Source organism: Nymphaea colorata, chromosome 14 (assembly GCF_008831285.2).
Source record: "Nymphaea colorata isolate Beijing-Zhang1983 chromosome 14, ASM883128v2, whole genome shotgun sequence".
NCBI classification, from domain to species: domain Eukaryota; kingdom Viridiplantae; phylum Streptophyta; class Magnoliopsida; order Nymphaeales; family Nymphaeaceae; genus Nymphaea; species Nymphaea colorata.
In genome coordinates this window covers 7,892,762-7,964,850 of record NC_045151.1, presented here as the reverse complement: position 1 = coordinate 7,964,850, position 72,089 = coordinate 7,892,762, and the positions used below count along the sequence as shown (strand labels likewise).

At 36.2% G+C, this 72,089-nt stretch overlaps 2 protein-coding genes and 1 long non-coding RNA gene across 3 annotated transcripts; 1 reads left to right on the top strand and 2 right to left on the bottom strand.

Moving 5' to 3' along the window:
- Positions 1-23,972: 23,972 nt before the first annotated feature.
- Positions 23,973-24,527, bottom strand: LOC116267817 (uncharacterized). Its single transcript, XR_007572055.1, has 3 exons — positions 24,476-24,527; positions 24,174-24,245; positions 23,973-24,081 (listed from the first exon to the last, which is right to left on the bottom strand). It is a non-coding gene; the product is annotated as an uncharacterized LOC116267817 (long non-coding RNA).
- A 6,302-nt stretch (positions 24,528-30,829) lies between these two features.
- Positions 30,830-60,185, bottom strand: LOC116267492 (uncharacterized). The gene is made up of 20 exons (XM_031649222.2): positions 60,051-60,185; positions 59,784-59,883; positions 58,721-58,824; positions 52,656-52,742; positions 52,483-52,558; positions 51,770-51,844; positions 51,614-51,667; positions 46,849-46,908; positions 46,365-46,481; positions 46,073-46,167; positions 45,741-45,943; positions 43,241-43,338; positions 42,799-42,902; positions 42,539-42,704; positions 42,329-42,451; positions 39,899-39,981; positions 33,198-33,339; positions 32,426-32,455; positions 32,099-32,169; positions 30,830-31,806 (listed from the first exon to the last, which is right to left on the bottom strand). The coding sequence occupies exons 2-20, from the start codon at positions 59,820-59,822 to the stop codon at positions 31,209-31,211; spliced, it is 2,325 nt and encodes a 774-aa protein (XP_031505082.1). The 5' UTR covers positions 59,823-59,883; positions 60,051-60,185; the 3' UTR covers positions 30,830-31,208.
- Positions 33,350-39,593, top strand: LOC126409227 (uncharacterized). The gene is made up of 2 exons (XM_050075219.1): positions 33,350-36,675; positions 36,793-39,593. Exon 2 carries the CDS (start codon positions 36,795-36,797, stop codon positions 38,250-38,252), a length of 1,458 nt encoding a protein of 485 aa, XP_049931176.1. The 5' UTR covers positions 33,350-36,675; positions 36,793-36,794; the 3' UTR covers positions 38,253-39,593.
- Positions 60,186-72,089: the final 11,904 nt, after the last annotated feature.

The following is a 72,089-nucleotide window of genomic DNA, read 5'->3' as shown; positions in this document are numbered from 1 at the left end:
GATAGGTGAATCATCCAGAAGTGCCTATACTATCTCAAGCAGTCGTCTGAGCTTTCAAAGACATCCATTGTATGCTCATTTCATAAGAAACTCTAAAGGATTTCAGTTGCTTTTGAAAGGTGGCTATAGGCCAATGATTCAGTGGCCTTACAACCAATCATCATCCCCTTTTAGATGAATACCAGATGATTAGGATACCACAAGGAAGTTTGAAGAAGACCCTATTGGATGATAGTATTCACTTTTATTCTCAAATCCACCCATAAATTTTGTGATATTAACTTGTACTTATCTAGTCTAATGAGAGGACCCTTTATAAATTAAGAATTTTTTATATTCAATGCAAGTAATCTTTCGTTATGATTATCAATTTTAATTTTATTCAACTTTCTTTATCCTCCTCTTTACAAGATGTCGAAACTCAACATGTCTCAGTTCCTTCATTTTTCTTGGGAGTCCCCTCAGAAACCATTTGTCAAATAAGTAGTTGATGAAATAGAACCTACAACAACACTCGAGTGAGAATTACCATAATTTACTCAGATTCAAAAATAAAAGTGTCTTTTGTCCTTAATTAACAATCCAATTGAAGAAATTAACATTAGAACCAGTGAGAATCCTAAGATCCTTCAAATTGGCACCAGTTTGTCAATGAAAGAAAAGGAAAAAGTTAGTAGACTTTCTTATAAGCCACCAAGAAGTTTTTGCATTGACCTATTAAGACATGTCAGGCCTAGACCCCCAGCTGGTTGAACATCGTTTGCCTCTAAGTTTCAATTGCAAGTCAGTGAAACAAAAACTGCGCAAGCTTGATCCTCGACTAAAAGGACCTGTAAAAGATGGATTAAAAGACCTACTAAAGGCAAAAATTATTTGTGTCATTGATTACCCCCAATAATTGGCTAATATCGTGGTTGTCCCAAGAAAAATGGTAAAGTCATGCTATGCATTGAATTTTGAGACTTGAATAAAGTCGATGATTATCCTCTTCCAAACATCGATTTAGTAGTAGACAGTATTGCGGGCCATGTCATGTTCTCTTTTATGAATGAATATTTGAGCTATAACCAAATCAAATTGACAGTCAATGATCAGCCGAAAACTACCTTTACCACACCCTTGGGGTACTTTCTCTTACACGGTAATTCTATTTGGATTAAAGAATGCTGGAGCATCTTATCAAAGAACCATGACCGCTATCTTGTATGACTAAATGCACATAATCATGAATGCATATATCGATGACATCTTTATTAAATCTAAGGCAAGAGATGATTACATTGAAACTTTCGCCCAAGTGTTTGAGATACTCTTACAGTACAAACTTCATTTGAATCTTCGAAAATGTGTGTTCGGGATTGAATCTGCTAAACTTTTAGGTTTCATGGTTAGTAAGAGGGGGATCAAGGCAGATCTTACCAAAGCTAAAGCGATCATCGATATGCCACCACTTACCAATATCAACGAACTACGAAGTTTGCAGGGCAAATCCAATCTATCAGATGATTCATCTTCAATCTAACAATGAGATGTGAACCATTCAACCAACTGCTAAGAAAACGCGTCAAATTCGAATGGGGTCTTGAATGCCAAGAGCCATTAGAGATGATCAATAAATACCTTCTAAATCCACCAATCCTAAAGCCCTTGGTGTTCGGTAGGCTATTGCTACTTTACATCACTATAAATGAATCAATATGTGGCACCGCTTTGGCACAATACCAGGAAGGTAGTCACATTGATCATGCAATACATTATGTCAGCAAAATTTTTATCCAATATGAAAAGAAGTACTCTCTCATGAAAAAGTTGCTGGTTTGGATGTGTCAGAAGCTGAGATATTATTTATTTGCTTGTGAGATCAAAATACTCAATAAACTAAATCCTCTTAAGTATATATTAGAGTAGTCACTCTATAAATTAAATCCTCTTAAGTATATCTTAGAGCAGCTATTCCATAATGGGTGTATCGCCAAGTGGCAAGTTTTATTGATGCAATATGATATTTGTAATCACCCCAAATTTTCCCAAAAAGAATGTTCTCTTTCATTAAAAACACAAAAAACCAATTTTTGGATCTAAATTGGTCCAAAGCCACAGTTCAAATCCAAATTAGATCAAAAAACACAAGTTCAAATTCAAATCAAACATTTGAGACTCATTTGCCCTTCTTTTTGACAAAAAAAACTTCCTTTTAGAGAGTGATTTTAGTCTTTTTGGTGAACAAAACCCATTTGCCCTCCCTTTTGACAAAGAACCTCCTTTTAGAATGTGATTTTGGTCTTTTTGGTCAACAAGAAAAGAACCTCCTTTTAGAAGGTGATTTTGATCTTTTTGGTAAACAAGACTCATTTGCCCCTCATTTTTGACAAAGAACCTCCTTTTAGAGGGCGATTTTGGTTTTTTTTTATAAACAAGACTCATTTGTCCTTTCTTTTGACAAAAAAGTCTCTTTTTAAAGGGAAATTTTAGTCTTTTACAAAAAAAAATTCAAATTTTGGGTTTTGACTCTAAAATTTTCTATAAATACCTCTCACTTCCCCCCTCTTGGGCAAGATTGGCCCTTGGGAGAAACTCTAGTGTATTCTCACTTGAAGACTTAGAGTTTCTCTTGAGTTCTCTTTCTCTTCCTCTTCCTCTCCTCATTTTCCTCTCCAACTTGGAGCAAGCTACAACCCTCTTAAAGGCATTATTTTGGAGCTTCACTCAAGGGGATTTTCAAGCTAAGGTGTTCATTTTCCCTAAGTTTTTCTCATTTTGAGGTATGTAATCCAAACCTTACTCCATTCTTTATTTTTTTCCCTCTCATTTTCATCTCCCCATGGCCAAAGGAGATAGTTCTCTTTCTCTATTTTAGATTTAAGAGGCTATGCTCGAGTGCACCGGGAGCATAAGAAAATGAAATGATCTTCCATTTCATGATTAAACCATGTTCTTTCTTTTCTTGATTATAGTGTTATTGTTGTTGTTGTTCTTTCTCTTCATTAATATGTTCTTGTTATTATTGTTATTTTCCTTTCTTGAATATAGCTTGGTTGTTGTTCTTTTTATTTTGCTCTTCTCATCTTCATCTCCACATGGCCAAATGAGATAGCATTCAATCTCTATTTTAGAGACAAGAGGCTATGCTCGAGTGCACCGGGAGCATGGAAAGATGAGATGATCTTAAATCATGCTTTCTATGACATTGTCTTTCATTTTTCATGTTCTTCTCATCTTTATGTCCCCATGACTAAAGGAGATAACACTTAATCTCTTCTTAGAGACAAGAGGTTATGCTCAAGTGCACCGGGAGCATGGAAAGATAAGATTATCCTTCATTTCATAGTTATATTATGCCCTCCTAGTTGAATCTTTCTCTTCCTATCATCCACTCTCTTTCTCTCTCTCGCTTTCCTTCCTTGAATATTATCTATATGATATCAATGCATGCTTGCTTAATTTCCTATTTATATGTGAATGCACGGAGAGAATGAGAGTGTGGTTTGGGATTCTCTCTTTATTATTATGTTGATTAATTTTTGAGGTTGGGGCTTGTCCAACCCGATAAGAACCTTCACGAATTTGTAAATGTTAAAGTGCATTTTCATATCATTTCGTGTTAGTTTCCTTTTAATCGACCGATTAGGAACCCTAGTGAGCACCCTATCGTGTGGTTTGAGTTTCTTTCATACCCAACGGTGGAAGAAACATATTCCCTTGCAACCAATGAAATAACTATGTTTTATGTTTTCCAAAATATTTTCAAAAAATTCCTTTTTAATATGGCTTTGGAGACTTAGCTTAGGCTCTTGTATGAGTCCAAGCACCCCTCCGGCCTATATCAAACTTGAAGTCGGATGATTTAACTTATCTTTAGACTCATGAAGACATACATGTATAAACATGTTATAAACATATATGTGCACATGATGATTCTCTTTATCATTTTCTCTTTACGCTTACATATCTCTTTTGAAATTTTTTGCATCAATATGAATGCATATATATATATATATATATATGAATCTCTTACTTTCTTACTCTAGAATCTTTTTCTCTTTTCAAGTCAAATGTCTTCATCTACAAATTTCTTATATATACATATATATCCTTCTCCATTTCTTTTCCTCTAAAATCTTTCTCTTTATTCAAATCAATGAAGTTTTTACAATCTTCCATATATGTGTATATGTGATAGTATATACACATGTATGTGCATCTTTTCTACCGCCTTCTCTTTCTCTCTTTCTTTTAAAAGCTTCATTTTCCTTCTTTACTCAAATTCAAACATCATTTTCATAAACTTACATATATATATCTATACATATATAGATATACATATATATGTATATGTGTATGTGTGTATGAATGCATAACTTTCTTCCTTTTAAATATTTGATTTTATGATTTTCAAGATCTCTTTCTCTTTCTCCTTCTCTAATTTTTCTTACAATCAAATATCCATCTTTTGCATTCTTTTGGATACTTTTCTTTTCCAAGATTATTTTCATTTACCGACTTCATTAAGTCCACAACTCAAGTAATGACCCAATATTGGATTCATGCTTGATGGTCTACAATCTCAATCCATTTTCAAAAATTTTTCTTTCCTATATATGATAACTATAAAAACAAAAATCTTAGATGTATGTTATAGTATGAATGCCTTAGATGAATGTTGTGGTAGAAATGAGTCATTTTTCTTCCAATCATCTTAGGATTGATGCATCCATGCATTCACTTTCTCTCAATATCACAAATGAGCACAAACACATGTCTAAAAGAATTTAAGCAAGATGAAATGGAGCTCTAACTAGGTGGTAACCGAATTAGAGCAAAAGCTCAAGCCTACTTAAAGTCTTAAGAGGACACTAAAATGACTTCAAAGTGATTCCTCAAGCCTTTCAAATGATATTTAAAAGATTTCTCAACTCTAGTTTTCATCAAAATGTTTCACATTCTCAAGCAATTGTTCAAGAACCTTTTCAAAAGTTTGAAACATCAAACTTCCAATATTCTTCTACACCGCATATAGAAAAGATGCTTAAGCCAAAATGAAATGCATCAATAATAAACATAGTCATTGGATTGATTACCCCCGGTAAAGGCGCCGGGAACAGTTGATCCTCGTACCGATGAGCGAGTCCCTTTCTCTTTTATTTTCAAATAAAAATCTCATTTTTCTAGATCACTCTAAAAAACCAAAAAAATTTGGGGATGCAAACAGATGGCGACCGTGATGGGACCCGTCATCGTTTGGCTATGGTTATAATTGATGCATTTTTACTAACTTGAACATCTCACATATTGCCAATGATAAAGCATGTCCCCTATTTTGACCTTGACCCCATTGGCACTTCATTGCATTGCTTGGTGATTATGTTTGCTATTTTGCTCTTATATTTATTTCAATCATCATCTTAGGCAACATTGCATTAGAGACAACTCATTTTACATGATTTTTCATATTTCAAAATTCCTCATCCCTATTGGTCCGGGTCATCATGTTGTCGGGCTTGAACTTTGGGGGTAGCACAAGACTAAGCCTTACAACTAGACCACACCTTGGGCGGGAAAGCCCCCTCGTTAGTACAATGAGTGGTAATTTGTGATATATCGACAAGCGATCGAGGAGAAGTTGATAAAGCCCTACCTACCCTTAGTTGCCTATGAAAGAATCTATGCTCGTACTAAGCCATTTGGCTAAAGTATATAAGCAGAACTTGATATTGGACTATCGTGACACAAAATTATCTCAATTAGGTACCTATACCCATTTTCTACAAAAATTATTTCAATTGACATATGGATATGCATAAAATCTTGTGTGATGTTTTACAACCTCATTGTAAACCTCTACTTCATGTTGTCTTGGTCAACCTAGTCAATCTTTTCACTAATTCAATCTTTATCCTTTAGAGTCATCATTCGAGATGTATTCTTTCCAACGTGACGTCACATTCCCTTATGATCATATCCTCTTTGGCGAAGGACCCGAACGATCTACCTACATTTCTCTTGAGTCTAAACCTTTGGCTCCCGAATAGTATCAGTCTTGGCATCCCACCTTCTCTTGGATGTTTCCTTCCTACTTTGAAGAATGTGGGCTAGAGACAGGTAGCTGGAGGAATGCAGACAGCAGATGGAAATTTGGTGCATGCAATCGCCGAGTGTTGGAATCCAAGGACCTCTTCTTTTTTGTTTTTATGGGGAGAAATGATAATATTATTAGATGAATTTACCGAAATAATAGACCTTCTCACCCCGACTTATGACCCAAATGAACCATTAGACAAACAATTTCTCATGAACATGACTGAGGTTAATTCAAATGACCTTATAGGCCACTTCACCGGACGGAAAACTTGGCCTTTAGTAGAAAATCATGAAAATCAAAGCATCAACATGAAAATTTTGTATGAAGAATTTGGAGTCTATGTTGAACATTCCACTTTACCTCAGAAAGTCATAGGAAGAATCAAACATTGTATGATGCTTTGCACAGTAGGAGTGACCTTTTTCACTAATGGAAGTGACCTCCTAGATGTTCGTATTGCCCAACTTTTTCGGATATGGGGGCATAATGGGACCCGACACTTATCGGTAGTAATGACAGTCTTAACCTTCCTTTACCGAGGACTCACCCGCTTCACCATTAGAAATACTGACTTCATAGAAGGATGTACATATGCTTTACAATTGTGGTTCCTCAAGCATGCGGGATCCCAAGCCAGTCTTTTCAGAAATACTGATGGAGCATTGACAATCTTGGAGCAATACCGTCGTTTGATCGAGCAATTGAATGAAGGAGAGATCATTTGGGATTATTTTGATCACCATCAAGGTCTGCCTCGATACACTCACCATCACCATGGGCGCACCACACTCTTGGGCCCTTATTTCATAGTTGATTATTGTGCTGATAGATGTATGAGGCAATTCTATCAGAGGCAAAAGATGTTTTCGGTGCATGCACCAATTGGAGCTATTGCGGAATTCGATCTCAGCTCTCCTCAATGGGCGGCATTGTTTGCAGTAGCTTGACATGAATGGAAGACACAGATATCCTACACTTGGTTCACAGGCCCAATGGTGAAGAAGGAATATGCCGAGTGGTGGGATGCCAACCAACCACCATCCATCATTCCTTAAAAGTTTATGTTGTCAACTTTGTACTCCTCGTTTCATCTTCAGTTGTTGTCGTATTTGTTAGTGCTTTCTGTAACTTTTAAAAAATTCTTAATGCAATATGAACCTTCATTTTGTCATCATTTCCTCCCAATGACTCTTCATTTTCATGTCTCACAAGGTGAACACTTGAAAGCCAAAGATGGTTGAAACTAGATCGCAAGCTAAACAGACTCCTCAGAACGAGGCTTCATCTTCCGAGCTTAGGCTAGAAACACTTAGTCTCCCAACAATAGAGCCAAAAGGTTACCATATGTTCCGGTTATTCATGGAGCAATTCATGAGAGAGCAAGAAGAACAAAAGACCTTGATGATTACGCTAGAGCCAAAAAATGAAAAGGCTACCAAGCAAAAGAGAAAGAAGAAAAACAACAAATCTTCCTCTATAGACCAAGATGAAGACCATTTGAGTTCAGGTTTAGCAACTAGCAAGGAGGAAAAACCTGTGTTGCTTACTCTCAATAAGAAAAAAAACAATGAAGAAAAGCCAGAAGGGAAAAGAAATTATGGCAGAAAGCAGCTCACCTAGCCCTATCACCACCGAAAGTTCAGAAGAGAAACCTAAGAGAAAGAGAAAGCCAACTAAAAGGGGCAAAAAGACAAGGAAGTATGTGCTCAGCAGTAGCTCGGACAGTGAAAGTTTGGTGGAGAAAGTAAAGGAGATCAAGGGCAAAAAAAAAAGACAAAGCCAGAATTAATCGAGTCAAGTGATGACGAAACTCCAACTAAGCGTAGATTCTATGAAATGGAGAAAAGGATGAACAATCTTGAACTTAGGGGGAAAGGAAAACACTCATACTCATGCGAGGATTATTACCTCGGTATTCAAGGAGACGAGGACATGAAAGGCATACCCAGGGAGTTTGTGAAATATGACGAAACCACTTGCCCGCATGTTCATCTTTCAACTTTCTTCAACGATTGCTACAAAATTCGGGCAAATAACAGAGCTTTGTTTCGCTATTTTATAAGAAGTCTTGAAGGCATCGCCGCACAGTGGTACAAAGAAAATGTCTACCCAGTCGAACTCAAGGAATTTGACAAGTTGATTAATAAGTTTGTCGAAAGATTTGAGCAAAATGCTCCCATGACTCCAACCCTCAGTACCATTTGCAGTCTACGTCAGAAACAAGGGGAAAAGACTCGAGAATTCATCCAAAAATGGAGAATTCAATGCAACAAGATGAAGGAACCCATTTATGAAACTCAAGCTCTGTCACTCATAAGAAAGAATCTTGCTCAGCCCTTAAAAAGTCTTATCTGCAATACCCCGATCAATACTTTTGTTGAATTGATTGAACAAGTGAATTCCATAAAGGAAGGAACTGAGGAGGATGATTTTAATGGAATCATTGCTCCTAGGTACAATGAGGATAATAAGAAAGGAGGGTGGACACAGTTATCTGCACACTTCATAGCTAACGCTGACATTCGAAAAGACAACAACAACATCAAGCATGACAAGGAAGTCAGTCTCAAGAAGAACACGCAGTTTTCCAAAGGCAATGATGAAAGAAAAAACAAACACCCAGGCTAGAGTTATGACCGAAAATTCGCTCCTCTCAGTCAGTCTCGCGAGAAGATTCTGGAATACCTCCTTGCCAAAGGAACTATAGTCTTGCCAAAAATGTCAGAGCCTTCGAAAATGATGAGAGGATATAAAGAAAAACTATGTAATTTTTATAGGGCCCCTGGTCATGACAGTAAGATTGTTTTGTTCTCAAAAATATTATCCAGGACTTCATCAGCAAGGATCTTTAGGTTGGTGATGATAGCATCCCTGAGGTGCTGAAGAATCCATTTTCTGACCATGGGAAGGCGGCAGTGGCCATGATCACCATAAACACTCCACTCCCATATCATCCACAGGAGCACATCCGACCTTGTGAGGGAGTCAGTTCACACAAGGTCATGATGACATATCAAGGTGAGAAACCACTGGATTTTATTGTTATGATGAGTAGCAAGACGGAAAGTTCACACAAAAAACTTCTCATAATCCCAAAGACCTTTATCCTGCAAAGCGGCGACGATAAATTGTTAGGTGACTCTTCGGATGGAGATTCGTGCTACTTGGGTGAGGTCATCTCCTTAGAAGAGTGCATGGTTGAAGGAGAATGGATTCAGGCATTTAAGGACTAGTCAATTACCATTTCAGAAAAAGACCTCTCAAAATGGGGTTATTATCATGAAGAGGCTCTTTACATCGTCGTCCAGGTCAATGGGATGACTGTGCCACATGTATTGATTGATAGAGGAAGTGGCTTGAATATTTGTCCTGATCTTACGGCCAAAGCTTTGGGGTTCCGTGAAGACAAATACCGCTCTGACGATATCAAAACCTACGGATATGATGGTCGAGGCATGAGCAGTAAAGGTACCATTGACATGAACGTGTTCATTGAAACTACCAGTTATCGCATTGTATTCCATGTGGTAGATGTACCACCATCATATAACTTGCTTTTTGGACGACCTTGGATCCACCAAGTACGAGGGATCCTATCCACTCTTCATCAATGCCTCAAATGGAATTTTGGTCCATCAGTCATCACCGTACGTGCTGAGGATCTGCTCGAGAGGTTGGTGCAACCCATGCTCCCTAGGCCAACTGATCCAGTGGATATACCGAGCATAAGAACAACAAATGACAGACCTTTGAAAGAATGGATGCAGAACATGGAGATAGGCAAATCATCTGGGAGTACCCATACTATTTCAAGCAATCGTGCAAGTTATCAAAAACATCCCTTATACGTTCATTTCATGAAAAACCCTGAGGGATTTCAGCTGCTACTCAAAGGTGGTTATCGTCCATTCAGAGGCTTTGGGAAGAATGAAGATGGTCTCTTGCAGCCGATCAATATCCCTTTTCAGATGAATACCAGGGGATTAGGATACCACGAAGAAATTTGAAGATCTTGTGGGATGATAGTGTTCACATTTGTTTCAAATCCTCCCATGAATTTTGTAATCTTGAACTTCTTTTGTATTTCTTTTTGTCTCGTCTCATGAGGGGAGCCCCCTCTATGAACTAAGAACTTCGTTCCAATATGCAATGCAAAGTAATCTTTCATTATCAATTTTAATTTTGTTCAATTTTTCCTTTATCCTCCTCTTTATAGGATGTCGGAATTCAACATGTCTCAATTTCTTCTTTTTCCTCGGAAGTCCCCCCCAAAAAACATTTGTCAAACAAGCAGTCGGTGAAATGGAACCTATGACAATACCCGAGTCAGAGTTACCGGAATTTACTCAAATTCAGAAACAAGAACATCCCTCATCCATGGTAAATAATCCAATCGAAGAGATTGATATTGGAACCAGTGATGACCCTAAAATCCTTCAAATTGGTACTAGTTTGTCAGTAGACGAGAGGAAAAGATTGGTGGACTTTCTTGTAAGTAACCAAGAAGCTTTTGATTGGACTTATGAAGATATGCCGGGCTTAGACTCCTAGTTAGTTAAACATCATTTGCCTTTAAATCCTAACTACAAGCCAGTTAAACAAAAGTTGCGCAAGCTTGATCCTCGACTAGAAGGACCAGTAAAAGAAGGATTAGAAGACCTACTAAGGGCAAAATTCATTCGTGCCATTGACTACTCTGAGTGGTTGGCTATTATCATGGTTGTCCCCAAGAAAAGTGGTAAAGTCAGATTGTTTATGCATCGACTTTCGAGACCTGAACAAAGCCACAACAAAAGAAGATTATCCACTTCCAAACATCGATCTATTGGTTGATAGTATTGCAGGACACACAATGTTATCTTTTATGGATGGATATTCGGGATATAACCAAATCAAATTAGCAGTCAAAGATCAACCTAAGACTGTTTTTACTACACCCTAGGGCACTTTCTGTTATACGGTAATGCCGTTTGCGTTGAAAAATGTTGGAGCAACTTATCAAAGAGCCATGACCGCTATCTTTCATGATGAACAAAATCATAGATGCATATATTGATGACATATTGATTAAATCTAGAGCGAGAGAAGACCACATTGAAACTCTCGCCCAAGTATTTGAGAGACTCTTACAGTACAAGCTTCGTTTGAATCCTCAAAAATATATGTTTGGGGTTGAATCAGGCAAACTTTTGGGTTTCATGGTTAGTAAAAGGGGGATCGAGATGGATCTTATCAAAGCTAAAGCCATCATCGATATGCCTCCACCTACCAATATCAAGGAGTTGGAAGCTTACAAGGACGAATCCAATCTATCAGAAGATTCATTTCTAATCTGGCCATGAGATGCGAACCATTCAACCAGCTGCTAAGGAAAGACATCAAGTTTGAATGGGGTTTTGAATGCCAACAGTCATTCGAAAGGATCAAGAAATACCTTCTAAATCCGTCAATTGTAAAACCACAGTGTTGGGTAGATCATTGTTGTTTTACATCACAGAGAATGAGTCAGCATGTGGCGGCTTTTTGGCACAATATGAGGAAGGAAATCGCATCGAACATGCAATCTATTACATTAGCAAAACTTTTATCCAGTACGAAAAGAAGTACTCTTCAATAGAGAAAACTTGTCTGGCATTGGTTTGGATGTGTCAGAAGTTGAGACATTATTTATTAGCTTGTGAGGTCAAGATACTCTCCAAACTAAATCCTCTCAAGTATATCTTGGAACAACCATTCCTTAATGGGCGTATCGCCAAATGGTAAGTTCTGTTGATGCAATATAATCTTAAATATGTGTCTCAAAAGTCAATCAAAGGACAAGTAATTGCAGATCAGTTAGTAGACTTCCCTCAGTACAAAGAAATCAGAACAAATGATGAGTTTCCAGATGAACATGTACTAAGATTGGAAACAGTTCTAATATGGAAGATGTACTTTGATGGGTCCAGAAATGTGATGAGAGCAGGCATAGGCATCTTACTCATCACTCCAAGAAACGAAATGATTCTGTACTCTTTGAAACTTGATTTTCCATGTACCCATAACATGGCTGAATATGAAGCCCTCATACAAGGACTTCTTCTTTATTGAGTTTTCAAGTGAAAAGAGTGCATGCCTTCGGTGACTCTCAAGTTATTATAAACCAAGTGAATGGAGAATGGCAAGTAAAAGACGAAAAGTTGGTGCCATATCAAAAAATCACTACCTCCTTAGTCCGTCAATTTGAAAAAGTACAACTGACTCACATAAAGAGAGAATGTAACCCTATTGTGGATGGCCTCGCGAGACTAGGGTCCACTATCACCTTTCGAACCAATGAAGCAATCCGTTCTTTTGAGATTGGAAGATTGGAACGCCCAGCTTTTGAAACAATGACACATGTCTATCATATCCAAGAGGGGAATACGCCTTGGTACCATGATATCAAAAGGTACATTGAAAGTGGAGAATTTCCGATCAGAATGTCCAAAAATGAACAAAAAACAGTTCAGCGTATGTCATTAAGGTACTTTATTCTTGCAGGAGTGCTATACAGACGTAGATTTAGTACCGAATACTCTCGGTGTCTTGATGAAGATGAAGCAAGGGAAGTCATCAAAGAATCACATCGAGGAGATTGTGGAGGCCATGTTGGTTACCAAACCCTCACCAAACAAATAATTCGAGCAGGATATTATTGGCCTACTATACAAAAAGATTGTCACCAATTCGTCAAAAGATGCAAAGAGTGTCAACTACATGCTCCAATGATCCATGCCCCAGCCTCTCACCTGCATTTAGTGGCATCTCCTTGGCCATTTTCAATGTAGGCATTTGACGTAGTTGGACCGATATCCCCCACAGCTTCTAATGGTCATAAGTATTTTCTTGCTGCAATAGACTATTTTACCAAATGGATAGAAGTCGTGACACTCAGAAATGTGGAAGGACGTCATGTAGTGTCTTTCGTTCATAAAAATCTTCTTTGCAGATTTGGAATCCCTCATGATATAGTATCTGATAACGGGACTCATTTCAAAAATGAAAAGATGAGGCAACTATGCAGCAAATACCGCATCATGCATCATTTTTCAGCTCCCTACAACCCCCAAGGTAATGGACAAGCGGAAGTCACCAATAAGATCTTGATCCGCATCTTGGAACGGACAATAGAAACTGGAAGAGACTGGCATGAAAAGATGCATAACGCTCTATGGACATATCGCACCACTATAAGAACTCCAACAAATGCTACTCCAGCAGAGTTAGTCTATGGAACGGAAGTAGTCCTACTATTACATGTGTTGAAACCCGCTTTGAAATTTGTTTCTCTTATAGAGCTTCCTTTAAATCAATATTAGTGAAAAAGGTTAATGCAGCTTGATTTGCTCGATGAAAAGAGGCTAAAAGCGGCTGAGCATGCAGAATCTTATCGTCAAAGGGTCGCTAGACAATTTGCAAAGTCAGTTATTGAGAGACAGTTCAAAGTGAATGACTTGGTCATACGATCGGTGGTATACCTCAAAGGACGACTGCATGGTAAGTGGGCACCAAACTGGGAAGGTCTTGCCCCAAAATTCCTACAGACTGACCGATGCTGATGGGTTGGAACTTGCCGATCCTATTAATGCCCTTCACCTCAAGAAATTTTATGTCTAGTTCTTTTGTATTCATTTTTTAATCAATAACAAATATTTATGTTTTCACATCTGAACTACCATTCTACCATTCAATCTATATTATTCTCAGTTGTGAAACATGACGATTACACTGAAGTATTTTTTTATTATTATTAAAGGGGGATCCATGCAGGTAAAGAATAACCTGCCACGTGAAAGCAACCCACGCAGGTAAGGGGTCAAACCTGCAATGCAAGCCAAGGCAACCCATTTCAGGGGGGCTAAACCTGAATTCAATATTGACAAACTCATGCAGGCAATGGGTTAAACCTGCAATATAAGCTCAAACTACCCATTCAGGTAAGGGTTAAGCCTGAAACATCTCTCCAAAAATGTTTTGTTTGGAAAATTTGTGGTGCTTATCTTTGTCACTAAGCGCGGTTAGCACCGGCTCAGTAACAAAGAGGGGCATCTATAATCACCCTAATTTTTTCCAAAAAGAATGCCCTCCTCTATTAAAAACATAAAACCCAATTTTTGGATCTAAATTGGTCCAAAGCCACAGTCCAATTCCAAATTAGATCCAAAAAACCAAGTTCAAATCCAAATCAAGCATTTGAGACTCATTTGCCCCTCCTTTTGACAAAAAAAACCTCCTTTTATAAAGTGATTTTGGCCTTTTTGGGGGACAAGACCCATTTGCCCTCCCTTTTGACAAAGAACCTCCTTTTAGAGGGCAATTTTGGTCTTTTTTTATAAGCAGGTCTCATTTGCCATTTCTTTTGTCCAAAACCTCCTTTTAGAGGGCAATTTTAGTCTTTTACAAAAAAAATTTAAATTTTGGGTTTTGGCTTCAAAATCCTCTATAAATACCCCCCACTTCCCCCCTCTTGAGCAAGATTGGCCATTGGGAGAAACTCTAGTGTATTCTCACTTGAAGACTTAGAGTTTCTCTTGAGCTCTCTCTCTCCCCCTCTTCCTGTCCTCATTTTCCTCTCCAACTTGGAGCAAGCTACAACCCTCTTGGAGGCATTATCTTGAAGCTTCACTCAAGGGGATTTTCAAGCAAAGGTGTTCATTTTCTCTAAGTTTTTCTCATTTTGAGGTATGTAATCCAAACCTCACTCCATTCTTTATTTTCTTCCCTCTCATTTTCATCTCCTCATGGCCAAAGGAGATGGTTCTCTTTTTCTATTTTAGAGTTAAGATATAATGCTCGAGTGTACTGGGAGCATAAGAAGATGAAATGATCTTCCATTTCATGATTAAATCATGTTCTTTCTTTTCTTGATTATAGTGTTGTTGTAGTTATTGTTCTTTCTCTTCATTAATATGTTCTTGTTATTATTGTTATTTCCCTTTCTTCAATATAGCTTGGTTGTTGTTCTTTTTATTCTGTTATTCTCATTTTCATCTCCCATGGCCAAAGGAGATAACACTCAATCTCTATTTTAGAGACAAGAAGTTATGTTCGAGTGCACCAGGAGCATGGAAAGATGAGATGATCTTTCATTTCAAGCTTAAATCATGCTTTCTATGATATTTTCTTTCATTTTTCATGTTCTTCTCATCTTCATTTCCCCATGACTAAAGGAGATAGCACTCAATCTCTTCTTAGAGACAAGAGGCTATGCCCAAGTGGACCGGGAGAATGGAAAGATGAGATGATCATTCTTTTCATAGTTATATTATGCCCTTCTAGTTGAATCTTTCTCTTCCTATCATCCTCTCTCTTTCTCTCTCGTGCTTTCCTTCCTTGAATATTGTCTATATGCTATCAATGCATGCTTGCTTAATTTTCTATTTAAATGTGAATGTATGGTGAGAATGAGAGTGTGATTTGGGATTCTCTTTTTATTATTATGTTGATTAATTTTTGAGGTTGGGGCTTGTCCAACCCAGGAAGAACCTTCACGAATTTATACATGTTAAAGTGCATTTTCATATCATTTCGCATTAGTTTCTTTTTAATCGACCGATTAGAAACCCTAGTGAGCACCCTATCGTGTGGTTTGAGTTTCTTTCATACCCAACGGTGGAAGAAACATATTCCCTTGCAACTAATAAAATAACTATGTTTTATGTTTTCCAAAATATTTTCAAAAGATTCCTTTCTAATACGGCTTCGGAGACTTAGCTTAGGCTCTTGTATGAGTTCAAGCACCCCTCCGGCCTATATCAAACTTGAAGTCGAATGATTTAACTTAACTTTAGACTCATGAAGACATACATGTATAAACATGTTATATACATATATGTGCAGATGATGATTCTCTTTATCATTCTCTTTATATGGTTACATATCTGAAATTTTCTGTATCAATATGAATGCATATTTATATATATATGAATCTCTTACGTTCTCTCTCTAGAATCTTTTTCTCTTTTCAAGTCAAATGTCTTCATCTACAAATTTCTTATATATATATATATATATATATATATATATATATATATATATATCTTTCTCCATTTCTTTTCCTCTAAAATCTTTCTTTTTATTCAAATCAATGAAGTTTTTACAATCTTCCATATATGTGTATATGTGATAGTATATACACATGTATGTGCATCTTTTCTACCGCCTTCTCTTTCTCTCTTTCTTTTAAAAGCTTCATTTTCCTTCTTTACTCAAATTCAAACCTCATTTTCATAAACTTACATATATATATCTATACATATATAGATATACATATATATGTATATGTGTATGTGTGTACGAATGCATATCTTTCTTCCTTTTAAATATTTGATTTTATGATTTTCAAGATCTCTTTCTCTTTCTCCTTCTCTAATTTTTCTTACAATCAAATATCCATCTTTTGAATTCTTTTGGACATTTTTCTTTTCCAAGATCATTTTCATTTACCGACTTCATTAAGACCACAACTCAAGTAATGACCCAATATTGGATTCATGCTTGATGGTCTACAATACCAATCCATTTTCAAAAATTTTTCTTTCCTATATATAATAACTATAAAAACAAAAATTTTAGATGTATGTTATGGTATGAATGCCTTAGATGAATGTTGTGGTAGGAATGAGTCATTTTTCTTCCAATCATCTTAGGATTGATGCATCCATACATTCACTTCCACTCAATATCACAAATGAGCACAAACACATGTCTAAAAGAATTTAAGCAAGATGAGATGGAGCTCTAACTAGGTGGTAACCGAATTAGAGCAAAATCTCAATCCTACTTAAAGTCTTAAGATGACACTAAAATGACTTCAAAGTGATTCCTCAAGCTTTTCAAATGATATTTAAAAGATTTCTCAACTCTAGTTTTCATCAAAATATTTCACATTCTCAAGCAATTGTTTAAGAACCTTTTTAAAAGTTTGAAACATCAAACTTCCAATATTCTTGTACACCACATATAGAAAAGTTGTTTAAGCCAAAATGAAATGCATTAATAATAAACATAGCCCTTTGATTGATTACCCCTGGTAAAGGCTCCGGGAACGGTTGATCCTCGTACCGACGGGCGAGTCCCTTTCTCTTTTATTTTCAAATAAAAATCTCATTTTTCTGGGGCACTCTAAAAAAAATTGGGGATGCAAACAACATTGAATATGTGTACAATAAGTCAATCATTGGACAAGCGATTGCGGATCAGTTAGTAAACTCCCAATACAAAGAAATCAGAACAGATAATGAATTTCCTGATAAACACGTGCTAAGATTGAAAATTACCCGTTTAGGAAGATGTTCTTTGCAAATCCAAAAGTGTGATGGGAGCAGGTATAGACATTTTGCTTATCACTCTGAAAGATGAAATGATTCTATACTATTTGAAACTCAACTTTTCATGCAGCCATAACTTGGCTGAATATAAAGCCTTCGTACAAGGACTTCATTCTTTGTTAAGTTTTTAAGTAAAAAGAGTGTGTACCTTTGGTGACTCTTAGCTTACCATCAACCAAGTGAATGGAGAATGGCGTGTCAAAGATGAAAAATTGATGTCATATCAAGAGATCGACACCGACTTAATCTGTCAGTTTGACGAAGTACAATTGGTTCACATAAAAAGAGATGGCAACCCTATTGTGGATGACCTCACGAGCTTAGGATCCACTATTTACTTTCGAACTAACGAACAAATCCATTCTTTTGAGATTGAAAAATTAGAGCATCCCACTTTTGAAATAATGAAACATGTTCATTATATCCAAAGGAAGAATACGCCTTGTTATCATGTTATCAAAAGTTACATTGATAGTGGAGGATTCCCTCCTAAAAGAAAAAGACAATTCAACGTATGTCAGCAAGGTACTCTATTATTGCAGGAGTGCTACACAAACAAGGATTTAGTATCAAATACTCTCAGTGTCTTGACGAGGATGAGACAAAGGAAATCGTCAAATAATCACATCCAGGAGACTATGAAAGCCATGTTGGATACCAAACCCTTACCAACCAAATAGTTCGTGTAGGATATTATTGGCCTACTATACCAAAAATTTGTTACTAATTTGTTAAAAGATGTAAAGAATGTCAGCTGCATGCTCTAATAATTCATGCACTAGCCTCTCACTTGCATTCTATAACATCCCCTTGGCCATTTTCAATGAAGGCATTTGACGTATCATACCAATACCCCTTGCAACTTCTAACGGTCATAAGTATTTCTTCTCTACAACAAATTATTTTTTTAAATGGGTAGAAGTTATCACACTCATAATAGTAGAACAACATCATGTAGTATCCTTCATTCACAAGAATGTTCTAGGTAGATTTGAAGTCTTACATGATATAGTATCTGATAACATGACTCATTTCAAAAATAAAAAGATGAGACAATTATGCAACAAATACCATATCGTGCATCATTTTTCAACTCCTTATTACCCCGAAGGTAATGGACAAACAAAAGCCACCAAGAATATCTTGATCTGCATCTTGGAGTGGACAGTGGAAACTGGAAGAGATTGGCACGAAAAGATGCACAACATCTTATGGGCATATCACACCATTATGAAAACTCCAACAAATGCTACCCCAACAAAGCTAGTCTACAGAATGGAAGTGGTTCTACCATTGTATGTATTAAAACCTGCTTTGAAGTTTACTTCTCTTATAGAACTTCTTCTAGATCAATATCAGTAGAAGAAACTAATGCAGTTCGATTTGTTAGATGAAACGAGGCTAAAAGCGGCTGAGCACGCTAAGCCTATCGCTAAAGAGTGGCTAGACAATTTGTCAAGTTAATTATTGAGAGACATTTCAAAGTGAATGACTTGGTCATACAATCTATGGCATACCTTAGAGAACGACCTTGTGGCAAGTGGGCATCGAACTGAGAAGGCCCATACATTGTTAATGAAGTCTTGCCCCGTAACTCATATCGGTTGATTGATGCTGATGGGGTGAAACTTACCGATCATATTAATGCTCTTTACCTCAAAAAAAATTGATACTTAGTCCTCCTGTATCCACCTTTCAATCGATAATAAATACTTGTGTTCTCCACATTTGATCTATTATCTATTTGAATTTTCTTCAGTTGTAAAAAATAATGATTACAGTAGGACATTTTTTTATTATTGTTACAGAAAACTTGAGAGCAAACTCATGCAGGTAAGGGGTTAAGCCTGCAACGCAACCCAAGAGCAACCCATGCAGGTGAGGGGTTAACCTGCGATGCAAGCTAAAGCAGCCTGCTCAATTAAGGGTCAAACATGAACTCAATCTTGCCAAACTTGTGCTGGTAAAGGGTTAAAACTGTAACAAGCTCAAATAGCCCATTTAGGAAATGCGTTAAACTTGAAATGCCACTCCAAACATATTTTTTATTGAAAACCCTAAGGTGCTTATCTTTGCCACTAAGCGTGGGGTGCACTAGCTTAGTAACAAAGAGGGGCATTTGTTATCACCCCAAATTTTTCTAAAAAGTATATTCCATTTTACTTAAACAAGATTCTCAGTTATTTCAATCATTTTTACAATGATTTATATCTAAATTTGGACATGAGCCCAAGCCCAACTCAAAACAGACTTCTAAATTCATACGCAAATTCAAATTTCTACCCTAGACCCAAGACAAATTTCTATATCCAAGTCAAATTCATGACCACTTGAACATGAAGCCAAAGAACATAATTGGAAAACAGACCTCTACAGTTGCTTTGTTGTAAACTTGTTTTGAGACAATATTCGTAGTAGGCATAATAGATTCAAAAGTTTGATAATCATCTTCTTTTAAGTTGGCTTCTTGTATGAGAAGAAGCCCATGAAGTTTATTCAAAGAGATAGGGTCCTTTTGAGTTTCCATACTAACTTTAAAAGCAATATATTCACTTGGCAATCCTCTAAGAATTTGAAGAACAAAATCATCTTCATCAACAGGTTTGAATGCAATGGCTAGTTGATGAGCAATAGCTTTTGCTTTGGTAATATAAACATCCATAGAACTACTCTTTTTTCAAATCTTGAAACTGTAATTTTAATTGCATTATTCGAGCCCTAAATTGAGCAGCATAGGACTGCTTAAGAGCACCCCAAACCTCTACACAGGTTTTTAAACTAATAATTTGGATATGTATTGATTCAGATAGAGATGACTTAATCCAATTCAAAAGCAATTGATCATTTCTCAGTCATTCAATATATTCTAGACTAATTTCAGTTGTTCCATATCTAAACATTGACGGAGCAAGTTTGCTTCCATCAATATACCCCATAACATCAAATGAGATCAAGATTGAGGTGAATTGAGATTCCCAAATAAGATAATTTTAAGCATTTAACTTGATGGTGAGGAAATGTTGTAAATTGCTTGGATACTAAAGAGGAGAAACAAGAAAATTCGTACACATATCAGAGTTGACTCCCGTATTTGATGATGCTTCTTGATTTGCCATGATAATGAAAAACCGCAACACAAGATGTAATCCTTAGGATCTAGTGGTAGCACTAACAAGGACCATTGGCTCTAATGCCATGTTAGAAATCAAAAGGAAAAAATAATTAAATGGACATGAATTTTTAAAATGGTTTAGCCAATAAGTTTACGTCCACTGCTCTATCATTTTTTACTTCCATTCATTTGGTAGACATGTTCATTTATATGGATGAGATACATAAGGGGTCTCTAATTCTTAAGAGACATGACATTTCATTTTTCAAGAGATATGGACATGACATTTCATCTCCTAATAGACATGACTTTTCATCCTTCAAGAGACATGACTTTTCTTCTCCCAAATAATTTACTTTGAGAGTCTTCTTGGTATTTTTGTTAACAGGTTGGTGGTTAAGGAATAAAAACATATATAATGTTAACTTCTTTAAGAAATTTGTTTTATTAGTTCGAATTGGAAATATTCTACTTGTTATATCTACAACTATTGATTGTGGGTGGAGTCTTCAACAGTTAGATGTGAAGATATCTGTCTCATATAGCATTTTCCCTAACTTTATATGCAGCAACTGTTGGGGTTTGAGGAGGAGTGCACCAAAGTGTGCAAATTACACAAGACAGTCTATGTCTTCAAGCAAAAGCTGTGTGCATGGTTTCAAACTTTGTGTGAAATCATATATGCTTTTAGTTTCAACAGATCAACATTAAACTACTCAGCATTTTAAGATCACCTTTACCAATTTTGTGATTATGTTATGTGGATGACATTATTCTCTCAAGGAGTTGTGCGAATGATACATGTAACGAAGTCCATATTCAGAAGTACTTTGTTGCTAACATCTTGGTTCCCTCAAGTATATATTGTGATGGCCAAAAGTAGTGAAGGGTTAGTTTTATCTAAAAAAAAAAGTATGTGTTTGATTTGTTAGAAGAAACACGATCGTTAGGAGCTACACCAATTAACATTCTTAAGGACCATAAACTTCATATATATGATGAGCAAGCAGAACTAGTTGATAGCAAAATTTGTAGATTATTTGTTGGTAAACTTCTATAAGTAATTGCAAGAAAAATATATATTATTTGTTTGACTATGAGCAAGATAATGCTCACGCCTTGTTATAGTTGCATGCTTTAATATGGACACATACACCATTAATGAGTAAAAGTCCACCACCAAATTCTTTGTGTATGGGATGGAGCCTACATAGGAAAGTTAAAAACAACCTACTATAGCCTGATCAACTATTGAATCTAAATATAGAGCAATGACTCAAACAGCTGCCAAAACAAGTTCTGAAGGATCCACATAAAGTTTTCAACTCTAATGATGATGATTTGCGATAAAGCAACATACATTGAAGTAGATTATTAATACATACGTTACCTAGCTTTAGTTTTATTTTTGTAAGACGTCATTTTGTTATGAGTGGTCACACATAATTTAGATGAAGTTTATATGCCTTACTGACACCTGATGTAGAGAACATTTATGTGTTATTCAAATGATACACGAAGATTATATCCAATATTTTTTTCAAAAAAGATGGTGCATACAATCAGATAAAAATCATAAAACTCAATTTTGAAGTAGCCAAAAATTGTAGTAATATGGTAAGCTCCCTTGTATTCAACAAAACTTCACTTTAGGTTCCGCAAAATGCAAAAGGAAGAAATTCTTAATCCAGTAGTCCTAATGTGTGCTCCGCTTCATATCAAGCTTTGTTTTAGTAGGCCAAGCATTGAACTTTTTAGTTTCTTCAACATGAAAACAACATAGATTCAAATAGAAATTGGCCAGCAGGGACCAAACTGGAAAACCTACTAAGTTGGTCTATAATGAGTTCTTCTGAAATATATCACAAAGAATATACGTTCCCCTGTCAAAGTATCAAACACTTCCTCAAAAAAGCAAAATCAGAGTCCAACATTGGTTTACCCTAGACGCGTTTACCAGTCTCCTCAGAGAACAAACAATAAATTACGTACTTTGCTCCAAATTGTTTGAGAAAGAAAATATGACGGTTTTAGTTGGGGCTGGGCCTTGGGCCGGGCTGCCGGTGGGGCCCGAGTCAGCCCGGCCCGGCCTGATCCGACCCGTTAAGGATTAATTTTTTTTCTAATTTTTTTATTTTAATAATATATATTTATTACTAACAAATATGTTTTATATTTAAAAAATTATTTTATAATTTAAAAATTATTATTTTTATTATAACCAGGCCGGGCCCGGTCGGGCCCAGGCCCGGGCCAGCCCCCGATGTCCGCCTCTAGTTTTACTTAATAACTAAGCCCGATGCCCGCCTCTAGTTTTACTTAATAACTAGGCCCCATGCCCGCCTCTAGTTTTTCCAATAAAAAGCAAAAGTACGAATCAGAGTCATACTACGAGACCAGGCCTGTCACACTCCTAAACGATGAAAACCTAGTTAAATGACTTAATAGCTTGTGCACTTAGTGAGGACCTTGAGTATTTACTGTTGCCACTGGTGATTTTTCTTTGGAATCTCTCATTTTAGACTTCTTTTTCTTTCCTTGGTAATCAGGCCATGATAAAAAAAAAATGAAAACGGAAGGAAAATGGGAAGCAAACGAGACGATAATATTTCATTAGCAATTTAGCATAGCCATTGACGTTCAGGTTGGTGTGAAGCAATAAGCAAATTCCAAGCAGATGCAGATCATCAAAGCAAAAGAATAAACCGAGAACCCGTCCATGAAGCCACCTAAAGGGCTGGTAGATTCAGAGGCAAAGCCCATCAAGGGCTCCTGTGAGACACAATTCATTTAGTCCATAACATCAACAGGCAAACTGGCACATGCTAACTCAGTCCTGATTTCATCAAGGACCAGTGTGTGTGCGAAGAGAGAGAGAGAGAGAGAGTATATACCAGTACTGTCAATTTCCATATTTAAGGTTCTACCAATGAAGGAAACATGACAGGCAAACGGCCAAACATTTCTTTTCTTAAGCATTGTTGCTACAACATAGCTACACAAAAATTCATTAAATCACAAACCTGTGATCAATGCACTGCAGAAGAAACCTCGCCTTACAAAATTGGACAAACCAGCCCATTGTGTTAGATGACATATACCACCTTTTTTCAACAATGCAAACCACCTACCAATACGCTTTCGTTGCCCATGCAAAACAATTTGACAGTTTTATCTCCATGCCTGTCGTCATACACACTAGCAAGGTGGGGCGAGAGAGAGAGAGAGAGAGAGAGAGAGAGAAAGAGATGTTTTATATGATGACCGACCTGCATCAAGACTTTGGGCTATGAATGCATTAATAATCACAGGGACTATCTACTCACATTAAAATAAGTTCACTCTAAATTGGGCATCCAATAAATTAAAGTACAAAAAAGACCACACTTTCATGCCGCATGAGAACAAAAATGTTACTGGGAGACGACAGGTTTCTTTTCATACAGCCAACAAGAACTGAACTGCTAAGAGAAGACAAAGGTGTTCTTCATGGAGGACACCATCTTCTTGGATGCAGGTGTTCCCACAATTCTCTCCAGCTGAAAAGTTTTGATGGTTTCATTCAGCAAAAGAATCAAACTAGAAGAGACAGAACAAAATAAGCATGGGTGAAATGAAAAGATGCAAGAACCTTGTAACTGTCAAAGCGTGAGAATAGCACTAGGCAGCTTCCATTGTCAACTTCTCCAAGCTTATTTACTATCTAGAGATTGACAAAAAAAGGTGAATCATGTCCTTACTCAGAAGTTAGGCACTATAATTTAAAAATCACTTGAATCATGCCTAGAAGCCCCAATATTCCTTGGAGGAGATTGCTAGGACCTTGCAAACCAGCCTGGCTCGAGTCCTAGATGCTTGGAACTCAAGAAGGAAACATGGGCTCCCTTTCTGTATTAGCAAGAAAAGTTCAAAAAATTATGGGCAATGAAGTACCTCAGGATAAAATTCTTTCCTTTCTGGACGAGAATAAATGATTAACTTCTTGACACCTCTAATCTGTGATTCAGGGATGAAACACAAAAAGATCATGAGATGATCAATCCATCTAAAACTCCTGTTAAGATCTATATACTGCACACACGCGAAGTAACTGAAAAAAGAAATGAATGCTGTTGAAAATGAAAGCTCATAAGCAGGTATAAATTGTGGCATCGGCTAGGAGCAAAACTGATGTAGCTCAACCATCGTAACATAATTTAGGTTACATTTCTAAACAACAAACTGGATCTGCACAAAATTGGACCTGTGCCTACCATGGCAAAACTGCTGGACATCCAACTTCAAAGGGGTCAATCATGGGTCCAGGTGAATCAGGTCAAGTTTCTAAATTCTGAGCAGAAGCAAAAAATTGATGCCTGGGAATAAATTCTTAACAGCATATCACTTAATGGAAGAGCAGCGGAAACCTTGTATCTAAAGTAAAAATGAGCACGCTCAGTATACAGCATGATTTTTCTGTTCCCTTCAAAAAACCAAAGCCTTGAACGACATTTATCACTCTCTTCCGTATACCTGTAGTGAAAGGAAAGAAAAAAAAGAAACCCTTACAGTGAGACATTATACAAGTCATAGGAATTCCTGCCATAAACCAAATGAAGGAAACACATTCAAATAATGTATAAACAGTCTGAATGTTAACAGAAGAATTGAAGACAAGCTGGCCAATGAAATGACAAAACTTGAACCTACATTTTCATTACAAGACATAGGTAATGAGGAGGCTCAATATAAGATAAAATGATTTCCATCGAGACCAAATTAAAGCTATGTGCAGATGTACAAAATAACCAAAGTGTCCAAATGTTGTGTGCCAACATTGGAAGCAATCATGGAACTAGAATCAAGAAGTGGTCACTTCAAATATTTAGAGCATCCAGAAAGCAAGAAGCAAGGACGATGCAGTACCAAGCTGTTAAGACATTTTTAATAAGTGATATCAATAGATCAATTATATACATATACTATAGTCTTTAAACGTACATAGTTTTTGGATTAGTTAGAATGAGTTAATTTTCATTTTTTATGTTCCATAGTTTTTTACTTTCCTTACAATAGTTTTTTACTTTTCTTACAATTTCATCTTTTTATTCCTTTTTTTTTTTGCTGCAGCAACTAGTTGGCTAGTCTTCTAGCTGTTTGAGCTAGCCAATGGCTAGATCTTACCGTCACTTCTCCCATTTTGTTATATAAGCATTGAACCCCTTCTTGTGTATTAAGCTTGCCTTGTCCAATTCAATTCATTTATGAGTTCTCCAGTTTTTCCTCCGCACTTTTGCATTGAATGAGCCAACTTCTCCTATGTAAATGCTTGCCTCCAATCATCATCTTGTTCTTTAAAGATGGAGGCACTTTCTTGGATGATGTGCCGTCTCATAATACATTATTAGAGCCACGTAACATAATGTTGCTTATTCATGCTTTGGGGAGCATACTGGAGGTGTGTGGCTGCTTATACTGAAGTTCAGTTCAGGATCTTGGGATGACCAATAACAAAATGCAGCAGGTAGATATCCCTGAAGTAGAAGATAGAATTATAATGACAGCGGCCAAGACAGATCCTTGTTGCTATGTGCCATATGAATGAATCAAGAAACAATATTTTATTTTTACAACAATCCAAAGTGCCGAAAAAGTCTCCATGCTCCATTAAGCATAGCATCATAAAATATATTAAGTTTCATTGCCACCTTATTAAACAAGAGATGCAACATCTTCATAGCAAGATAATTTTTCTGCATTCATGAAAATGCTTCAATATAAGAAAGTATGTCCAATCAGCATCTTTATTGTAATTCTTGTTTGAAGTACAAGAATCCTTGTCTATGCTTCTTTCCAAATGACCTCTCTTTATTATATGATTTGCCATCAATATGCCAGAAGTGGCATTCTCTTCTTCTTTCCTCTGTCTATATCTAGGTGCTGCACAAACACACCGAAAATTCATTAAGCAGAAATTAATGACCAGGTCCAAATTATACACCTTAACCTTAATTAGAAACGTTTTTTAAGTTCCAAAAGCTTAATAAACTGTCGATATCCTTTTCTTTCACATAACACATACACAAATATCCAGATCAAGTATAACAAAGGATCCATCTGCAAAATGCAAAAGATCATTTTGGGTTAATATTGGTTAATTCTATTGGACCATTTAACAATTAGCATATAAAGGGTATAATTATTTTCTTACTCTCCAAGCATGCAGAAAGAAGCTTTCTGTGACTTCAAGAAATTCCAGACCCGCAATATGAACTGGTAAATATCATGATTCCACCCCGTATGATGAAGGAAGCAAGCCTTAGATCAATTAGAATAAGTAATCTCCATGCAGATTGGACATCATTTATATATAATGAAAATCAAGGGCCATTAATAGGCACCAAATGATTGTTCATGTTCTTTGTGATTTAACTCCACCTACTCAGCAAGGTTTTTCGATGAGATTTTATGGTGATCGGCAATTTTCTGGTGATTTAATTTCCTTTTATAAAGTTTCTATATTATATCTGTGTGCATGTGTGTGTTTGAATGGCCGTGTTCTTGTACCTAAATTTTTTAAAAGTGCTCTACTCCTATAGCCCTACTTGTGTGACATAGTTTACATTTAACATGCACAATAATGTATATCCATATATAAAATACAAACTTTAATAATATATTACTATAATTATGTAGTTGAAATATATGTATATCTTTTATATGTATTGGATTGAAGATTAGATATGACCAATGGTTTTTGTATCATTTATGAGTACATCTGTATAATAGGCACACTTTTTTTTTCCAGCTTTCTTATGCAAGCCATTGCCATGAAGGCTGTCAGGTGAGCTGGATTGTTGCTTTCTTGTTACTTGAATGTGAGGCTGCTTCTTTGGCTCTTACTGGTGTTGTGCATAAAGGCATTAAGAGCATATGGAACGAGAGAGAATCTATAAGGAACATGAATTTGATGCATGTTTTTATTTTGCTACATGAGGTACTTGAACTCATTTTTTTTATTGTTTCTCTTAGAAGTAGTACAAAATCTCTTAGAAGCATCATAATTTGAAAATATATATATATAAAATAGTTGTCTCAATGGTTGCATGATGGTCTCATCTGATGCTGCATAAAAAGATGTATTTTAGGAGCTCCTCAATTTAAGTAGCATGACTTTAAAATCCATGCTACATGCCATGGATTTAAGATTGGATGGGAAGGATCCAACCTCAAATTCATGGATCTCAGTTCACCACGGATCTTAGATCTCAATCATCATGGATCTTAAATCCACAACCTGAGTGATTTACAAACTACTACTCAACTTTAAAGTGCGACATTTTAAAGTGCCACATTTTGGCACCGAAGCTTACTAATTCTCAAACACCCAACTCAGCCGTATAAAATCGACGGAAAACTTAACTGAGAGTTAAAATGACCAGTGCACCCACCCGTGTGTGATCTTACTTTTTATAACCACCGCAAGAATAGAGATATTTCTGTTGCAGCGACCTGAAAGCAGCGGAAGCCGCTGCCGCTCCATGGCAGTTAAAAGCCATTGTAGAAACCTGGGAGCCCCAGGGGAACAGCACTACTAAAGCACCTACGCTCTTATCTTTCGAAAGTTGACCTCCTTGCTTCCATCTGCTTATAAGAAATCTTCCACAAACACGGGAACATGCACCACGAAGATTAAAATTTTGATCTGCCAATGTCGACAGAAATCCCCATCGTTTGTAATCTGCTCAATCATTGAACGGTTATTTATAAGTTTTTCTATTGAGTTTTCCTGCTTTGTGTTGTACAGTTTTTTTCAAACCTAAACATGATGGCATAACCTTGTCATATTGAAAAGCTTAATATTGTTAACAGAAAAGGCGCAATGTAGTTTGCTACAGTTACTGCATGATTTCATTTTTCATGAGGGCTCCAGTGTGGTAACTTTGCAGGTTAGTGATGACAATGTTTCGTTATTGACAAATTGGAGGAGATTCGGACGGGGAAGATGCGGTTCTGTCCCTATAGGACGACGGTTTGCAACAGATGGCTGCAGATATTTCACCGAGATTTATTTTATTTTGCTAGATTTTTTCCATTTTTTTCTAATTTGACAAAGGCATAATGAAACTAATTCATGTCATAGCTTCTACTCCATATTACGGAACTTTAAAGGAAAAGTTCGTGGATTCACTTAGACAGTGTTGATAGTTCGGGTGATGCCTTTGTTGGTGTTTATCTGCTTTATTTCAATGGAAAAGTTGCAGTCTATGTCACATGGGGTGTGGAGTGCATACACATATAGATAAGCAATTTTATTTGTTTATATTTTTAAATTTTTTAATCAAGGTTACCTTAATCCTACACAAAATTCAAAGTTTTATTACATAAAATAAGAAGAGGAAAGAGAAAAGAGGGAAAAGATAGGTAGAGAAGAAAACGAGGAAAAAAAGTGGGTGCAGTCAGTAGCAATCGTGTCGATGTCATGTTGGGCGCACTCAGACCTGAGTTGGCTCAGGTGCGTCACCATTTTTAGCGCATTCGTGTGGCTGACTCAGCTGATGGATTCTCAGTTATGACTGTTGACACAAGTGTCGGTGATGCCTTCCGTGGTGCTCTCTTAGTTCAACTGTGCTGATTTGTTTGTGCATCATCATATACATTCATTCCAGCCTTTTGTGACCAGGCACACCCAATTTTATGCAAAGCTCGTTACAATTCATTTAGCCTGATGTCAACAGTGTACTAGAAAAGCAATCTAATATATTAATAATAAAAGTTTTCATAAATTTTGTGATGTTGATTCTCTTTTTTAATATATATATTCACCTTTCTTTTAACGAATGGATATGCATGTACATGGCAACCGGACCGCCCTCATTGATAAACTGCCGGCTACTACTGGCACTTCAAAGAATCGAGTATGGGTGTCCCGACACTAGCAGGCCCGGTAGTGGGCGAATGCCAGGAAAAGACATCTGCTGGCGTTTGGCACCGTCGGGAAATGCCATTGATAGTGTCAATTTACAAAATTACCATGCAAGAAATATTCTAAATATAACTGAAAGTGGCAGTACAAGAATGCTTAAGAGGTGCAGTTTTACAAGATAGAAAACATGATGATTAAAAGGTGTACATTGACAATATAAAAGACAATGTTAAGGACGAAAGAAATTTCACTACGCATTCTATGGAAGAGAGCAAAAAGTTGTCTAGAAGAAACAATAGTGACAAGGTGGTTATTTGACCTCACTCGGTCACTGAATTCTCTTGCCAATCCTTGTGTATTCAGCATACTTTGCCTCAACGATTTGCAGCAAACTTATCGTCCTTCACAATGTCACCCCATGGGGTCATTCCTGGTCATCTTCTTTCGGTCCTCGTCTTCGGATTTGAACACATACACGCACTAAAAATCCTAAGAATGAGTAGTTTAGAAAGGACGCAAATGTGCCTTATGCCAACATTTATAACTGAATCTAATCTTAGATGGTAGCAGAAAGACCATCCCCCTACCCCTAGATCAGAACCCTTGTCTCTCTTGTGTTGTCCCTCAAAACCAATGTACAAACCTTACATGATAGATCCAAGTTTCCATTCGTTGATGAAAGTGTGCATCCACCTTTTTTGGATCAACAAAGTGAGATGGCACCAAACTCCAGCAGTCTAGAACAGACACGATAGATCAACAATCCAAAGCATTAGAGGCAAGGTGCGTGGAGGCATAGGCGGAGCAAAAGAACTAAGGGGTACCACTATGCTGCTTTCCCCAAGTTAAATATGAAAAAGGTCCACATTTGCAAAATTTAGGAAATTTTCAAACCTAAATTCCGCATAGGTGGTCCCTTCATTATGGACGAGAGAAACAAATGAAAGACGAATTTATTCAATCGTCAACAGGCCAAACACATCAAAAAAAGATCAGACATACCATACCATAAAAGAAAAATTCCCATTTCTCTACTACCATCGAACATAAAATCGATCACGTTGAAGTTCGTTCTATCAACATTCTTTCAAAGAATGTCAATAAAGATAATTAGATAACCCAAGGCTGCCGACACAAGCCCACTGCAATTGTCTCTTACTAAAAAGAAAAAAATGAAACAAAACTGAGCCAAGCGGATGCACCACGACAGTTCGGTACTCCACTGCAAGACGCAAAAGCCCGTTCTATTATTATAAAACCCAAGATGTAATATTTGGGAGCTCCGTTGCCCAAAAGTCCTATGGATAATTTTTAGCATTTATAACTCGAAAAGTAGGCGAGTTTGCAAGCTTTCTAAAATTCACCCAAATGCATAAAGCTCGTCAAGCAAAAAGAGGAACGAACTAATCATACAGAAAAAATCAATGGCGACAGGAAAAGAGCAATAAGCTAGTGTGTTTCACCTCCACCACTGTAGATGGGGGCTCAGCAGAAAACAATAAATTGGAGCTGTCCAACATGATCATCCATGACCCACTTCAACCTGTTGCCAAATGTGAGAGAGAAAGAGAGAGAAAGGGAGGGAGGGAGATCCCCTTGCTAGTGCTGGTCATGGACAACAGAAAAATCAGCTCCCCTAAAATGATGTTACTTCTCCCATTTCTACAGAATTCTAAGTTACAATAACCTCGACAGCATGATTGACGGGCATTCTGCAGACAATAGACACAATGTTGCTCTTCAGAACAGAAGCTTCTTTGATCAACTTGCAGCAGGTGCACTATGTCCGATCCCAATGTTCTTATCAAGTTCCATTGAATCTGTCGTTTCTTCCTTGCCTACCAACTCCACATCTTCAAACATGGAAGCAGATGGGTCATCCAAGAGCAGGTTCTCACCCCCCAACAATGGCAAAGCTACAGTACTGTTTGCAATACCAGCAGTTGATGGCATGCCTGAATTGGCTTCATCAGTGGAAAATGGAACACTGCCACCTACTTTTGGATCACCATTGACAGAAGCTGCTAGTTTAAAGTTTGATCCTGATGATGACCCTAAACCAGATGATTCCCTCCATTCCACCCACTCAGGTGGTTTTTCACCCTCGCTGGCAGTTGCAGGTCGAGTGTCATTCACCTCCACATGCATACCGTTGTCTGAAACCCCAGGTACTGGCTGCAATGACTTCTCCTCAGTGTCTTCTGTCAATGCAGTGGTATTACTTAAATCATCCTCACCAACAACCACCTCGTCATCCTCAGCACTGGGTGACGCAGTGGCAAGAGAATCACTAATCCGATCATTAGCAACTCGGTCATCCTCAAAAGCAAACCAGTTGGAATTTGTAAAAAGAGATCCACTGCAACAGCAAGAGGGACTGTCAGCCAAAGCATGAAACAAAGAATAAACATGAAAGCCTATGGTGAAAACCTCCAGTCAGGCAACCCAAAATGATGCAAAGCAAGAGGTAATTAACTTATGCAGTTAACTTGCCTATCATGATGAACTGACACGGAACTGCTGGATCATCATAAACGAACATTTGCACGCCATTTTTTAGGGATTTAGAAGAATCTTCACTCATCTAAAGATGCAAATGCAATTAACTTACTCAACTAATTTGTAGAAGAGGTTTTCTTAATGGAGCTAACCTATCCTGGTCATCTCCCAGCCTTAGAGAAGATATGACAACTTCTGCAGATTCTTCATCAAAATACACGTCCTGCCAAATCACCAAACACCCAGCCAATTACGAGTGTTGTAAGTTGGAAAATGACAAACTGCAGCAGCAAAAGAAACAATGTAGATCCTAGGTCCTAATGTGCCTACAAGATGGAAGTCATATGAGATGACTCCCTGTAATATATAGGATGAGAATTCTCAGCAGATCGCGAAAGTATTCATTAAACCAGTGACCATGCATTAGAAAATAAAATGAACAGGCTAGCAAGAAAAGTCTTTTTCCCTAACAAATGTACCTCATCATCTCGCTCAAGGGATCCATGAGCCTGCAAGATTACCAAGCAAAAATTTAGCAAAATCCAACTATGGACTGTGTTCTATAAACACATAATTAGCAGCTGTTTATACTATTGTCAATTACTGTATTACATTCATAATTGTGTGAAGTTTAGCATCACCCATCTAGTAAACAAAAATAAAAGGACGTCTAACTTGAACATTTAAGCAATTCAAAACTTACCAGGAGAATGCAGTTTGAATTTTCAATGATCAAGACAAAGTTTTTCACAAACAGCACATGTTCATCTAAGAAGAGCACATACAGAAGTGTCGTGATCATAGCACAGGTTCGAAATGAAAGGAAACAAGTTCAAGAAAAGTTTCTATTTTTTTTCCAAAAATATACTGACATAGATAGTATCACAAATTCACCACTTTCAGAAGCCTGTTTTGACTAATGGACAGAAACCAACTTCAGAAACAGATAAGAAAGGTCATGATGTTCCATTGGTTGTAACAGGTGGACCTCAACCTCAAATAGGTAAGGACCTCTGTCGACTAGTTTTTCAGTTCAAACTTTCAAAGGTATCAAGCTGACTCTTGTTTTGTTCTTGACGGCTAATCTGCACGATGATTTGACCCAATTTCATTTTATCATAGTTAGAGATGGAACTACATGTCCTTCACTTCCAAGAGCTTCTAGCAGAAGTTCTCTTGGCACAATCTTCTACTATGGAACAACCTTTTCAAAAAAAAGACAGTTGATGTATGTGAAACGTAGGGCAATACCTCTTCAATGTCATCATTGCAGTAAATACCATAGCGAAATGCCTGGCTAAGGTTACTTGCTAGAGCTGCAACATCAAAATCTCTGTCTCGAAAATCATCATCATCACTGTCCCTTGTTCGCTCTTGTAATGTAGTTGGGCGGCTGCATAGGATGTATCATAGAAAATTTATAACAAAGGCAAATGTCTTTGCAAACTTAGCTTTGATATCTGATACGGGTGAGAAGAAAAGAAGGGAATGTTTGAAAATGAAATGTAAAACATGTATTAGCTGAATTTCTGATATAAGTAGAAGCAGGAAATATCAACAGTTCATCAAAAACAGTTTCATGATGCTGAAAAATAAAAAACCATAAACACTGATTAGATCATGCAACACCAACTAAACAAAATTCACTTCCCTGATGATTAAGCTGGGTGTCCAAAGAGTTAATTTACAGCATTAGAAATGAAAACAAGATCAAATACAATCATACGAGCAAAATTTTATTTTAAATAATATAAAGTACCATATACCCCATAACATGTGTGGGAATATAGCATTTCAGTGACTAACAAAATATCTGAAGGATTGTCTTTATTTTTCATCAGCCCTTGTTATCTCCGATATGAGTTGGCATAGATAGGACAAATTTTGGTTGAACATCACACCTTGTTAGTTCTCCATGGCAAACTGCTTCCTTCAAAGTGCACAACCATATGCCAGTTTTTAAAAACTTGCCAAGTCAACTCAGTGGCTCAGCTGAAGCCACCTACCAGGTCAACCCAGTAAGTGAAGTCAACATCATCAAAACACTCATTCAAGACTTCGCCAAGTCATGACACAATAAAGACTGGGATGAGGTTCATAGGGTTTTTCATGCAATAAATCAGGTTATTCAAGCCTTGACTCAATTCACTCAAACAAGTCATAATTCATCCAAAATCAGGTGTGTTTTCTTCATTACTTTTAGAAGCTAAGGATTTTAACCTTTTTGTATCTTGTTTGTTGTTATTCCCAAATGGCAAATACACTCAATTTAGATTGCTTGTGATTGAGTTTTTTCATTCATGTTTTGTGCTTCCAACTATTTTGGATGACTTTTGCTATGTATTTATGAATCCCTGGTTTTAGGTTCTACCATTTTGTTTGTTTCATTCACCTTCCACAAAATCCCTGTCAGCATTTGGTAGTGACAGCAGGGTGATGGTGATATAAAAATTTTTCCAACTACAATTGATCATTTATGTTGTTATATATCTAGTTTTTTGTGTATATGTATGTATTATTTCAAGTCTCTATGATCGATTGTGGTTTAAATCATGTTTAACTAACACTGCTCTGTTTTGGTAAGATACTTCCGCAAGTACCTGTGATACTCTTGTTATATGTTGATAACATGATTATCACATGAAGTGATGAAAAGGAGGACAAAGAAATTAAAGGATGAGAAAAAGATTTTTGAGATGAAGGATTTAGGTTCTCTTACATACTTTCTAGGAAGGAGGTAACATTTTCCACTAGAGGATATTTTTTATATCAAATCACGTTTGCTATACAAATTATAGCTAAATTAGGCATTGCAGATGACAAAACAGCTGAACCTCTAGAGTTGGAATAAAAATGAAGCTTGATGAATGAGTGCACTTAGATAACGCTACACCCTATAGGGCTATAAGCAACTTGTAAGGTCCACAATGCATTTCAACGTTATCCAAAGTTCCAAACAGGCAGTGCTCACGCAATTCATGTCGTGAGCCAATTTGAACATGCTCCAACAACAGTTCATACGGAAGTTGTTCTTTAGAATGTCAGACATATCAAAGGAACAATAAATGAGTGAGTTTTACAACTGCTTTTTGTATTGCTTTAGGTAAGTCCTAATTGCATGGAAGTGCGAAGTTTCCTTGTCCTTTAGAAGTATAATATCATGCTATGGCATCAACCGCAATTGAGATTATTTCGCTATGGCATCCCTTATGTGACATGGGAACCTACTAAGTTGTGTTAATGACTAAAAGTTTCAATTACACTGCCAAGAACCATACATTTCATGAGCGAACCAAGCACATTCAAATGGATTCTCACTTTCTTCGTGAAGAATTTCTGAAAGAAAACTACAGAATTGCCTAATGTGGCTTCTAAATTCTAGCTTGCAGATTTCTTTACCAAGGCCTTATGTTCTCTGAGATATAATATATTTGTGTATATATTATATCTATGCTTATATAAATAAACTTATATATTTATATATGTTTTGTATATACATAAATATATATATATATATATACTTATCTATGTAATTTTAAATTTTTATGTATTTGTTATTTTTAATTTTTGTCATTTATTATTATTATTTTTGTTTATATACTATTTAACATAATCTTTGAGATTATTGAATACAGGCCACATTCTCATTTCAGAGCTGTGATATTTATTGGGTCTAAGTGCCCTTGTTTATTGATTGTTATAGCCATTCAGCAGCTTTACTATCAGCCTGCTCCCCCTTGGCCTCTTACAATAATGATGTCTTGCCCTCTACTTTGGAGCAATTCATCTCCGACTCTCCAAGCAATTGCTTCCCTCTCTCAAACACAACATCATTGGTCCAGCTATTCTGTTGATTCATTCTAGAGAACCTTGTCAGTTGCCTTCACCAACTCTATATGATCATTCACCTGTGAAGGAAGGGAGCCTACTTAGGTCACATCCCCAATTTTTTCCTGAGTGCTTGCTTGTTTGGCGTGATGCTCGTTGCTTACTCCTCCAGTGTCCACACACGCCCCTTGTACCATAAATTTCAAAGCAGGATAGTGTATCTGAATCAGTTGCCTTTTTTTTTCTGTTGCAGTGGAAACTTTCATTTCTTATGTTCACTTTCCCGTAATGCTTCTAGGCAGTTTTATCTGCTATCTCTCTTCACCCTCATTGGAGAAAAGAACCAGTCTAATTCGAGCCTGGAGGTTGCACTTTCTCACCAAAGTGAACCAAAAAACATAGTGTGCAATTTATAGCACCGAAACAATGAAGACAACAGAATCTAGGACAACATCCTAGAGAACTTAGCCTTATACTTAATGTATAACTCACTTTGAAGATGTTTCCAGCAATGTTGTACGTATCGTACGATACGTGTCGTCTCGTTTGAAAAAAACGGTACGATACACCCCCCGTATCGTAAAAAGGGGGTGTATCGGCCCTGTATCGCACGTATCGTACGAGACAGGGCCTGTATCGTACGATACAGAGCGATACACCCCGTATCGTACGATACGGGGCCCGAGACCTACTTATTCGGCTTCTTTTTGAAATTTTTCTTCCGTTCTTCATTTCTAACGCTTGGATAGTGCCGTGAGGGAGGGCGATCGTTCATTTTCAGTGTGAAAAACTTGATTTTCATCGTCAAATCGAAGATTAAGTGGTTGATTTGTGCGTGGGTGCTTGATTTTCGTGGGAAGGAAAGGGGTTTTCTTCATTTCAGACATTTCTTCTTCGTAAGGTATGAAATCTCATGTTCTTACCATGTATTCTTAATTTTTCACCGTATAATCATACATTGGAAGACTTTGAGTGTTTTTCATTAAGTTTACCATAGGATTTCGATTTTTTTTTGAAGATATGGATCCTACATGGCAATGGTGCGAAAGGGTGAAGGAGAATAACCGTTTGAAACTCAAATGTGGCTTCTGTGGGAATACACTTTCAGGAGGGATTATTAGAATGAAACACCATTTGGCAGGGACCTCCAAAGATGCGTCTCCTTGTGTTGGAGGACCAAACAAACCTTTGCCTCCATTTGTGCGTCAACAATGTTTAGATATGCTTCATGTTTTACGTCAAAAGAGAATACAAAAAGAAATTGAAGATGCAGATGTAGGCTATAATGTGCCTTTGGAAGATGAAGAAGAAGAGGAAGAAGCTTATGAATGTGATGATGAAGACGATAGCAGTCTAAGAACAGATTTGGAAACCTCAAGAAGTAGAGATCGTAGAGGAAAAGAGATTATGTATGAAGGATGTCGATCTGGCATAACGGGAAGGAAGAGGAGAGGCACAACAGATATTAGGGCCAGGCGTGGTATGCGACCACCTAGTGGTAGAGTTCCTACTGGTAGGTCTAGTGTTGGCTCTATTAAGATTTTTTTCCCTTCATATACCAGCCCAGGTGGTCAGCCGCAGATTCGTGCTGCTATGACATCTAAAGATATGCTATATCATGCACAAAAGCAGGTAGGGAAATGGTTTTATGATGCATGTATTCCATTTAATGCAGCTAATTCTTTTCAATTCCAAGCCATGGCAGATGCAATTGCTTCTATAGGCCCCAGATTCAAAATGTCATCATATCATCAGTTGAGGGGCAAAATTCTTCAGGATACAGTCAAAGAAGTGTCTGAGCATTGCGATGAGTTGAAATTATGTTGGAAGGAAACAGGTTGCTTCATTATGTCAGATGGTTGGACTGATACAAGGTCAAGAACACTTGTAAATTTTCTTGTTTATTGCCCTAAAGGTACAATGTTCTTGAAATCTCTTGACTTGTTTGATGTTCCTAAGACTGCTGAGATTTTATTCAATGTTTTTGATAATGTCGTACAAGAAGTTGGACCTGCAAACATTGTACAGTTTATTACAGATAATGCTGCAAATTATAGAGCTGCAGGAGATTTGTTATTTCAAAAGTATAGAACATTTTATTGGAGTCCATGTGCCACTCATTTTGTTAATCTAATGCTTCAAGATCTTAATGAGATGCATGATATGAAATCAGCCATTGACCAATGTCAAGAGGTAACAAAATTTATCTATAATCATGCATATGTATTGAGTTTGATGAGAAAATTTACAAAAGGAGTTGAATTAATACGACCTGCACAAACTAGATTTGCCACAAATGTATTGACTGTGCAGAGTGTGGTGAAACAAAGAACTCCTTTGAGACAGATGTTTGCTAGTGAAGAATGGGCTGCATATCCACATGCTCATAAAAGAAATGCTTCTTTAGTTGTGGATATTATATTCAATAACGTATTTTGGGAATCATGTGTGAAGCTATTGAAGGTTTGTGTTCCATAAATTAAGGTTCTCAGGTTGGCTGACAGCGAGGACAGACCTTCCATAGGGTACTTATATGAGGCTATGGACAACGCAAAAGAGACAATTCGAGACAACTTAAAGGAAAAGAAAAAGTTATATATGCCCATATGGAAGATTATAGATAAAAGGTGGACTGGACAACTTCATCAACCTCTTCACGCAGCAGCTTATTATCTAAATCCTGCAATTAGATTTTCTCCTACATTTAAGAAGGAAAGAGAAGTCATGCATGGTTTGTTAGATTGTATTAATGTGTTAGTGGAAGATTCTACAGAACAAGATGCTGTACAAAATGAGTTGGATCTATATGATAGTTGTTTTCGAAACATGGGACTACATGTCGCCGTTCGAGCCAGGACAACGATGCATCCAGGTAAATACATAGAAATTTTTAATTTACTTTGCATTTGTTACATTTGATTCTTTTAAAACTTTCACATTGATTTGTTATATTTTTGTTTAGATTTGTGGTGGAATAGGTATGGGTTTGATTGTCCAAACCTAGCACGTTTTGCAGTCAAAGTCCTCAGCCAGACATGCAGTGCTAGTGAATGCGAAAAGAACTGGAGTGTGTTCCAACATATCCATAGCAAAAAAAGGAATAGGCTCGAACATAAAAAGTTGAATGACCTTGTCTTTGTTCGACATAATATGAGGTTGAAACAAAGGTAATATAGGCATATAGCTTAATTAATGTTTACATTTTTTGTATAATATATTTATATGAAATTATATACTAACAAATTTTCTCTTATTTAATGTAGAAAATTAGAAAAATCATTAGCAAGGAAGCACACATCTCAGTTCGATCCTATCAGCTTGGAAAATTTTGATGATCTAGAGCCATGGATTGAAGAAGAACCAGCTACAATATTTGATGATGAAGATCTTGAATGCTTCAACCTTGAAGCTGAAGCAACAGAAGGCTTTGTTGATGAAGGAGAGTCTGCTACTGCTGGTGCTGAATATGTTGGTGAAGATCTTCCAATTCTTGACGATGAAGAAGAAGAAGAAGATGATGAAGATTATGAATGATGAATCATGAATGAGAGTCAAGTCAAGAGTGCTTTCATTTTATATGTATCAAAAAGTTAAAGAGTTATGAATCTATGGTTGTTGAAGTGTTGAACACTTGATTGAATGTTTTATGACTTTATCACTTTATGGCTTCTGGCCTTACGCTTTGTTGAATGATATTGTATTATTGTTATGAATTTTGATGTTTATGAATGATGAACGCGTAAGTTTATAGCAATAATAAGTCTATCATTATCTCAAACATGTTTTCTATGAACAATTTATTATTTTTAATTTTTTCTGATTTTTTTATGAATTTTACGAATTTTTTTAAATTTTTTCTGATTTATTAATAATTTTTTAAAAAATTTACGATAAGGTTACGATACGTTACGATACGGCGTATCTTAAAGCCCGACCGATACGGCTTACGATACGCGTTTTACAACATTGGTTTCCAGACATTGAGCGCAAGATTGTTTAAAAAATATTCTTTTAAGCAAATGAAGCTTTTGATTACTGAATCTTAAGAACAGAATCAACAACTGTTTCTTCAAGAAACATGATTCATCAACACAAACAGAACAAGAGTTTCCTTGGGTACTTACCCACAAGCCCACTGATAGATATTTTCAAGTGCATTACGCTTCACCAGTATGTTGGACTGCCAGTCAGCCCAATCATTGTTTTCCTGAGGACAATAAAATTGCGAGAGAGTTGAATGAGATGTGGCACTATCTGAAAATTTCCCAAACTAAATAATTAGACAATGCATAATATAGAACATAAGTCTCCAACTTATACAGACTTAAATTTGTAGCTTCCAATCATTGAAAGAAGTGACCGTTGTGCCTAAAACATACATAAGAGAAATAATAACTTTGTTTTCAGCGTGAAGGACTTCCTAAACATGCACGCAGATGTAGAAATAAAGCTACAACACTCATGCACAAATTCCTTAAACTTCAATAACAACTCCTTTAAACATGAGTGACAAGCTAATAACAAGCAAACTTTTATTCATGACAAAAGAATTGATAAAGTTGCACCATACAAAGCATTTAGTTGTCTTGAATCTCGATCACTTTATAAAAACCGGTTATTATTTTATCTTTCATTATGGGATAAAATAGCCGTAAGTGGTTTACCTTATCTACTTCATAAATAACCTTTACTAATGATTACAAGAAAAACATGAAAGAGTGCTTCAGGAATTTAAATTTCTGTCCTTTTGACGATGCACGCAGGATAGAGGTGGGCATCGAGTACCCGGCTCGAACAAACCGGCTCAGGTCGGCCCGATAAATTTTAAATATTATTTTTATTTTATTAATAATAAATATATATATTATTAAAAATGTATTTTATATTCAAAAAATTATTTTATATTTAATTTTTTTTTATTTTAACCAGACCGGGCCTGGGCTCGGATTTTGGGCATCGGGCCAGGGCTCGGGTTTCAGACATCTGGCCAAACCGGACCCGGCTCTTATCGGGCCAGGCCAACCTAATGCAGGATACTCATTCTGAGAAACTACATCAACTGCTAATTTTGTGGCACTTACATATATCACCAAATGGATACAACAAGGCTCCTGAATGAATCCCAAACCACAGAATTGTCCAGAAAGATGTACTAATATTAAAATAGTCAATGTATCACCACTATATATCTGAAATGATTTGCTCATGAAAGTGACTGAGCAGAATAAGCATGCCCAGCACTTGGTTGTTGGATACCCAACTCAATCTGAGCTGAATGTCCAGGTATGCATACAAAAGAAACTGACCTGAATCATATTAGGATCGACCTGGGCATAACTCTATAAATATATGGGATTGGTGTTCAGGATACAATTTTTATTGGATATCCAACATGATCTGATTGATCATGATGTAATTTTTTAATATATGCCAATGTTTCAAATATCAGTTTCCCCTTTGTATCAGAAACCTTATAAAACGATTCGTCACCAACACATCAGTTGTATCAGACTGCATCAAGTGATTTCACTATTTTCCAATTTAAAGACTAATAACAATTAAGATTTTGTATTCTCTAATGTAACAAAGAACTCTATGTTTCCAACACACGTATTCGCAAGCACCATTTCAATTTGCTGCCAATACACATCTGATATTGATAGCCATTATATATATCTTAGTTCCTCATATCAGCAATATCTTAAAATATCAGTTGCCTTGAATAAAAGCAAAACTGCCAATGATAATTGATAAAGCACAAATTTACTTTCAAAGGCATGCCAAAAATGTTAGATAGTGAGATATCTTCCTTATAAAGATCAGGCTTTCCTTTTGTCATTTGCTAGCATTAGTTAAAGAAACAAACACATATATATGGATACATACAGATACGTATTTTAAAAGAATGTCAGTTTATGTTGTGAACTTTATCATTTAAATGATTCTAGAACATCTGTACTTTGGAATGAAAAATACTAGGCATGAAATTGCATTATTTCTTCCATTAGTCCTATTTTTGTAATCTCAGAAATTTTAACAAGAAATCATTGAAAATGCCATGGGTGATTTAAAGAATATGTATATTTTGCATGAAAAACTCTTGAAATATTATGTTGTTACTTTTGTAAGTCCTTTTATTTCTACTTCAGATATTCTCCAAAAAAAACTGCCGAGAATGTTGTGGTGACTGTGATACAAACATATTTTGAATGCCCTTTAATTGACATAGGTTTGTTTTAGGTTTTTTTTCGTTTATAGCATAATCCAAGGTGTGTCAACAAACTGTTTAGTCAGGTGAACAGCAAAATGTTTACCAACACATATCCAGAACATTCATTGCCCGAAGATAAAATTCATTCAACAGCCTGATAGGCAAAATCCCAAAGAGTTCACAAAGTCAAAGCCCAAAGCACAAACGCAGGATCATATTGCTCACTATCAAAGCCTTCCTCACTAATCTTCAGCCCAAAACCACTTATATGTTTTTCCCCAAAAACATCAAATGCAAAAAAGTAAAAAGAAACTACCAAATAGAGACAATGTGAAAGCTCCACCTGGAGGTATGCTGAAATCTGGCCATTAGTATTCCCAAGTTGAATAAGCTTGTTTGCTATTCGAGTAAGGTGCCCTATGTTTCCTATCTTGGGAGGTGATCTTCCAGAAGCAGCAGAAGTTGGCTGCAGAAGTTTCTAACAGTTACACATTTATTTCCTACATAATTACCAAGAAATTACACAAGAGAAAGAGCGTAATGAAGTGGTTACTTTATCAGAAGCAGTTGAAAGTGTGAAGCTCTTTTCGGCTGCAAGAATCTTCCCAATAAGATCACAATCTTGAAAAAGATGTTCGATAAAGATGACTTTCTTGCTCTCTAGACATGAAACAATTATATTTTCCACGTGGTGATGCAGAAAGTTATTAAACGGATACCTGAAGTCATCACAAGGAGCAGTGAAAACTGTGGGTTCTGCTTCTCAAGAATATAAGTAGACAGATAATCCTATGAAATATGCAGGAAACTTACTCAAAAAACAAATCAAGAACACGTTGTAAAGCTCCTAACTGAACAAGCTCCTTCTCAGCAGCTTCACTACCAGCAGTCAACAAGACTGAGATGAACTCCACAATCTGAATCCCATTTAATTTAATATAAGCAAAAGGAGAAACAATTAAAAGGAGAAGCACTTGAAGGCCCCCTGATTAAAATTAACGAGTACCCCGAAAAAAAAAAAAAAAAAAAACTTCCTGCAACAACAAACAAGGGCAACTAAATGCAAAGTACTGTTTACCAAATCAGAAGAAGCACCAAACAGCATAATCAGATATCTCAAAATTTATTCTTGAAACCAATCAAACATGAAATGAGATATCCAAGCACAATATTAAGCTCCAAAAGATAACTAAAAGACAATAACTCCCAACTATTTTATAGACATTTGACAAGGGTACCTTTAGAATGCAAGTACCTTCAAACGATGTTTCCCAAGAGGAGGTTGTAGCTTGCCATAGGTAGTAGTCAAAACGACCTGAGAATTTGATACATTCAACAGCTGCAGCAAATCACCTGGTACAACATGAAATGAATGACTTCATGTTACCTAACATGCTGAACAAGTTCAACTATTCAACAATTATATGCTTCAACAAATAGATAGTCAGCCACCGATGCCATGGGAGGCTTTCGAAGCTGTGGTTTTTCTCATCAGATGAAGAGAATTTCTGAAGTACTGAAACTCAAAATGTAAAGAATAATCTAAAAAAAAGTTACAAGATAATAGCCATTTTTAGGACTGTTCCTTGAAAAAATATCCAAAGAAAGAAAAACAAATGAAAGCACATAAAGGAAAAAAATCACATGCTTCACAGCGGTAAAAGCTTTTTCTTTCTCCCTCTCCTTTTTCCTTTCTCTTTTCGCCAGTCAGCCATACGGCGATGAATTCACTCCCGGGCCTTGGGAAACCAAAAGAATGCTTCATGTTTTCTTATCTGCCCTAAGAGTAGCAAAAAAAGAGGGCCATGATAAACCAACTAGTCCAACATCACGAACTCCGCCAAATTCAAAGAAAAGAACAATTCCATTCAAGCCTCGTATCACATTGCTTTGCATCTTTAACTTGAAGTTTGCTAGTTCTGCTTGTGCTTTAGGGGTCACTGGAACAAGGCTTCACTGCGGTAAAAGCTTTTTCTTTAGCTAAGTCCATTTTTACCGGTTATTCAAAAGGTTTTTTTTTTGCACGACAAAAAAAAAATGAAACAAGAAAAGCAAAGAATAAGTAATAATGTGATAAGAAACCCTTCAAATGATTTCAATCAACATCAATCAATGATTGGATAAATTAATGATTCTGTATCATATACTGGGCCCTCAAAATGGCACTATTTGTGTTTTGTTTACGAAATTTTGAAAATATCAGAAACCCATCAGGAATATCTTGCAATACCAATATGAAACAGCAGGAGTTTTGTCTCTAGTGCTAGTTCCCCCGTACTGTCAAAATGGCAACAACTATGTTCCATGGACACTTCAAACAACAGGAGATACCGACAACCCTCTTTTTCGAACAAGAAGTTTCCAAAAAAATGGACACACGTGTCACCTCTTTTCTTTCTCTTTTTTTCTCCTTTTGCTTTCCTTTCTCCCTCTCCTTTTTCCTTTCTCTTTTTGGCGCTTTCATTTTCCCCTCCTCTTTCTTTCTTTACAGCTAACCTCCCTGTTTCAGTCAGACTGATCTCTCTCTCCCTCTCTCTCTCTCTTCCTTTTCAAAGGATATTGTTCTTTTCCTTTTTCCTTTGAAAAGGAAAAGTTCTTTTTCTTTAAAAAGGAAGAGAGGAAGCTTTTAAAGGACGATAGAGGCCTGTCCTTTAAAAGTTAAAGCCTATTTTTTCAAAAAAAATATTTATTTAACAAAATTTCAACTTGACTAAACTAACCTTAATATAAAATATATTTACTGGGGACAAATAAATTTGTTAAACAGTTAATTAATTATGTGATAGATTTTAAATGAAAATTTTCTTGTAGGATTGGTTATTTTGTGTGTATGTATGTGTCTATATATAGGCATGCCCAAGCATAATTTTTTAAGGCTCGTTGTGACACTCATACCCATGTCTGACACAGACACCCATATCCATGTCCATGCAACATAGAGCAACAATGTGATGATGTTTTCAAATTTCAAAATGTAGGCAATATCTGATACCAAATAAGTAGTCTGGTTTACTTCGGCTGGAAGATACCTGACATTCATATCATCAACAGAATATTTTATTCAAACAGACAAACAAAGAAAAAGCATGTTGTTATCTTTATGTTAATCTAATTTTGATGAGGCGGGGAAGAAAATTATTTATAATTCATCTCACTTATCATCATTTCATTTTGATAAATAGGTAGACTCTGATTGATAAATTATGGATCAAACTCTGTCTGAGATAGATGAAATTGCCAGTTGGAACCTACACAATAGTGACAGGCAAACAAAAGCATATATCCTGACCAAACAAAGAAAAGTTATCGCATGAAGTATGACAAGGACCTCAGAAAGGGTTCAGCTAAATCTAGTGTCTGAAGAATGGAAGAAGCCAATATGTCAGAAAAGACAACGTCTGGGGAAGCAAAACAATAAAGCAAACAGCAAAAGACAAGAATATAACAAAAAGTATTACCCAGCAGTAAAAACATCTATGATCTATATACCGAAGAAACTAAATAAGCATATAATATACAAAGAAACAAAAATTGAAATACAAATCTTAAAAAATTCTAATACTGCAACAACAATGCAATGATATCACATTCATTAAGTAAACAGTTCTAAATGCCGATAATTTCCACCAGATTTAGCAAAAATCTTAGAATATCACATGACAAGAATACAATACTCCCAAATATTAATATTTTAAAACATAACCAATATTTTTCCCATGTATTCACAGGAAGAATTAAAATCAGTAGAGCCTTACCAAGCTTCTCCAGCATACCAACAACTGTCTCTGGGCTAGCAATTGTTGATGAACCAAATGCTAGATTGCCACGACTAGAATAACTAGGTGTTGAAACCATTCTCTTAGGGTCTAACAATGCAATGCATACAGATAAAGAGTGAACTAAAACAGATTTTGGTCGTGAGCTATCCAAGGCATGATTAAACAGTCTTCCAACAAAACTGCACAGTAAGAGAAAACATATGTCAGAGAGTTTCACAATGTACTCTTCAATCCAAAGGTCAAATCAACAAATGACACTCAAGCTGCTGAAACATTAGCAAATTGCTGAAGATGCATGCTCCACTTGCCTTGGGCTGGCAATTTTTGTAGCCAATGGTGAAGGGGTGTATCGCATGATAGCACATAATGTTTCTGCTGCATTAGCATGCACCTCCGGAGAATCCTATGTCAATGAATGCAAAGGAAAATGAGGAATGACTGGTGATATGAAACCAAAGCTGCAAATGATTAATAGTCAATGCAGAATCATTTACAATGTATCCAAAACGAAGTAATTACATGAACCTTAATTAGCTGGAAATCAATATGAAAAGAATGCTAAATGCAAAACAGTAGTATGAAATCCATTATGATACTCACTGATGAACTGAGCTTATCTACAATGATCTCAAGTACATCAGTATCATCTAACCATTGCATTGCATCCATGTAGTTTGTGTAGATATGATCGTCAGCACCAACTAGTCGAACTAAAACCTGTGACCCAAGAATCAAATTTAGAAAAGGAGAAAAAAGATAGGAAATGCTTCCACCAAGATGCTGGTCTAACAAAACACAACTGAAAGTTAATTCAGCAGATGTCTATTCTTATCATTGAAGTAAGGACCACAGAAATGATAAATTGTTAAATGTGGGAAAGCTAACATGTTCTCTCCCAGATGGGGCAATATTCAATTATGGCCTGTCTAAGTTATACAGGCAGCTTTTCTTTGAAACCTAATGTTGAATAAGGCAAGCTAAAGAATATATAACAAATATATCACCGGCTTAGATTCACACTGTCAGTTGACATTTGATTTGAAAATAAACAAACGATGCAGGAACTGAATAGTTCTAGACCAACCTCCATAATAGATGTGATGCCAATCAAATCAACCATTTTGCGGATAATTTCCTTATGGCCCTGTATTGTGCAGAAACAACATAAAATATCAGATAGACATAATAACAGAGTAACAAAAATTTCTGCATGCAGAACTGCTAATGCCTTTGGACCTCTCAGTCTCTCAGAAACAAGACAATAACTGCACTCAGCAAATTGGACATGCACACAGGCAATCCCTCAAAAAACTTGTGTGGATGGGAGGTATGGTGAGGACAGATCAGGATTGGGTTTGGCTCATAAAAGCACACAAAGTTCCAGAGCTACATGGTGCAAGCTGGGTTCAAGCATGGGTCAAGCCTATAGTATATATCGTACGATACGGGGGCATGTATCGTATGAATCGTAAGATACAAGTACAATACACCCATATTTACGATACGGGGGGTGTATCGTATAGTATTTCCTAAACGATATGATACGTATCGCACAATACGGCCCCGTATCGTACGATACGTACAACACTGATATAATGGCAACCAGCTCAGTACATTGTACATGGCCAAATCAGCCTTGCTCATTCTTCATGCACTTGAGTTCAACCCAAAATCAAGATATTTAATAGCATTTATTGCACATCTTTTCCTTCTGACCACTGTTGATTAATATCCTTAGTTCCTAATATCCACTTTTCTAGGAAAGACGTCTCATACAAGCGCATTAGTTCCTCACTAACCAACCATCAGATTTGGTTCGCCTGGGCTTTTAACTTTCAATATATTGCGTCTGTGTTTTAAAAAGACACGATAAAAACGTGAAAATACATATTTAACGAAAAAAACTGCTAAATATAGCATATTTTTAAAAAAAATCAGCACATTAAAGAAGAGGAAAAAAAAACATGATAAAATCGCATTTATTTTGCATCTTATTTATCCTTCATTTGAAATTTTGTAGACGGTAGCATGACAGTAAAATTCAAATGTTTTAATGTTAAAATGGAAAGAAGGAAACCCTCGGTTATTTTAGAGACAGTTATATCCCAGAGTTTAAGAGGAAATGAGTTTTGGAGAGGGAAAGAGGAAGAGTTAGGTTTCATACATTGTCACAAAAAACGTGTACGGGTATTATACAGCAAGAAATTTCTCAGGCATAATAAGGCAAAGTTGTATATATCGTGAATAAAACGGGAAAATCTTGGCAAATTTTTAAAAATTTTAAAGCATTTAATAAATCCTAAAAATTATAAAAAAAGTAGATAATCATAAAAAATATAAAAAAACATTAAAAAAAGCATATAATACATGTAATAATACGCATTTTTTTCATGTTTTTTTATTTTCTAGCGCTTTTTTAAAAAGAACGTGTTTTGTACAGGTATTATACAGCTGACTATGTTTTGGCATATTATCCGTGTCTTTTTGCAATAAGACGCGGTTTTTTTTAACAGTGGTTTCATAATTGATTTGGGCGAAAACCATTGAAACTTGGAGCCTTGGACTGCGTGGGTCGACCTTGATGTCCGCTGCATCTAAGGTAAGTTTATCTTGTCTGTGCTGATTGTTCTTCATGTGTTTGTACTTTGTAATTAGTTTAATTAATCAAATGGTAAAGTAAATATATGTCACTTTGACAAAAAACAACCATGGAAACACCGACATACTGGTATTGGGTGAAGGAAGGACGTTGCTTCTGCAAACAATAGAGAAGAGCTAGTCTCAGCCTCACAGGAACAGGTAATTTAAGGCTTTAAGCTATCACAGAAGTGCTTCACACTATACCAGTTATGGAACTACCAGGGGACTAATGATCAAAAGAACTAATTTACTCTTTCAGGGTTATTTATTAATTTTTTAATTAATTTACCATTTTTTTATGTTTTTTTTGCGAGAAAAACAACTCACCGTATTATACCTGAGAAAAACCTCGCCCGTTAAAGCCCGAAAACAAGATGTGTGGCTATGCTTTCAACATTGAAAATGGGAGGTTCATTTAGTGGTAGGCTGAAAATTAATGTAATACAGCTAGTGTAACCTGGCAAATATCCCCATGGCTACCTCTGACACAACTCTTACAACAGATTGTCTCAAATGAGAAGAGAACTACTAGGCCCAGAATCTAGTTGAACATTGTAAACACAGCAGCTAAGAGGACGTGTGCACAACACTCTGGAGGACAAAGAGAGTACATGTGTGTATAAAAATCTGCTGAAAGAGCAGAAGAGGCAGAGATATTATATGTGGAGGCAAGCTTGAACATGCGCTACCCTTTCTAGTTTTCAATACAGAAAGTCAAACTTACATTGTCATGTTGACCAGTGCAGTAATGGTGCAAATACAAGATAAGCATAGGGAGTTTTATCATTTTCTCAGTGTCATATCCAATTAGAATGCTGGAAAATGTGATCCTTTTCCTGCTGATGTAGGCTATTTGGGCAAACAGATATATATATAGTGCCTCTCCTTTCTCATTTTTCTAAGTCACACAGGCACTTAAATAAGGTCACCATCCCCATACCCATGTCAGCCTAAGTCACAGAGGTGCGCCAAGACTGGTGAAGCACCCGAGTCGACTTGGGTGTGGGAGCGGCTGCGAGTGTGGCACGCCACCGCACCCAACTTGGTTTGACTGAGTCAGGTGCCGCTGACCGCACTCTTGTTTTTCTTGTTTCTTTTTCATTTTTTTTTCTTCTCGTCTTTCCCCTCAACTTTTTTGCCCTTTTTCTCTTTCCTCCCCCATTTTATTTAATAAAACTTTGAATTTTGTATGAGATAAAGGTAATCTTGATTAAAAAAATCTAACAATATAAACAAATAACATTACTTATATAAGAGATTATATATATATATATAACCTCGCCGCACCCGCATCCATGTGACATAGATGTCAGCGTACATCTCTGCAAAACAGGTCTAAGAACAAACCTGGTACTTTGGGACCAGAGCGAATATAGAAGACTTATTTTTACTTGATTTAGCTTGTTCCTAAACTCCATTTTCATTGTGTTTATTTTGCGGGTTATTGGTGATTAACATATCTTGAATTTGTCATACTACTTGTTCACTTAATTTTGCCTTAATTTCGAATTTTTTTGTGGTATTTTTCATATATGTATATCTGAAAAAGGAATAAAGCACCAATAAAATTTCATGTTTTTTCAGTTTGCCTTTTTTAAAAAAATGTGTTCTTTCCTTTTTTCTGCAGACTTGTTTTTAACATTTTTTTTAATAAAACACATTTTTTGTGACAATGATATATATATATATATATATATATATATAGAGAGAGAGAGAGAGAGATCCATCGGCCATCCAGATCAACCACACATGCAGTCCGATGCATTGGGCTGCATGTGTGGGAGATCCAGATGCACAGAGGAATCCAACACAATATATATATATATATATATATATATATATAGAGAGAGAGAGAGAGAGTTATATATATGTATGTCTGTGTGTGTGTTCACGAGAATAAAAATTAGGTCAGAAATCGTTGCTTAAAGCAGCCCTGAGGTTGCACAATGCAATTTTTCCTTCTCTCACATATTCTCATTATCTCATATAGGCTTCGCTTCACCTACAAGTTGCTCTCACAATAGAACAAGAGAGATTTCGTGGCAAAAAGGAATTGAAGAACAAATATGGCATAGAACAGTAACTGGGGAGACACCCAAGAGTTCAAGTAGGCATATCTTCTCCCCACTAAATTAGCAAATCAAAACAGAAAAAGCTACTTATATTCTCTGGTTTCAGTAAAGAAGCAGTACAAACAATACATACTTTGGCGGTAAAAGTGATCAAATGTCAATATTCCAATAAGAGGAAAGAAAACCTTGATGGTTGTTAGTTTCATATCAGAAAAAGGGGCTTGCATAGGATGTTTTTACACTTGATGACTTCCACATATTTCTCATCATTTAAAAATTTAAAAGATTCTATAATGGTTTCTCAAGAGAATTTAGGAACTTCAACAAGGACTCAAGGATTTCCTAATATGCACTAGAAATTTATGAAAATTGTTTCATGTTAATAATCAACACATAAAACCAGTAGAAGATTTCTACTTGTTGGCATAAGTATCTTCAATTTGTTGAAGACAAAAAGAAAACTTCCAGGCTTAATCTTGTTTAGCATATCCCTGTTTATATGAAAAGAAAGCACATCTCAGAAGATGCACAACACAATCCCACAAAGAGAAGCACTAAGACTGTGGATGAGCAATCAAGATCACCTTCTCAGTTATTAAGGTGGATTGTATCAGTTCCGCCACCAAAACACCCAGAAATCATACAACTGAAAGCAAACTAGGAATGTCAAGTGCTTGGTCATAAACTTTTCAGAGCCAAAGAACCAAAAAATACAGACACCTGTCTTAGTCCTTTATCCTAGAGAATGCCAATGAAGTAATGTAAGTGAGGTAAGTGCATGTCTGCAGGATTGCAAATTAGAAACAAACAGATGTGCATGTCTGTGAATAGACGTGAGTGTGTACAAAGGGTCCCTGTGCATGTCTGCAAGATTGCAAATTAGAAACAAACAGATGTGCACGTCTGTGAATGGATGTGAGTGTGTACAAAGGTCGCCTGTGCATGTCACTAAAAGGCGATAAACAGGATCTTCAGATTGAAGGAGACCAAGAGTTTGATGACTCAGGTGCTTTACTTGGCATGATCTACATACATAGATATACAATTACATAGATGCAAATATAATGCACATGTACATACATATGTACATATTGTGGCCAATGGATGAAGACATTAAGTAGCACAGATCTCACTTACTTGAATAAAATTCATGAAAGGAACTGTCTTTCGCAGCATCAGGCATATAACCACCTGCTCAAGCAAATAAAAAATGTAAACCAAATCCTTCCAAGACAAGTGAACATGGGCAACATCAGTACATTGGTGAAGTCAACAAAGATAAACAATATGCACCTTACTAAAATACCCAGATATTAATGTATTATGTGATCGATCTGGCTCCAGGAAGGAGAAAAGGATATGCATCAACTGTATAAAAAACAATAAGCCATATGAAATCAAAATTGAATAATAGACTGAACTGTGCAGAAATTTAAAATCCGAGACTTCCAAAAAATGCAATGTTATAGCACTATTAATCAAGTAAACATAAAAATTGGCAGATAGATAAAAAGAAATAACCAAATCTAAGTTCATAACATTGTCACAAATATCGTTAATTAGTTTTAAATGGCGAGGTTTTTCTCGGACATTTCTCAGGAAAAATTCAGATACTTTTTAGAAGGAAAAAATCTCAAAAGTTAGGAAAAGAAAGGAAAAGAAAAACTAACAAAAAAACATAAAAAATGACTTGATAAGATAATAAAAATGATGTTTTAGTAGCGATAAAAATGAAGATAAATAATTTAATATATGTTTTAACTTTAAAGCAAATATAATGTAATAACAATGGTTCATAATGATAAGTGATGATATTTCTAATTTACAATTTTTTGTATGAAAAAATAACAGACCCATGTTTTGAGACTTTTGACCATATCCGGATCACAGATTTAGGATTTAATACATAGATCAGAGTTTGACCAAAGTCAAGTGAAAGGACTTTGAATATTATCACATTTGAAGACATATAATAGGAAACATAAAATATTGGAAAGAAGTAATACCTCTTCATCTTCAATCAAAGTTTTGAGAATGACATCAACTTCGCAAGTAAATATTTCACAGGCAATAAAAGGAAACCTGCATCCATGAGAACAAATAAAAAATATGGAATGCAGAACATCACATGGAATGATATACCTTGGAAAGACGCTATCCAACAATATGCACAACTTACTTAAAAATGCGTCTCTTTTCAGCATCAGTAGGAGGTTCTTCAACAATATACCGAAGGAGTTGCTCAACCTGCGTCCTTTCTCGCAGGCTGCCAAAAAAGGGATTTCATAAAGCAAGCAAATCACATAACTTTCCAAAACTAAATCAAATGGCATTTGTCAGTTGTAAGTCAGATAATAGCATCCACTCTTTCATTCTAAAATTTGTTCTTAACTAAAATACCCCAACAAGCATCTTATGTTAAATTTCCTTCACTACCACCAAGCCGGTAACAAGTTCATGGAATTTGAACCGCATGTATGTACCTTCTACCACATAGGTTAGTGAACCTGCCCTAGACATACTAGCTGCAGACAGGGGCAGCTGTAGCCAAAAAAAAAAAAAAAGCTCCAAATAGTGCAACATAGGCACCGCACAGCTTTAAACAATTTCACAAAGGTGAATGTGCTTTCATTTTCTACTAAAATAGTTGCAAACCTGTCCAGGATTCATTGTAAGAGCCTCCACCAGTTAAGCAGCTCAATCTAATGCTAATGAACCTTAAAAATAGAAATAGCATTTAACAATAAGAAAAAAATATATTTGTCAATTTTATAAATCTGGCTTGCCGATAATCAATTCAGCAAGGATATCCCTTTCTCACGGAGAGGAAAGAGTAGGAAACATGGTGGTGATCAGGCATCACGAGCAGTACAGCTATTTGAATCAATATGACATTTCAAACGATGTCCACACTTGCATTTTGATCTTCATGGTTTCCAACTCTCAAGCACAAAGCATGATTATATCTGGCTTGCTGAAAATATAACATTATAACCAATTCAGCAAAGATAGCTGTTTTCCCAGGGAGAGGAAAGAGTAGGAAACATGGCGATGACCAGGCATCACCAACAGCACAGCTATTTGAATCAATATGATGTTTTGAAAGATCCCTACACTTGCATCTTCATGGTTTCTAACTCTAAGCACAAAGCATGATCATTTGCTGCATCCTAGTTTTGTCTTCGAAAGCTATCAGCCAAACCTTTGAACTTCTCTGATCAACTCAAGATTCTGCTTCATGGATAATCAAGAAAAAAATTCTCCAAACTAATATGTCTTCAGATATGAAAAATTTTCCCTCTCCAAGATAGTTTCTCATTTATTACATATTTCAACCATCCTGGTATAACTTCCTCCTTTCTGACGTTCTGAACTAAACATAGAACTACATTAGAAGCTTTTGTGCCTCATCCTAAACAGGTCATCACTGAGAACCTAGGTGCTTCATTTCATGGAACAGCACCTGTTCACTCTCTTTTCTTGACAAGATATATTGGGCCTCTTGAGATAGCATATAAAATATAAACGGCTCTCATTTCAAAAATCATAGTATATAAATCATGCAAAGAACCTTCCTATGGAACTACACATGTCTTCACGTCCCCAGTGACATGGCATCAAAGTAGGAGATGTTGAAGAGGATGGTCAAGGACCCGACCTGCCAGGTCCAGCATGGTACAAGATATGTGCAATTTTGTGGTTCAGGAACAATTTAGAATTAGATTTTTCCAACGACATATCACGCTAATGGATTTGTTTCCTCTTTTCCTTTTTGTTAGCTTTCCAAGTTCTTCAAAAGGAGATACTGAGTGCTTATCATATGCTCTTCACCATAAATATTTTACAATTGCTTGGAGTACGCCCTTCTCCTCCTTCTGAAGATCACAACCCATTATGTGAGGATGGCTTTTAACATGAGTAGGCCTGGCAGAACCTCAAATGCATAATGGCAGACTTAAAGATGTCTACAACTTTGTCACCATGTTCTGAGAAACACACAACGAACAATTTCCAGAAGCTTGAGAGCATTTGCAACCAGTGGACATTACACTTCAAAGAAAGTCAAATCCAGTTGCTACCCAAAACTTTAGGAATTCTTGTAACATTATGTTCTCCATTGCTCAAAAGGTTGAGAGTCCCACTGAGAAGAATCCATTTCGATTGCCATCTTTTCATTTTTATTTTCACCCAAAAAAAATATAATACATCGCACACAATGAAATAGAACAAACCACGATTCTTCGTTAAGCAAGGAAACATCGTCTTCAAAAAACAGTGAACAATTTTGATACATACTTACACACACATGTATGAGGCACTCAATTTCCATGATGTTACGTTCTAGTGGTATAAACCATATTGAGATGATGCTTCTTGTGTGTATCATGATTCCTGTAAAAGCATATTTACAATAGCATCGACTGCCATTCTCTCAACTGCCTATCTTTATAGACATATTTAGATGAGAGCATCAATTTCATTGTCAAACCTATTATAAAGTAGGAAATGGAAAGTAGAATTCTGATTTTGGTTTAAAATGTTATCAATACTTGTACTGAAATCAGGTGCCTTTGCATTTTTGGTTTCAAATGTCATCATTGTTTATACTAAAAGAAGGTGTTTTTGAAAAATTCTTATCAAGGATGGGAATCAAGAATTCAGTGGAACATAAAAATGATAACTTATTTTATTTTTCAAAAGGTTTTCATTATAGTGCTTGCATTTATTTTCTGATAGTTTGACTTTCCAAATCTCAAACATCTACTTCCTTCAATGATGTGGTGTGTCTAGATTATGATCAACATCAAACTAAACAGTGAGATTTTAGTGATGTTAAATTGTTATTGTTGTTTCATATTTTCTCTTTACCCTTAATCAGTTTCATTCCACCTTGGGAGCAAAAGAAGAAAAAAAATTTCAATACTTTGTGTTTTTCCACTTGACAAGGTCTAAACCTGATCTCTTGCACAGACCTACAGTACATTTTGTCAAAATCTAAAACCCAATCACATGCACAGACATACACATGCCCGTCAAATGAGATAAAATTTTCATGACAGCAATAGTTTCAACTTTCACGTGAATACCATCAGATAATTTGACCACATCTACCAGCAGTAAAGCATCTGTTGTGAACTTTCAACCACTAAGTGGCAAGAACCTCAATAGCATTTCTATGTGTGAATATGTGCATTTTGGAAGAGAGAAAGAAAGAGAGAGAGATGCTGCATGCAAGTTGCTGATGCAGAAAAGTTTAACAAGTTCGCTGGATAAAATTTACCCTGTAATTGGGTCAAAGAAACCATGATAGTTTTTTGTTTGAAACTTTGAACATCACAAAGAAATTTGTAATTTTAAGAAACAGTACAACAAGCCATTGAGTTGTCAACTGTAAAACTTCATGTCCTGTAGATTTAGGTAAATTTCCTTTCTAAAGGAACCTACCGAACCAATTCACAGTATCACGTTAAAATCTGTCAAGGAAATTAGAATATGTGTTTGAATGTAGAGAGAGTGGGAACCAAAAGAACGTGCACATCGACAAAGAACAATGACCCAATGCCTCTTATTTTACATTCATCAATTATTTTGTCAATCACATCTTAGATTTGGTCACAATTTACTTAATAAAATATGTAGTTGAAAAACTAAAGGCCTGTAAAGCCTCTAAAATGTTAGTGTAAAGCATCATGGACAATTCATTTTTAATGAGAAAAAAACTCACAAAGGTACATTGGAGGACAACAATGAGTTTCCTTCCATTATGTTCTTCAATTAATGAGTAACATTAATAAAGGATAACAAAGTATGAGAATCTCTGTTTTAAGGGATTTTTGGTCATTTAGTTGACTTACTAACTCAAAGATGGTTAACCATATTCACATGCAAAAGTCAGATGTGTCTTTTATACTATCTAGATCTTAAGTTTGTTTTCTGCTATTCATATGGGCATGCCAGGAAGGGTGCTGTACCTGTGTCGACACAGCTAGACATGGGTGCAGGTATAGAACATAGTAGACAGATTATTTGTCTTTTTGAGGTACATTTTGGTGAGTGCACACACACACACACACAACACACACACACACACACATATGTGTGTGTGTGTGTGTTTTATATATATATATCATAGTCACAAATAATGTACGGAGAGCTCAAAAAAACAGGAAAAAAAGGAAAAGTATGGTAAGTTTTTAAAAAATTTTAAAAAATCCTAAAAATTAGGGAAAATAAAATAAATAAATAACTAATAAGACAATACATGTATGATTTTACATACATGTATGGAATTAACAGATGCATCCACTGCACACCCAGTGTGCACCTGATTTCTGGTGTAGCAGCAAATTTACAGCGTGGTCAGCACCCATGTGACAAACCTAGTAATCACAGTTTTTTAATGGACACACTTCAACACGATGTGTGCAGTCCATTTAGAGCCCCTTAAACCACAGGAACATGTAAGCCATCAGCATAAGAACGTGAGAAATTAAAAACCAGAACAAGGAGTGAGAGACACTGAGAAAACCGCTGGTTGTGTGGAAACTGGAAACCCAGCAGAGCAAAGGCAGAAACTAAGAGATGGGGAAAAGAATGGACAGAAATTGAGAGAGGTAGAAGGAGAACAGACAGAAAAAGAGATGGGGAAGAGAGAGATGGCTAAGAAGAGATTTGAACTTTGGGTAAGACCTAAAGAGAAGGAAAACGAAGAATGAAATCAGTTGCCTACCTCAGTGGACTGAGTGAGCAGTTGTTTTCTCCCCTTGTCACAAAAAACGTGTACGGATATCATATGGCAAGGAACTTCTCGGGTATAATATGGTAAAGTTGCATACTCAGGAAAATCTTGACAAATTTTTAAAAATTTAAAACATTTAATAAATCCTGAAAATTATAAAAAAATATAAAAAAACATAAAAAATATTTTAAAAAACACATATAATACGCGTTTTTCACAGTTTTTATTTTCTGGCGTTTTTTTAAAAAAAGACGTGTTTTTTCATGTTTATATGGCTGACTATGATTTGGCGTATTATACACGTCTTTTTCGAATAAGATGCGTTTTCTGTGACAATGTTTTCTCCAACTCCCATGGCATAACTCACCTTTTTTAGAAACCCTACAACGCCCATTTCCTTCCTCCGAACTCGATCCAGGTGTAATCCATGAAGTGGACCTTTTTTTTACGTTTTTTTTGCTTTAAAGCTATGTCACACGGGTGCAGATGCGATACGAGTGCGGATACGGGGATACGGGTGCAGATACGGCAATTTTCAAATTTTTTGGATACGCGAACACGGCTACATTAAATATTATAAAAATTGATAATATTAAAAAAACATTAAATTAATAGTTCACTCTTACAATCTTGTTAGAAAATGTGTTTTATCACAAAAGTACTGAATATCTGAAAGGATTGTTCATGGAAATAATTGGATGCATAATAAAAAATTGATAAAATGAAAAAAAAACCATTAAATTAATGACTTTTACTTTTTGCCGTGTCCGCACCCGTATCCCCGTGTCCGCGTGTCGACACGGATACGTGGGCTATTTTGCCGTGTCCGTGCGACATAGCTTTAAAGCCATTATAATTTTCAAATATTACAAGTTATGCCACCAAACCGCATTAAAAAAGATGCTAGAAAAGGCGTTTTTTTCCAGTTTTTTCCTTTTTTTCAAAAAAATGTGAATTTTTCCCTTTTTGGGGGAAATGAATTTCTCACTTTGTTTTTGCTTTTTTCGAAAATAACGCCTTTTTTTGTGACTATGTTAATTATGTGTGTGTGTGTACAAACATGTCCCTGCACCCTTGTTTTCCAAAAAAAAAAAAAAAATACACCGGTATCAGCACCTACGCCCCTGTCCGCACCCACTCCAGCACCCATGAGACATAAGTTTTTCATTACTTCCATTCAATCTACTTGTTGGAGTTTTCTCCAAAGAAATCTAAGGACTCAAAATCATGTAAAAGTCCAAGATTCACCCTAAGAAATGATTCAAAGTTTAAGAAACAAAATTAGCTTCAATGACATGTAATGCCTCTTTGTGGAATTTAATAAGAACTAGTGATACTGTCTTACATGATAAACTTCCTATACATATATCATAAGAAACAGTGTAACACAATGTAATTGTGCTTGCACAGATATTAGATATGACCTTCTACTTCAGAAGGAGAAAGATAAATGCAAATAAGCATAACAAATGTCATAATAAGACAAAAGAGATAATGAACATTACAAGTTGATTAGCCGACTATTGAGGGCTTTGCATTCTTGAATAATTTCATCTTCATCAAGCAGCTCTTCCAAAGTATAATTTTCTTTGTCAAGAATAGAGTCCACCTGAAAGTGGAGGTGAAACAAATAACTTGTCAGCATTGAACAACCTAAGAACTCTAAAATTAGAGAATTAAGAACGACACAGTTCTTTTAAGTGCAACATAACCTTTGAGTTCACTTAGCTGTCAAAGCAATTCAAGACATACAGTATGAGCAGCTCTCTTTTGAAAGCTTAATAACTCAATGGCCACACAAAAAACAGTATAGGGCTGCTAAAAACTTGCACACCATTAAGAGAAAAATCAGAAACATTTTCACATACAGATTACAGACAGCAGCAAGGATGCTCCAATTTATGAAAACTAAAACCACAGCAAAAACCATCACTGTTCTGGGTTTACAAAAGCAAGCCTCAGAGACAATCCAGCGAACGCCAAAAGACCAAGTATGTGGCCCAGCTATCACACATTTAGTTGAGAGAGATATTCAACAGTGGGGGCCGTATTTCCTCATTCATGATGAACAAAGCTCCTAATAGACAGATCTACGGACAACAAACCTTTAATGACAATCTACACGTCAACAGCAACAACAGATTATTTCAAGAAAAGCCTAAGCCCCTCTCTCCCTGTACACGAATCTTTCATCCAGCTTGCGCACAAGAAGAATGATCCTCTTATTGCATTTGAAATGAAGAAAAGTACGTATTCCCTAATCATATCGAACATCTCAACCGCCAAATTTCCTGATTCCTGTGAAGAACTGACCACTCAATCCAACGAGAAGTGAAGACCCTCACAGAGAAACCAAATCTTAGACAAATCGGCTTCGAAACCATAATTTATATAATATATATAAATACAGGCACGCAACTAAAGCCCTACCATTCACCCAATCTTGCACCCGAATCTTGAGATAAATAACACTTGCAAATAAAAAAAATATATATTCACAAAACTGCGAAACAAGGGATAAAATTTCAACCAACCAAAACAGATCCAAAAAGGGGATGCCAAACTTACAGGAGATGTAGTGGACAATCCAGTCATACGCCAGAACATCTTGAAGGGCGCAATTTCAGACGAGACGGAGATGGAAAAGCCCAAAAGTCTCCAAAACCAACTAAAACCCAGGAGACTCAAATCAGTTGGAAGGAGGAAAGAAAAGAAAGAGACTGGTGAGAAAGAACCCTAGCTTCCCAATTTTTACATGACAAAATAAAATCCCATCTGACATCCAAAGCACCTAGGCGATAATAGGGAGGGAGTTTGGGATCCAAGAGGGCAAACCTGTGATGGAGGGGGGAAGAGGCCGAGAGGGAGGGAGACTCGCAAGGGCATCCGATTCAATCTTGGTATTGGCGTCAAGAATGGGATCGGGACCAAGGGCAGCGGGGTGTTGAAAAAGAGAGAGAAAATGAGAGAGGGAGATCGCTTATACTTTATAGACGATTGAGAAATTTTAAAAGAACGCTGAATCTTTTACGCATTTACAGATGACGGCCTTCGAGTTTAGGAAAATACATTCAACCACATTAGTTGGCCGAACAGGTGATAATATATGTTACACGGAAACAAGCGACCCCCTGTTAGGGAGTTCTCATACGCGCCACCTGCACAGCACGTGTATGTATTGCCTATCCCCGAAGTCCGATCCGATTCGGGTGCAAATTTCCTTGAATAAGTAGATATTAAAATAATTCATATATTTATACAAAGAGTAATTGCATTTGATTACAAAGAAATAGTCAAAAACCCTTTCAACACTTCCACCAGGTCTCCTATGAACGTCTTCGTAATTATGGATGTACCAAAAAGGACTTACAGGCTAGTTAAAGTTTTGCCGTTGCTTGTTACTCCTTTAGATGCTGAGTGTCGTGCTTGTTATTTAGATCCCAAAACAATCATAGAGCTCGGTAACAGAAAAAAAAAAAAAAAAAAAAAAAAAGGAGCAAGGGTGGTTTCGACCTCTCATGGAATCGCCAACATAGTGAAAGAGATAGTATAAAAAAAGAAGGGTACGGCATATAAGAAGCATTATTGAAGCATGTTTCCCCCTACACTCTGCCTCCCAATGGCCTCTTAGGAATCCATCCACCCCCAGTATGGAGATTCTCGGACCTTCAACTAATGGAGAATGGCATTGTCGAATTGGTTGACCTCATTGGCCATCTAAAGAAGATGGCCCACAAGATAAGCAAATAAGTTTAACAACTTAAATTACTTCCAACATTATTTTTTGAAAAAACTGTAACATTATTTATTTACAACGTCGACATTTTTGTAATGTTTGTTTTTTCAACATTGATCCCTTTCACATATTTTTTTGTTTTCATTTACCTGTGCCAATTTTTGTTGTGACATGAACTACACATAAGGGTTTTATATAATTCATTGATAATACAAAAACCAATATTGAGCGAAATTCAATCTCGGCAGTGAAATGTATGAGAAATATACATGCAAGCTATTGTAAATCACCACCTTGGTTAATACAAGTAGCCATCTTGTTCAATAATGGGCGTGCAATATCAGACTATGCATTATGATACTACATTATATAATACTGCATGACATATAATTCTGCACTACCAAATCTTCAAATTCCATGAAATGGCAGCATCTTACTTTTTGGATCATTCAAAAAAAAAAAAAGAAGAAGAAAAAAACGTTGGAAGTGCGCAGTTTAAATATAAATAGGGATTTAAGCAAGGCGGGAGGATGAGGGCGGTTGTAACACAACCATCGAAATGCATGGGCAACAAATAAGGCATTTGATACTTGCATACAAGAAGTGATTGCAACAGTATTCATTTCACAGTAACAGCCGATTATCTGGCTTTGGAAACCCAAGTAGTGATTTCAGGAGTAACAGCAGCATTCATGGTGGCCACCAGCATAGATGAATTTAACAGTAACTTAAAACAATTCCATTGAGAAGTTCTGTTCCTAAACTGGTCATGGTGATACAAGCCATGTTTATTGTGATAAGTGTCATCTTTAATTTGACGATTTCCATTGTGTTATATCGTTATAAGTAGGTGACAAGTTCACAATGCTGGTGGTTTTGCGGTTCGAGTTTCAAGAAGGTGCTTGTGGAAAGTTTCAAGACGGCATTTAGTGCCAACCAATCTCATGACAATGGCGGTTCCTTGTCCAGCACTAAAATTCATTCAACTAGGATGTTTTGTTGGCATCTTGGCAGTTTATTGTAGAGATAGTTGTGGTACATTTCATGAAGACGACCATGCTTGTTACGGCTAACTGACACAAATGAAATGGGAAACCATTTAACTGTAATTAGGCAAATTTCAACAAGAGTGATGTGTTTTGGTAAACACAATATCAATTTTCCGCTGAAAGTGATTTGTCATTTCCAAAAAGAAGCTACTTCACCCCCAACAAAGATGTGGGGCACTTCCTAGTGAATATGCATACAAATTGGAAATCAACCATGTCGTTTTAAGAGTAGAAGATTTCTTTGGTGACCACATGCGGCAATGAATTTGGTAAATTCGGTGCACACTAATGGTATGATCAATAGCAGGAAAGAGTTAAAGGGTGCACTTTGTTGGCCGATTTAGTGAATTAGAGAGATGTAATGTCCAACTTGCTAATTATATCCACTGTGATATGAGTCATCTTTAATGTGTTCTGCTAAATTAATCAAGATGATAATGTTTCCATGCCTAAATAAGTAGTTGCAAACGCCATATTTTAAAGTTTGAAGCTGATGAATATACACAGGTCGTTATTGTGATCAATGATTGAATGGCAACAATCGCAATTTTGGTTAGGAAGTATGGCATGCTTTGCTAGGATGCAATGCAAAATTGCTAGTATAATCACAAGTGATGCATGTTAGACAAAAAGATTCATGATCACCAGTAGCGATAACATAAGTGATGGTGCAAGAACCGAGAGGTTAATTCATACTTGCTATTGAGAGATGTACTCGGTGTTGTTAAATGTGTGTGCATGAGGACATGGATCCCCACACATTACTGCACATCAAGTAACAAAAACACCTCAAAAATCAAAGGTGATGCGTAGTTTGACTTGATGTGTGCGCATTACGAGGTGATGCATACACACCATGATGATGCACATCTGGTACATGATGAGTGTGTGGCGGGTGACTTTTGAAAATAGCCAGTTTGGGCACTTCAAAGTGCCGGGAGAAGTTGGAAACATCTACGAAGCATCAGGAGAGGACTTTTTAACTCCAATAACTAAAGTACAGAAAAAAGGTTTCAACTTTTATGGGGTTTTCCTTCCTCAGACCATTCGGCGATGGCATTGACGTGCCCTCACTCTTTGAGGAACTGTTAGCCAACCATTGCTTGACCTTCGGTGAAAGTTCGATCTAGCTTTGAAAAGTGTTTTTGATATCTCTTATATTTCTCTCCTCACTTTTTTCCTTGAATGGTTTGACCATTGACATCTGCTAATGATAATGGCAGATTGGCAGTAGCTATTTTTGCCGGTTCTTCAAGATATCACATGTTTTCTAGTACATCTTTGTTGTATTAGACATCTATATTTGATATTACGTGGCATGAAATTGATTTTAATGAGTAAGACTAGTTGGTTATATTGGTATCTACTTGTAAGTTTTTATATGTTAAACTCTTTTATTTTATATTTCACAAGTTCTATGAATTGAGAGTCAAGGTTTTTTTTTTTTTCTTTTGTACACACCTACAAGTGAAAAAAAAAGAAGCTTTGGACTTTTAGTTTTTACATTATTGTGAAATTTTATTGTACTTTAAAGAAACATGTTTTTTATCTTTCTTTTTAGGTTTTTTATAGAGATAGTTGTTGGCATCTATGAGCTAACTATTTTACTGAATAGTTGTTTAGTCATGTGCACCACTTGGTTTTGGTTGCAATTCAAATATCAGTTCAAGTATCTAGTAAGATTAGAACTAATTTTGTGTTTCAACAACAATTGTCCAAGTGACGTTTGAAGCTAACAAATTTAAGCTCCAATGGAATCATCTTATTTGTAGATGGAAAGCAGCTTTTGGAAAGTTGAATAAATTGGAGTAATGTGCATGTAGCTCATGAAGAGTTAAGGCACACAAAACATTTTATAGTCAATATATAGCAAACAAACTGTAGCACTGATTATGTAGTTGTGGCGAAGATCATATTTATGCTTCTGTACTCAATGATGAGTGTGCACATTTGCTTTCTATAGATAAACATCTTTTGCTGTTTATGTGCAACATTGTGGATTTTTGGCGCTTTTGTTTCTCATTCTAGTGATGCTCGGTTTATTGCCAAATGGTGTTTCTACGCAAATATCGAGTTGGGATGGCATGCAACCACAATGTTGCAACATCTTTTTCATGGATTGGTCATTTGATTTTGGTCATAGCTTTTGAATTCAAGGCTTCAACCTACCTTGTAATTCTTAACCATAGCATAACATGTGTGTTACTTCAATGTTCAGTCATAGCATCAATCTACATAATAGATGATAGATATGCTTGGCATACTGGCTATTGACAACTTGTAGTGGACATCCAAGGGGTGTTATTAAAGGCAAAGGTGGTTGACTTGTAGAATGATGTGGTGGCAAATACATTCTTGGAAAACTAATGGATGATGAGGTTGACCAGTTTGGTTGAATATAATAAAAAAAAATTGTAAATGCATTTTTCATTTATAAACAATTTAACTTTTTGATAATAAAATGCTCAATCTGAATCAATTAATGGTGCTCTTTATCTCCCTTTCTGCACGGTTTTTAATATTTATAGGCATGGTTTTGAACCATTGCTCAATGTTTTTAGCGACGTTTTTTCATATTTTTAGCAACGGTTTTTGCCCTCACTAAAAGTTATTTTCTCATTGTAAACATAAAGAACTGAGATAATACTAGACTTATATGTCGACCGCTGTCTTCTTCCATTGAACTGAACCTTTGAAAGGCAAGTGGGAGGGATGTTTCCCAAGTATCGTAGCACCCCCAAACACAAGTCCTCAAGCATAATAGAAAGAACAACAAACAACCAAAAACCTAGGTGATGAGTATTGGCTCTACTCAGCCTTATCTATGCAGAAAAGCAACCCTCACCTCCTTCCTCATGATGCGGGAGAATGTGTCATCCTTTTCCTCTCAACAGTTCAAACCATTTAAGGTCAGGCCAAATATGTTTTAATCACTATGAGGATCCATTATTTAGTTCATACATTTAACCATACTTTAGATGCACATACAGTTTTATTCACATTATTCATTTACTGCATGTACTCCACATATAATTAATAATATAGCATACTATAAGTTTGTAGTCATCAAGACAAATTCTCAATTGTATGATCACAAGTGCATGTATTTCATTCATTAAGTTTGTATCTCAAGTATTATGTCAAGCATATTCAATTTTTTGTAAAACATAGCCACATAAGACATATACATATCAAGCCAAGCTAGATCCATATCCAAATCTATTTATAACAATTAATCATGCATATATATGCTTGGTCAAAGCAAACATATCATCATGACATGACCATCATGCAAGTTTTATGCATATGCATGTGAAAAGAAGTCAAATCCCTATCTAAATCTGTTTGTAGTCATACACCGAAGTGTAGATTTCTAATAAATGAATTCATATCCACATGTATAAACAACAAGCAATATGTAAACATGCATAGGTGAATTAGATCCAAATTAGTTGGATACTGTTAAACCATAATAAGATCCACATCCATACTTACCAATATAGTTTAAGTTTATTTTATGTTTTCAAAATGATCTTTTATCTTGAATTAATATCTCGCTAACAAACACGAGAGTACCTTGAAACCCATTTGATTTAATTACATGAACCAAACTAGGTCTACGTCGAGATCCACTTAACCAATCAACGTAGTAAAACATATGCAGTTTCAATGCATCGAAATCCAAAGTCAGTTTATCATTTCTAATGTACTGTTTTTAAAACAGGATGGATAAGTTCATTGAAATTTAAACATGAAATATAAAATGTTGTAGAAACAAGTTGGATCCATAAACAAATCTTCCCCAAAAGTAAAATGTATATTTATTGTACAAAGAAATTTCACGTAACTTCAAGTTCATTGAAAGTAACTGAAATACCTAATTCCAAACAAATTGAATCCAAGTCGATATAAGATTTAAACTAAGACCACTTTATAAATCCAAGTTCCTTTAAAAGATCCAGAACATATGCTTTCAAGTTAGACCAAATCTCATACAAATTCGTTTAAAACAATTAAAATATTTAATTTCTACACACACACACGCTATACAACAATTATATGTATTTTTAAGCCAATAGGATCTATATCCGAAATTTGATTTTATAATAATTAAAGAATCTATTTTTTTAAAATGAGCAAAAAATTATATCTATATCTATTCACAATTAATATATATCTCAAACAAGATAGAGCCATATGTAGAACCATTTACAATTATTAAAATGTACGATATACAACAAAATTGAACAGCATCCAAATCTGTTTATGAGAACTGATGTGTGTGTGTGTATATATATATATATATATATATATATATATATCCAAGCGAGATGGATCTAAATCAAAAATCCATTTTCAATAATACATTTTTCCAAATAAGTTGGATTCATAATAAAACCATTATCACTAACTAAAATGTATATATTTCCAAAAGAGTTTAGAGCATGGGACCGTTCCCTTATGTCTAAGAAAGCATCTAGATAAATTTCTCAAAGTCTCGAGAAGGGTAAAATACATTAGTTCTAATCTGTCCTCATTGGAATAAGGAAGACAACGGTTCGGACGCATAGAATGTCTTGGAAATAAAACGAAAACTTCAAATGTCGGGTTTTGTTAAAAACCAGCTCGAGAAACCCTTTTCATAATTTATGAAACTTAAAATGGGGTAAAACAGATTTTTGACTTTAAAACCGTCTTTTAGGAATTTATAAACATATAAATCTCTTTAAAAATTTTAAAACAAAAGGGCACAACTGATAGGTGCCTAATTTTGGCACTGGAGGACTGCTGAAGGCATGGTCGAGAGCACTAGAGCGGAGCTGACCAGCGGCGTGAGTAGCAGCTGGGCACGCCGATTACCACTCGATAGGTTTGTCCTTGTTGCCTTGTGAGGTTAGCCTCGGCAGGGAGACCCGTGAGCAGCAGGCCGCAGCATGGCGCACAGTCGAGAATGGGCGCAAGTCAAAAAAGCGATCCACAGGGTCCGGATTCGTAGAAAGAGCGGCGCAACATAGATCCAATCCAGACGTCCTTTTTGCCTATGTTTATTTACTCTTTTGTACTGTTTCGGTTTGAGACGTGTTAGGATCGTTTTACTTTAAGTTCTTTGTACCGTCTCGGGTTAGGAGTTAAGTGAACCGACACGCTTTTCATGTATATAAGCTTTGTAATTAGGACTTTTTGGATTACGCTTGAATGAAGATTTGATTCCATTTGGCCTTCGCTTTCTCTCTCCTCTTTTCTTCTCCAGCTTTGTCAATGGTGGTGGCCGGATTCTAGTCCGACCTCAATCGGTGTAGCCGGAGTTCTACCTATAGCCAGCGGCCTCCTCTATTTCTGATCTCTCTTCTTCTCCTAAAGTCATCCCTTCCATGGCCGATTGGATGACGATTTGAAGATGACGGACGTTGCTGCCGGTGACCTCTCCATCTTCTCCAAGTCACGATGTTTTCCCGACCAGTAAGCTAGGTGATCCACGGTGCAACTTTCCTTAACCACAAAGGGAGGTTAGAGGCCGGTTTCATCTCACGAAAAGGCTGCAGCACAACACGCCAATAGCTCTGGTGTTATACTTTTAAAGTAGCAACACGACCATCTACCGACCAACGAACATCCGCCTTTTTTGTTCCTGTGATAGAAGGAGAAGCGGTGGCAGATCACAAACTTAAAATCGATTCGCCCTGCTGAGCGTGATCTTGGGTAGCGATAGCGCCTCAACAGCGAGGATCTGTCAGCAACCGCGCAAGCCTCTTTAAACAAATAAAATCTTAAGAAACGAGGGGGATAAAGAGTTTATGATTATGACAGTCTTAATAAGCAATAGTATAAAATTATGGAGTGGATTCGAAAATTGTCTCATAAAAGGTATATAAACCTTCCCTTCCCACAATTTCCTCATTTCTGCTACTTTTTTTCTCTCTGTCAACCTTCCCGTCCAACCGAGTTCTCGATGGTATCTCTCACCATTATCAGCCTTTGGCAGTTTCCGTCGACCATCGGTGAACACTCTCTCTCTCTCTCTCTCTCTATTGGTGCCTCTGACTATCGGCGTACCAGCATGGCAACAGGTCGGTGAATTCTCCCTCTTTTTTATTTTAGTTAATTGATTCAACGCATCTTCTGCAATTCAGCGTATACAGAGAGACAAGGGGGCTCTCATGAACCCTGGCCTTACTTTATTATTATTATTTTTTGAAAAATTACATCTAAATTTTAGAAAATATCACTTGTCTTATATAAAAAAAAATCAAAATTTAAAAATCTGCCACCCTCATTCAAAATTTTTAGCTCCGGCCACTGAATTCAGTTCTAACCAAAAGGGAAAAGGGCTGAAGATGGGAGCAATCAATCAACAGAACAAAAATTGTGTGTGCATAAATACTTCTTACAGCAACTTACGCCTATGTTGATCAATCAAAATGCAAATGCAGGTCTCATGGACCAACTTGCAATAATGTCAGTTCATATATGTATGCAAGGTCTGTTTCCATAACATGTATGCATAGCAATAGAAACTATACAATAATACCATGCTTATAAATTGCGATCCTCAAACTCTGAACAATGTTTGTCACATGATCATCAAATTGAGAAAAGCTAAGAGTGAGGTGTATACACAAGAGAAAACCACATAACTTGCAATATCATTGTAGTATGATGGCCATCCATGCATAAGAAATAAACCAAAGGGAAAAACTGGTACCTTTAGTATGACCAAATCAACATCCTCAATGTGCACTCAAGAAAATGAAAAAGAAAAGAAAATAAGAATGGTTGGGTAGGGAAACGTGCCCACCTTCTTCTATCAAGAGGTCGTTGCGTGCGCAGGCCTGTGGGCAAAAATTTTGTGCAAAGGCAAAGGCCTGTGATGCTATCACATGGTATTGGAAGTTCTCGGATCCGATAATGGAATATAGTATACAGGTGGGGCCCAAAAATCATTTTCCAATATTGACCTCAATCAAAGAAAAAACATACTGGGATAACCAAAATGTCTTTTTAGCATACAGACACAATAAAAAAGGAGAATTTATTCTCTTGACCTGTACATGGAAAGTGTATTTTTCTGTCTTACTGTATGCCTTAAAAAACATAACTGCTCCACCGTCTTCACTGAGTGGAAAAATAATATTAAATGTCAAGCATCATGAAAATTCTGAAACTGTCCTCCATTATCAAAGGTACACGTTATGTGTGTTCGTGCACTTAAAACATGGCTTATTCAGAAAAAAAAAGGAGAAAAGCGTTAAAAATGAGTCAGCCGTTAAACATGAAAAAACACTTTAAAAAACATCAAAATAAATAAAACGACGTTTTGTTCCCACTTTTTATGTTTTTTTTAATGTTTTTTCGTGTGTTTGCCATGTTTTGTTTTATTGCATTTTTTCACGTTCCTTCACACTTTTTTCATTTTTCATTACCAGAACTTTGCTTTCACATTTTTTTTAGTTTTTTTTTTTAATTTATCGAGGTTTTTTCGAGAAAAACAACTTTACCATATTAAACTTGAAAAAAACTAGCCGTTTTTATACCCAAAAACAATAGTTTGGTATGTCCATGATGAAAGAGTGCCGAAAAATAGTATCGTACTCAGATCTCTCTTCGTCGGCCTCAATCGAACACAAAATCATCCTTCACCTCTGCTAAATGATGTGTTTTGACCAACAGCTTAAAGAATAAATCCTGAGACCATTTGATCGACATTCGAGCGCACAATTAGAGTCTTCCAGTCTTCGACTCGAGGAGCATGTCACTATTAGATACGAAATCGAACATGTAATCGCCCTTAACATGTTTAACGGCCGACTCATTTTTATAAAACACATCATTTAGGAGAGCATACGGTTGTATGGTTTTGCTGTGCGAAGTTGTGTGTGATCGTTTGTTAGTTGCTTTCCTTACGGTTGATCATGTATGGCATTGCACAACAAAACCTTACGGTTGCATGTATCAAGAAAATGTTAGGGGCAAGGTTTGACTGAAGCCGATGAAATGCGATTGTATAATCGATCATGCTTTCGTGTATGCTCTCCTCAAGTCGGTAGATGGAGAAACTCAAATTGTGCAATCATGCATAGCTTTGTACTACAAAACCTTACAGTTGCATGTTTTGGAAACATGTTAAAGGTGATTATATGTTCGATTGAAGTCAATGAAATGCGATTGTATGACTGATCGTGTTTCCATGTGCATGCTCCTCAAGCCAGTAAATAAAGGGACTCCAATTGTACATATCAAAACCTTACGATTGCTTGTTCCATTGAGGCTGATGAAGTGTGATTGTATGTTCAATTGAGGCTGATGAAATGAGATTGTATGACCGATTGTGTTTTCGTGCGCACTCTTCTGAAGCCAATAAATGGAGGGGCTGCCAATCAAGTGGTAGGTCTTGTACCTTTGAGCTATTAGTTGAAACATGTTGTTTAGCAAACGCAAAACACATTGATTTCGTGTCTGATTGAAGTCGATGAAGAGCAATCTCAAGTCTGACATTGTTTTCCATTGCTTCCCTCTTGGGACACACTATATTAAAGGGTAGATAGTGATTCTAGACTGGGTTTTTATCTAATAGTGACATGTGATACAACCGGTTAGTATAGAAAACATCATCATTATTATGCTATGGACGAAACTAGTAAATTACTCATCATATGTGCCATATAGAATACAAATATGATACTGATAGGCATGGCCATGAAAGGTTCATGCAATTGATATATGACATTGTGAAAAATACTTGTATATGATCTAAGGAATCCTTAGACGAAGGATGACAAGTCCAATCACAGTTGCCATCTGTTTACACCACTCCCGTTCTCGGGGCATTAATTGAGTGGGGGGAGTTATGGAAAGTAGAAAAATTTCAAATTGGGTTTTGAGAAAATTTCAAGAAAAAAAGACTGCCTATCGGTACGAGCTCCAACCATACTATCTTTAACAATGATAATTGAACCAAGGACTATTTCTCAAATTGTGTACAAGTCATTTGATGCAATCCTATATGCTTGTGCATAGAGAGTTGAAATTGAAAGTTCATTTTGAACTTCGTTCTGAAAAGCAATTTCTAAGCTTGTTTTAGGCAAATCAAAATGAAATTTAGACAAGTAGTTTAAAAAAAGTTAATTTGTTTTGGCCAGCTATTTGAAAATTCAATTTATTGTTAGGGAAATTCTTTGAACAAAATTAGAAAATTGAACAATGTTTAAATTGGAGAGATTTTTTGGTAAAAAAATGTGTCATTCTAAATGGAAAAATGGCAAGGGTATTGAAAATTGACTTGGATCATGGCTTTGATCCAAGATTTTGAAGTTTTGCTTGATAATTTTGGTAATTTTAAACCGCAATATTGCATAAAAAATTAGAAATTTGATTGAAAAATTTGGAATTTTGGAGGTGAATATCTAGTCGTTTGTCGTGAACTCAAGATCATTGCATGATTTTGGATTGAAATTAAGATCAATTTGTGATCAAGTTTTTAGAAAACTGGTTAAGTCCAATTGGCAAATGTATTGATTTTGGATAAAAGATAGTTACGTTTTCTTAGCAAACAGATTGATTTTTGAAATTTCTTTTTGCCAAATCACATGATTATGTCTAAGAGATATGAACTTGATTTTAAATGAGTTCTCATTTCCTCTGGGTTGGGAAAAAGTAAATTTCACCCTTTTGATGAAATGAAAATTCCAATATGTTAGAAATCATATTGTTTTCAACGTATTTTGATCAAATTAGGGCATAATGCTTGTGTTTTTTTTTTTTGAAGTTAAGAGAGATTTTGACATTCTTATTACCATATGACTTGACACTTTTTTCAACTTGAAATATGACTACTTAATTTCTTAAGAATGTGTTTGTATGTGCAATTGATTTTGGTGTGTGAATGCAATGCATGAAAGAAAAGAGAAACTACATGAGACATTCATTCTTTCCTCTCTCATAACTTCTCAACATTCATTCAACATAAATATTCATTTCATGATCCACACATACAAAGATCGATTATTAATTGAAATGTAAGATTTTCTCTAAGTATGGTTGACATGTTATTAAGCACAAGAGTTAGAGATGCAGTCTACAAGTTTGAGACTT

Coding starts and splice junctions, on each gene's coding strand:
- LOC126409227 (XM_050075219.1), top strand. CDS start 36,795: ATGGATCCTACATGGCAATGGTGCGAAAGGGTGAAGGAGAATAACCGT.
- LOC116267492 (XM_031649222.2), bottom strand. CDS start 59,822: ATGTTCTGGCGTATGACTGGATTGTCCACTACATCTCCT. Junction 42,452..42,538: donor TTTCAACTGCTTCTGATAAA/GTAACCACTTCA, acceptor AAACTTCTGCAG/CCAACTTCTGCTGCTTCTGG. Junction 39,982..42,328: donor AGATTTCAGCATACCTCCAG/GTGGAGCTTTCA, acceptor TATTGTCCTCAG/GAAAACAATGATTGGGCTGA.